Consider the following 72089-nt stretch of genomic DNA (forward strand, 5'->3'; position numbering starts at 1 on the left):
TCAGTAGGTTGGATACACTCTGAGTCAAACAGTTATTTCATCCAATACAATATGCTCACACGACAAACAGTTCACCTTATGTCAATCATACAAGTTCTGAGGATTACCTCGCCTAAAAAATTCGGCTCATTACAACACATGGACAACATAGGGGGTCTTGCAACATAATCCATTAAGAGACATGACACAACATGCAAGTACAATAATCTAATGAAAATTTGAACTGGTATCTAAAGAAGAACCGGGATTATCTTGGGCTTCAGATAGCAGAAACAGCAGGACCTCCTCCATCTTCAAATGCAACATTCTTACTTCCTCCAATTCTTGGGCTGCTTGCATAATGCGTGCCGCTAATTCCGTAATTTCCAACCTCAAGATAAATATTACCTCATTCATGGCAGCCACACCATCTCTTTCTTCCTCTAGTAGAGCCTCAAGCACTATAATATCTGTGCTCAGACTGCTCTCCGGCGGTGTTGCCTCTGAACTGCTACCATCTGGTAACATGGATGGCGCACTGCTTCCACAAATAGATTCTGGGGTTGTACATTGTGTCCTAGTGTGAACGGCATCCTGAAAGGTTTCCGCTGGACATCAGTAAGAGATAGTTATCGTATGATCCAGGCAGTAAGCTTACATGGTAAACGATGGACGAATTATTGCCGAGCATGGCAAACTATATTTAAATGGTTCGAAGTAGCATCAGCCAAAAAGAAATTAAAATGGTAAGATGAAACTAGGGATGTAAGTGGCAAATAAACGAAATCCGCCAGTCCCATCTAGTTAGTTTTTGCTACCTCCCTAGTTCATTTTCCTCAAAAAAAAAACTCTTTTGAACTATCATGCCACTAGTGGACTTTAATCGGGATTAAACCGGACCCAGTTGACATCCCTAGTTTAAAGGGAGTGTACAACCTCTATATTTAAGTTGCCAAGGCATCTAAGCAGTTGAAATAATCTGAGAAAGCACTTAATAGTGTGGCCTCATATAAACTACGAAGACAGTCTTGTGATGAAGTTGAGAGGAAAAGTTAAGGAATCAAATGAAATATGCATGCATTTCTTTACGATAGTACAGCAGGCACTGCTGACATATTGGCCAACTCAGGTATAGCGTAACAACAAATAAGCATTCAAATCAAGCAATACAGCAAAGCAGACAACTGAACTATTTGTAATTCAGTAGGATTACACGTTGAGGGCACAAGCCAAGAAAGCAGCCCACTCGCATTAAATTTCACATGTACTAAAACACACTGGCTTATCATATGTTGCTGTGAAGCCTAGCTGCTGTTGCAATGTTCTTTGAAGATATCATCAGCATCCCGTGGTTGCAAATCTAGTTGTTGTAGTTTATTCTGCACCATCTATTTAGGTAAAATTAATTTTAATCGCATGCACTGGTCCAAATTGATCATCAATGGTTCATCTAAACTAATGAAAGAAGGGTGTGTGCATACACGACAATACTCCCTCCGATTCTTTTTACTTTGCGTATAACTTTTTCTCAGTTTTCTTGTATTAGTCTGCGCGTTGCCGATTCCTAGCGTTGGTTTCCTTTTGTGCCCCGCCCAATCCGCCTCTGCCCTAATTAATTGGCAAATTAGTCCAGAAAAATTAAACCAGTGCCCTCCTTGGTATGCGGGTCAAGAGTTATGGGCAGAGTAAATAGAATCGGAGGGAGTATATCTGCTTCCCTCTATTTTTATGCTTGTTTGAGGTGCCAGCCCCAAAAGAACAAATATTTTGCTTGATGGGGTTGGCAGCTCCATAATTAATAGAAGCATCAAATTAGTCATGCAACTTGGGAAGATCAAGAACACACAAACAAGTAATGAATAGAGGCTTGGAGCAGTGATGTAATAGCTAGCATCAGAAAATGTAGGGTAAAACGGACAAAAAGCAGCGGAACCACATGCTAGTTTTCTGATGTGTAATTAATCATAGAGAACATTAAGCAGTCTGATGGAATCAACAGGTGGCATCAGAACAAAACTAAAGCATATTAACTATATGTGCACTGGTATGTAATTTAGCACATGTAACATGTTCACAGCCAGAAGTATGGCCCTACAGGTGCAAGCGGAATAATGCGTCTCATGAAAAACTGAATGATGCCCTGAAGAAATTCAAAGGTGCGGTGCTTATGCTAGGAAAGTGAACGTAGGCGCAGGCCGTTGGATAATAGTACCTGATTCTCGGCGGCGTATGGGTATCGTTGTCATACTTGATAGCTAAGTATCGTCGATGGTGCTCGTGTTGCGGTTGAGTTTGGGCCGGCTGTCGCCGTCGCTGAAGCGGCTCCGGTGCTACGGTTGCGGCGCCTGCCGACATACAGGAAAGCTCATCTGTGGTAAGTGAACAGTTGCACGATAAAGAGAAAAACCGAAGGAGTACAAATCGAAATAACCTGATGAGGCTGCGGCGTCCGTAAAGCAGGGCCGGTGGAGTTGAATATGGCGTCCGTGGAGAGGGTCCGGTGCAGTGGACGAAGGCTTCGGCGGGCACATTGTATAGTGCTTTCCGTGAGGCAGATCTGTTGCGGCGGACGAGGGCTTGTATGAAGGGCCAGCGAAGGGGCGGACGAGGGAGTCAGCAAAGGGCCTACGTTGTGGTGGACGAGGGCGCCGGTTAAGCAGATCCGGTGCGGTGGACCATGATGGCAGTCAAGGAGATCTGGAGCAGTGGACAAGCCAGTCGCTGAAGCGGCTCCGGTGAAGTGGTGAGTTGGCAGTTGGGGGTTCCAAGTGTTGGGGAACGTAGCAGAAATTCAAAATTTTCTACGCATCACCAAGATCAATCTATGGAGTAATCTAGCAACGAGGGGAAGGAGAGTGCATCTACATACCCTTGTAGATCACTAAGCGGAAGCGTTCAAGTGAACGGGGTTGATGGAGTCGTACTCGTCGTGATCCAAATCACCGATGATCCTAGTGCCGAACGGACGGCACCTCCGTGTTCAACACACGTACAGCCCGGTGACGTCTCCTACGCCTTGATCCAGCAAGGGGAGAAGGAGAGGTTGGGGAAGACTCCATCCAGCAGCAGCACGACGGCGTGGTGGTGGTGGAGGAGCGCGGGACTCCAGCAGGGCTTCGCCAAGCACTACGAGAGACGAGGAGGGAGAGGGGTAGGGCTGCGCCAACAGGGAGAGCAAATCACATGTGTTGGGCAGCCCCAAACCTCAAGTATATATAGGGGGAGGGGAGAGGCTGCGCCCCCACCTAGGGTTCCCTCCCTAGGGGTGGAGGCCAGCCCTAGATCCCATCTAGGGGGCGGCCAAGGGGGGAGAGAGGGGGGCGCACCACTAGGTGGGCCTTAGGCCCATCTGAGCCTAGGGTTTGCCCCTTCCCCTCTTGGAGGCGCCTTCGGCCTTGGTGGGAGGCGCCCCAGCCCACCTAGGGGCTGGTCCCTTCCCACTATTGGCCCATGTAGGCCTCCGGGGCTGGTGGCCCCACCTGGTGGACCCCGGACCCCTCCGGTGGTCCCGGTACACTACCGGTGATGCCCGGAACACTTCCGGTGGCCAAAACCATACTTCCTATATATCAATCTTTACCTCCGGACCATTCCGGAACTCCTCGTGACGTCCGGGATCTCATCCGGGACTCCGAACAACATTCGGTAACCGCGTACATACTTTCCCTATAACCCTAGCGTCATCGAACCTTAAGTGTGTAGACCCTACGGGTTCGGGAAACATGCAGACATGACCGAGACACCTCTCCGGTCAATAACCAACAGCGGGATCTGGATACCCATGTTGGCTCCCACATGCTCCACGATGATCTCATCGGATGAACCACGATGTCAAGGACTTGATCAATCCCGTATACAATTCCCTTTGTCTATCGGTACGATACTTGCCCGAGATTTGATCGTCGGTATCCCGATACCTTGTTCAATCTCGTTACCGGCAAGTCTCTTTACTCGTTCCGTAACACATCATCCCGTGATCAACTCCTTGATCACATTGTGCACATTATGATGATGTCCTACCGAGTGGGCCCAGAGATACCTCTCCGTTTACACGGAGTGACAAATCCCAGTCTCGATTCGTGCCAACCCAACAGACACTTTCGGAGATACCTGTAGTGTACCTTTATAGCCACCCAGTTACGTTGTGACGTTTGGAGGCACACCCAAAGCACTCCTACGGTATCCGGGAGTTGCACAATCTCATGGTCTAAGGAAATGATACTTGACATTAGAAAAGCTTTAGCATACGAACTACATGATCTTGTGCTAGGCTTAGGATTGGGTCTTGTCCATCACATCATTCTCCTAATGATGTGATCCCGTTATCAACGACATCCAATGTCCATGGTCAGGAAACCGTAACCATCTATTGATCAACGAGCTAGTCAACTAGAGGCTTACTAGGGACATGGTGTTTTCTATGTATCCACACATGTATCCGAGTTTCCTATCAATACAATTCTAGCATGGATAATAAATGATTATCATGAACAAGGAAATATAATAATAACCAATTTATTATTGCCTCTAGGGCATATTTCCAACAGTCTCCCACTTGCACTAGAGTCAATAATCCAGTTCACATCGATATGTGATTAACACTCAAGGTCACATCCCCATGTGACTAACACCCAAAGAGTTCTGGGTTTGATCATGTTATCCTTGTGAGGGAGGTTTCAGTCAACGGGTCTGCAACATTCAGATCCGTATGTACTTCGCAAATTTCTATGTCGTCTTGTAGATGCAACTACTACGCTACATTTGGAGCCATTTCAAATAACTGTTCTACTTGGAGCTATTCTAAATTGTTGCTCCATTATACGTATCCGGTATCTCTACTCAGAGCTATCCGGATAGGTGTTAAGCTTGCATCGACATAACTCTTTACGTCGAACTCTTTATCACCTCCATAACCGAGAAACATATCCTTTTTCCTCTAAGGATAATTTAGACCGCTATCTGGTGATCTACTCCTAGATCACCTTTGTACCCTCTTGCCAAATATGTGGCAAGGCACACATCAGGTGTGGTACTCAGCATGGCATACCGTATGGAGCTTATGACAAAAGCATAGGGGACGACCTTCGTCCTTCCTCTTTCTTCTGCCGTGGTCGAGCTTTAAGTCTTAACTTCATACCTTACAACTCAGGCAAGAACTCCTTCTTTGACTGATCCATCTTGAACACATTCAATATCATGTCAAGGTATGTGCTCATTTGAAAGTACCATTAAGCATTTGATCTATCCTTATAGATCTTGATGCTCAATGTTCAAGTAGCTTAATCCAGGCTTTCCATTGAAAAACACTTTCCAAATAACCCTATATGCTTTCCAGAAATTCTACGTCATTTCCGATCAACAATATGTCAACAACATATACTCATCAGAAATTCTATAGTGCCCCCACTCACTTCTTTGGAAATACAAGTTTCTCATAAACTTTGTATACACCCAAAATCTTTGATCATCTCATCAAAGCATACATTCCAACTCCGAGATGCTTACTCCAGTCCTTAGAAGGATTGCTGGAGCTTTGCATACTTATTAGCATCTTTCAGGATTGACAAAACCTTCCGGTTGTATCACATACAACCTTTCCTCAAGAAAATCGTCGAGGAAACAATGTTTTGACATCCGATTTGCAAGATTTCATAAATAATGCAGTAATCGCTAATATAATTCCAACAGACTCTTAGCATCGCTACGAGTGAGAAAGTCTCATCGTAGTCAACTCCTTGAACTTGTCGGAAAACATCTTAACAACAAGTTGAGCTTTCTTAATGGTGATACTTACCATCATTGTCCGTCTTCCTTTTAAAATCCATATGTACCTAACAGCCTTACGACCATCAAGTAGTTCTTCCAAAGTCTACACTTTGTTTTCATATATGGATCCTCTCTCGGATTATATGGCCTCGAGCCATTTTGGAATCCAGGCCCACCGTCGCTTCTCCATAGCTCGTAGGTTCATTGTTGTCTAGCAACATGACTTCCAAGACAGGATTACGTACCACTCTGAAGTAGTACGCATCCTTGTCATCCCACGAGGTTTGGTAGTGACTTGATCTGAAGTTTCATGATCACTATCATAAGCTTCCACTTCAATTGGTGTAGGTGCCACAGGAACAACTCCCTATTCCCTCCCACACAGTAGTTGAAGAGACGGTTCAATAACCTCATCAAGTCTCCACCATCCACCCACTCAATTCTTTTGAGAGAAACTTTTCCTCGAGAAAGGACCTGATTCTAGAAACAATCCCTTATTGCTTTCGGATCTGAGACAGGAGGTATACCCAACTGTTTTGGGTGTCCTATGAAGATGCATTTATCCGCTTTGGGTTCGAGCTTATCAGCCTGAAATTTTTTCACATAAGCATCGCAGCCCCAAACTTTTAAGAAATGACAGCTTAGGTTTCCCTAAACCATAGTTCATATGGTGTCATCTCATCAGAATTACGTGGTGCCCTATTTAAAGTGAATGTGGTTGTCTCTAATGCCTAACCCATAAACTATCGTGGTAATTCGATAAGAGACATCATGGTATGCATCATATCCCATAGGGTGCAGTTATGATGTTCGGACACACCATCACACTATGGTGTTCCAGGCTATATTAGTTGTGAAACAATTTCCACAATGTCTTAATTCTGTGCCAAACTCGTAATTCAGATATTCATCTCTATGATCATATCATAGATATTTTATCCTCTTGTCACGACGATCTTTCAACTTCACCCTGAAATTACTTGAACCTTTCAATAATTCAGACTCGTGATTCATCAAGTAAATATACTCAACATCTACTCAAATCATGTGTGAAGTAAGAACATAACGATATCCACTACACGCCTCAGCACTCATTGGACTGCACACATCAAAATGTATTACTTCCAACAAGTTGCTTTCTAGTTCCATTTTACTGAAAACGAGGCTTTCAATCATCTTGCCCATATGGTATGATTTGCATGTCTCAAGTGATTCAAAATCAAGTGAGTCCAAACGGTCCATTTGCATGGAGTTTCTTCATGCATATACACCAATAGACATGGTTCACATGTCTCAAACTTTTCAAAAACGAGTGAGCCCAAAGATCCATCAACATGGAGCTTCTTCATGCGTTTTATACCGATATGACTTACGTGGCAGTGCCACAAGTAGGTGGTACTATCATTACTATCTTATATCTTTTGGCATGAACATGTGTATCACTACGATCGAGATTCAATAAACCATTCATTTTAGGTGCAAGACCATTGAAGGTATTATTCAAATAAATAGAGTAACCATTATTCTCCTTAAATGAATAACCGTATTGCGATAGACATAATCCAATCATGTCTATGCTCAATGCAAACACCAATCTCGATGGTAGAGGGAGCGTGCGATGCTTGATCACATTAAGCTTGGAAAAACTTCCAACACATATTGCCAGCTCACCTTTAGCTAGTCTCCGTTTACTCCACAACCTTTTATTTCGAGTTTACTAACATTTAGCAACCGAACCGGTATCTAATACCATGGTGCTACTAGGAGTACTAGTAAAGTACACATTAACACAATGTATATCCAATATACTTCTATCGACCTTGCCAGCCTTCTCATCTACCGAGTATCTAGGGTAATTCTGCTCCAGTGGCTGTTCCCCTTATTACAGAAGCACTTAGTCTCGGGTTTGGGTTCAACCTTGGGTTTCTTCACTAGAGCAGCAGCTGATTTGCCGTTTCATGAAGTATCCCTTTTTGCCCTTGCCCTTCTTGAAACTAGTGGTTTCACCAACCATCAGCAATTGATGCTCCTTCTTGATTTCTACTTTTGTGGTGTCAAACATTGCGAATATCTCAAGGATCATCATATATGTCCCTGATATATTATAGCTCATCACGAAGCTCTAGCAGCTTGGTGGTAATGACTTCGGAGAAACATCACTATCTCATCTGGAAGATCAACTCCCACTCGATTCAAATGATTGTTGTACTCAGACAATCTGAGCACAAGCTCAACAATTGAGCTTTTCTCCCTTAGTTTGCAGGCTAAGAAAATCGTCGGAGGTCTTATACCTCTTGACGTGGGCACGAGCCTGAAATCCCAATTTCAGCCCTCGAAACATCTCATATGTTTCGCGACGTTTCAAAACGTCTTCGGTACCTCAACTCTAAACCGTTTAACTGAACTATCACGTAGTTATCAAAATGTGTATGTCAGATGTTCGCAACATCCACAGACGACATTCGAGGCTCAGCACACTGAGCGGTGCATTAAGGACATAAGCCTTCTATGAAGCAATGAGGACAATCCTCAGTTTATGGACCTAGTCCGCATAATTTCTACTATCATCTTTCAACTAAATTTTCTCTAGGAACATATCTAAACAGTAGAACTGAAGAGCGAGCTACGACATAATTTGCGAAGACCTTTTGACTATGTTCAGGATAATTAAGTTCATCTTATGAACTCCCACTCATATAGACATCCCTCTAGTCATCTAAGTGATTGCATGATCCGAGTCAACTAGGCCGTGTCCGATCATCACGTGAGACGGACTAGTCATCATTGGTGAACATCTTCATGTTGATCGTATCTACCATACGACTCATGCTCGACCTTTCGGTCTCTTGTGTTCCGAGGCCATGTCTGTACATGCTAGGCTCGTCAAGTCAACCTAAGTGTTTCGCGTGTGTAAATCTGTCTTACACCCGTTGTATGTGAACGTTAGAATCTATCACACCCGATCATCACGTGGTGCTTCGAAACGACGAACTTTCGCAACGGTGCACAGTTAGGGGGAACAATTTCTTGAAACTTTAATGAGGGATCATCTTATTTACTACCGTCGTTCTAAGCAAATAAGATGCAAAAACATGATAAACATCACATGCAATCAAATAATAGTGACATGATATGGCCAATATCATATAGCTCCTTTGATCTCCATCTTGGGGCTCCATGATCATCTTGTCACCAGCATGACACCATGATCTCCATCATCGTGTCTCCATGAAGTTGCTCGCCAACTATTACTTCTACTACTATGGCTAACACGTTTAGCAATAAAGTAAAGTAATTTACATGGCGTTTCTCAATGACACGCAGGTCATACAAAAAATAAAGACAACTCCTATGGCTCCTGCCGGTTGTCATACTCATCGACATGCAAGTCGTGATTCCTATTACAAGAACATGATCTCATACATCACATATATATCATTCATCACATCCTTTGGCCATATCACATCACAAAACACTTGCTGCAAAAACAAGCTAGACGTCCTCTAATTGTTGTTGCAAGTTTTTACGTGGCTGCTATAGGTTTCTAGCAAGAACGTTTCTTACCTACGCCAAAACCACAACGTGAATTGCCAATTTCTATTTACCCTTCATAAGGACCCTGTTCATCGAATCCGATCCGACTAAAGTGGGAGAGACAGACACCCGCCAGCCACCTTATGCAACTAGTGCATGTCATTTGGTGGAACCGGTCTCACGTAAGCGTACATGTAAGGTTGGTCCGGGCCGCTTCATCCCACGATGCCGCCGAATCAAGATAAGACTAGTAACGGCAAGATAATTGACAATATCGACGCCCACAACTACTTTGTGTTCTACTCGTGCATAGTAACAACGCATAGACCTAGCTCATGATGCCACTTTTGGGGAACGTAGAAAAAATTCAAAATTTTCTAAGCATCACCAAGATCAATCTATGGAGTAATCTAGCAACGAGGGGAAGGAGAGTGCATCTACATACCCTTGTAGATCGCTAAGCGGAAGCGTTCAAGTGAACGGGGTTGATGGAGTCGTACTCGTCGTGATCCAAATCACCGATGATCCTAGTGCCGAACGGACGGCACCTCCATGTTCAACACACATACAGCCCCGTGACGTCTCCTACGCCTTGATCCAGCAAGGGGAGAAGGAGAGGTTGGGGAAGACTCCATCCAGCAGTAGCACGATGGCGTGGTGGTGGTGGAGGAGCGCGAGACTCCAGCAGGGCTTCGCCAAGCACTATGAGAGACGAGGAGGGAGAGGGGTAGGGCTGCGGTAACAGGGAGAGCAAATCACATGTGTTGGGCAGCCCCAAACCTCAAGTATATATAGGGGGAGGGGAGAGGCTGCGCCCCCACCTAGGGTTCCCTTCCTAGGGGTGGCGGCCAGCCCTAGATCCCATCTAGGGGGCGGCCAAGGGGGGAGAGAGGGGGCGTACCACTAGGTGGGCCTTAGGCCCATCTGAGCCTAGGGTTTGCCCCTTCCCCTCTTGGAGGCGCCTTGGGACTTGGTGGGAGGCGCCCCAGCCCACCTAGGGGCTGGTCCCTTCCCACTATTGGCCCATGTAGGCCTCCGGGGCTGGTGGCCCCACCTGGTGGACCCCGGACCCCTCCGGTGGTCCCGGTACACTACCGGTGATGCCCGGAACACTTCCGGTGGCCAAAACCATACTTCCTATATATCAATTTTTACCTCCGGACCATTCCGGAACTCCTCGTGACGTCCGGGATCTCATCCGGGACTCCAAACAACATTCGGTAACCGCGTACATACTTTCCCTATAACCCTAGCGTCATCGAACCTTAAGTGTGTAGACCCTACGGGTTCGGGAAACATGCAGACATGACCGAGACACCTCTCCGGTCAATAACCAACAGCGGGATCTGGATACCCATGTTGGCTCCCACATGCTCCACGATGATCTCATCGGATGAACCACGATGTCAAGGACTTGATCAATCCCGTATACAATTCCCTTTGTCTATCGGTACGATACTTGCCCGAGATTTGATCGTCGGTATCCCGATACCTTGTTCAATCTCGTTACCGGCAAGTCTCTTTACTCGTTCCGTAACACATCATCCCATGATCAACTCCTTGATCACATTGTGCACATTATGATGATGTCCTACCGAGTGGGCCCAGAGATACCTCTCCGTTTACACGGAGTGACAAATCCCAGTCTCGATTCGTGCCAACCCAACAGACACTTTCGGAGATACCTGTAGTGTACCTTTATAGCCACCCAGTTACGTTGTGACATTTGGCACACCCAAAGCACTCCTACGGTATCCGGGAGTTGCACAATCTCATGGTCTAAGGAAATGATACTTGACATTAGAAAAGCTTTAGCATACGAACTACATGATCTTGTGCTAGGCTTAGGATTGGGTCTTGTCCATCACACATTCTCCTAATGATGTGATCCCGTTATCAACGACATCCAATGTCCATGGTCAGGAAACCGTAACCATCTATTGATCAACGAGCTAGTCAACTAGAGGCTTACTAGGGACATGGTGTTTTCTATGTATCCACACATGTATCCGAGTTTCCTATCAATACAATTCTAGCATGGATAATAAACGATTATCATGAACAAGGAAATATAATAATAACCAATTTATTATTGCCTCTAGGGCATATTTCCAACACCAAGGTGCGGAAGGTAGATCCGGCGGGGTGTGAGGTCCACCGCTGCGGCGGAGGACTAGATTCGGCGGCTTGGCGTGGTTGGGGGGGGGGCGGGGAGGGGAAGGGGAGGGGCTCTGGGGAAGAATGTTGGGGGCAAAGAGGGGAAACAATGGAGTTACCAAAGCAGCCCTTTTCCGTTCATGTGGCAGGGGTAAAACAGGAATATCGCAGGGCTAAACTTTCGGGCGCGTGATATTTCGATGTGAGCGGGAAGTTTGAAAGATTTTGGCGCCTAAAATTATAAGTATTCTGCTCTTGTACTGCCGACTATGATATCATGGCCGACAATTTGTTTGTTTTGCACGCAAAAAAATGTGCAAGTTCTGAAAATCAATGTCTCCAACTCGAAACTTAGATTGTCCATTCAATTCAAATATGGATCATTGAGCTACTACAAGCAAATACCATCATACGGTCCAATTCAAATGAAATTCCAAATGTGTTTATCCTAAATATGATGACAAAATCAAAAATGTGTATGTGTATGAATAAAGTGGATGATTATAAAGTTTGAACATGCCCGTATGTGTATATCTCTAGGTTTGAATATGAATTTGAAATCACGAAATCCCGGCTTAGAAAATGTACCTCCGTTTAAATGAATTACAAAAGCTAATGATGGAGTCGAATTCCAAAATTCCAATCTTAGGTTTGTAATTCTGGTACATCAAGGTATATCACGCATGTTCAAAAGTATCGTTATCTCATAGTAAAAACTGTGAAAGAAATTGATCAACCATGAGTGCACAATATCTCAATTACGCTAAAGTCCCTCAAATATAGACACCTCACTCTTTATCTGAAGTCAACCCCCCACCACACACACACACATAGAAGTCGTTCTCTCCCCCAAACACCAACACATGAGCACATTAACACGCCTCTCTCTTGTAAAGTTTGGACCCCAACATAGGTCTCTATCACTTTGTCTCTCGGGCATGCACACATCTCTTCCCTCACTCTCTAGGTCTCCCGCTATCTCTCTTACCCAAGCACACGCACTATGTAGAGTGTATATTTCCCATACACACAAAACGTCGCCCCCAAACATCTATCTCCCTAGTTATGTGGTTCTCGCGCACTCACCTCACACACCACCTGTCGTGGTTTTGTCACGGCAGATGTCCTAGAGAAAGGACTTAGTCGTGGAGCCATCGCGACGGGTTAGCTTGAAGGGGTTAAAGCGGACACAAGGACGCAAGAGAGTTTATACTAGTTCGGCCCCTTCGATGAAGGAAAAAGCCTACGTCTAGTTATTATGGAATTGATGGGGGTTTCGATGACAAGGGAGCAAACAAGCTTCGCCTATGTCTCGAGTTCTTTTTCTGTTGTCCTTGAACCGCCGCCGGGTCGTCCCCTTATATACACGGGTGACTCCCGTCGGCTTACGGAGTCCCAATACCGGCTCATAGATGTGTCCGGTTTGGTCTCTGCTTATTCCTAACTTACAATACAGATTAACTACTAACGCCGGTTTACGGCTACAGGCCTTGAACCGACCATGGGCCTTGAGCCCTCCTCTGTCTTCTTGGGCTTTAACGCCGGTTAACTACTAACGCCGGTTTATGCCCAGTAGTAATATCCCCAACATTAGGCCCCAGATTGATTTGAACGGGTTCATGTCAATCCTTTAATAAAAGCTTCAACTTCAACATCTTTTTATAAATTGGTAAACCGCCATGATGTCATCTTCTCTGATTGCTGTAAACCGGAGTGACGTCACCTGTCATAACGAAGCTATCCATTATGCTTCTTTGTTTAATAGATCGGCGGAAATCGAGGCGACAGCTCCGTTTTGTGGCCCCTTGATTGTCGCGCCTGACTCATGTTCTTTCGCCATATAAATAGGACCGAAGGGTCATTTCTTTTCTCCTTTCGTGCCTTCTTCATCTTCCTCGCGTCACCAGCCTCGGAGCTCCGCCGCCGCCGTCGACCTCTGCCTCATCCTTGGCCGCTGCATCAACCTGAGCGCACCAGAACATCGCGGCAGCCTTCCGCATCTTTCTCTGCTCCGGTAAATCTTCTATCCTTTCCCCCATAGATCTGGCCTAGGGTTTCGTAGTTCTTCAGTGTTCATCGTCTGCATCTTGCTCATATGATAGATCTTTAGATGAATCCGCAAATCTTTACTCCGTGCAACGATAGTTGTTTGACCTTCGCCATCACTTATGCATCTCAAACCATAGATCTATATGAACGTTTTGCTCATTGGTTCGGTACTGCTCCTTTGAACCTCTAAGCGTTTATCTCTTTTCTGAACTTGCTTTAGATCCAATGCTGTAAAGAAATCTTCTGAAACCTGTTTCTGCGTACTTGTCCATCTGCAATCTCAGCTTTTCAATGCTTAGATCAGGCGGTTTAACCTTATAGAAAATTTTCCAAACCGGTATATGCCATTAGTCCCCTTGTTAAACCGCCAGATGTTGGTTGCTTCATGAAACTCCGGTTCAGATAGTTCTGTCTCCGGTTTAATAGTGCACATACCAACGTACCTTGATCAAATGCATTTTTGAACCGGGATCTTCTACCTTGCAGATTCCATCATGGCCAAGCAAGTATATGAGTGCAATTGGGTTCCTTCTCGTGTCACAGAGGATCAACTGGACGATGTAGTCCTGATTGGCGCTTTAGGCAGCAAAGATACCATCCATTGGAGGGCTCCTGGCAAAGAATGCCCTCCCACACCTCGAGAAGGAGAGGTTGTTGTTTTCGTAGATCACTTAGCCCGGGGCTTTAAGCCGCCCGGTTCTAAATTTTACCGGGATGTTTTAGCCGATTTCCAACTCCATCCGCAAGACACTGGCCCCAACTCTGTTACAAATATGTGTCACTTCCAAGTGCTCTGTGAGGCGTTCTTGCAAGAGGAGCCCACAGTGGAATTGTTCAGAGACCTTTTCCATATAAACCGCCGTACTGAGTTTACTAATGGCTCTAATACAAAGTTGGGCGGCGTGGCGATTCAGAAAAGGAAAGAGGTCACATACCCTCACGCCAAGCTGCACAGTCACCCCAAGGAGTGGAATCAGACATGGTTCTACTGCAAAGACACCTCCCCTGCTGGTGAGAATCCCTTGCCTGGCTTTCATCCGGAGCGGCTCAGCAATACACACCCTTTTCCTCAAAGATTGACTGCCCAGGAGAGAAGCAAATATGCTCCCCAACTATCAAAGCTCAGAGCCTTTATGGCCAACGGTTTAACAGGGGTTGATCTCGCTCGCTGTTGGATATCATGGAGCATACTGCCCCTTAGTCAGCGCTCCAGTTTGATGTGCGAGTATACTGACAGTGTTGATGACCCACTGCGACATTCAAAAATCCAGCTCTCCGATGAAGAAATCACAGAAGCTGTGAATAAGATGCTGAATGAACCGGAACACGTCTGCGCTAGAACCGGCCTGCTTCCCTTCTATGCCACCAATAAACCGCCAGCTGTAAGACTTTGATTTTTCTCTGCTGAATCTGTTATTGATATGTCTGGTCATTGTTTAATATCAGTGTCTGCATAATCAGGGCAATGATATGTTTTGGAGAAAAAAACTGCCGCAGGAGAAACCAGAAAAACCAGACAAACCGGAAAGACCAACCCGGCAAAAGACTAAAGCTGTGAAGAACACTGCCCACAGGAAAAGAACCACTGCATCTTCTAATCCGGCCCCTGATGATGATGTGGATAATCGGAGTTTGAGGTAGAGCTTGACTTACTTGGTTTATTTTTCATGCGTCTTATTGATGATGATATTTGTCAGGATGATGCCGAAGCCAGCCACGCGGATGTTGCAGAGGTAATTATTCTCTCTTCTGATTCAGAAACTTTGCCTTCACAAAAAATCCGCCAGGCAAACCAGAAAGTTAAATTTTCTCATCCTCTTGCTTATTTGGATCCTAAATTTCTTATGAAGACCCAACAACACGAAGCTCGTCGCACAACCCGGCACAGCGGCCAGGTAGTTACCTCCGCCGGTTTACCGAATAGTCCGGTTCGGAAACGCCATTCAGAGGTCTCTAATTTGCTTGTCAGTGCTTGTCCTAAAGCGGGCTGCTTTCATCAACCTCTTAATCTGTCTGACTCCGATTACCAGGTTACTTCCCACTCATCTTCTAGCGAGTCATCGGCTACTCAGCTCCCACCGCTTAAAACGGTGCTTGGGTAAGCTATACTTATTGTGATGTTTGCAGTACATCGCCTTAGAACATATGTTGTATTTGATTTTATTATTCTTCTCAGAGCCAAACCTAGGCCAAGCAAGAAGGCCCGCCTGGACAAAATGGCCGAAGAAGATGTAGTTCTTGAAGCAGGCAAGACACCCAATGCTGAAGCGGCTATTCCTGAGGATATTCCCAACGATCCACCGCAGCAAGATGATGATCTTATTGCTGAAGAGAGACCTACTGATACCTCAGGTCCTATCCATCAGCCCACAGGTTCCATCCGGATTGAAAGCTCCACCGGTCCAGCAAAACCTACTGACAAGCCAACAGCTCCAGTGCAAACCGGCGGTACCAAGGATGATGAGGTTGTCATTACTGGCACTGGCCATACTGAGCCAAGCAATCCTGTCGCTTTATCCAAACATTCTGCCAAGGAAGAATTTGCTGCCTTTGGCAAAGCCAAGTGGAACACCGATCTGACGACTTATGCTGCTCTGAACGCCCAAGATATCCATTCCGGCTATCTGAACCGGCTGTATACCGGTCGTGACTATGAAGCCGGTCTAGTTAATATGATGAAAGATAAATATGAGGTAACTTCCATATGCTCCTTCCTGCTTGTACGCTTCCATTCTTGCTGACTCTCCTAGCCCCCAAGGGCCGGTTTGAAATATTCTTTCAAACCGGGACTTAATAATATAAATCCTGATGCTTTGAAATTCGCTGATGTAGCCCCCAAGGGCCGGTTCAACTTAGCGTAGTTAAACCGGTACTTTAAGTAATTGAAACTGCCGCATTAGAATATATATGATCAAATAGCCATTAGCCCCCAAGTGCCAAGCTGAATACTTGTATTGATCTTGGGACTTTGTAAACAATTGAAAGATGAAGATCGAATATGCATTAGCCCCCAAGTGCTAAGCGCATAACTTGTTATGTGGTTGGTACTTGAATCCTTATACCGATTTGTTGAAGCATATATCTGTATGTATGCAGGCGGAGCTGAAGACGAAAGAAAACCAAGTCATCGATCTTCAAGAAAACCTGAAAACCCAATAGGCTGAAACTTCCAAAGCAAAAGAGGAATTGCCCAGTGCTTTAAGAGCCATGGAACAACTTAAGGAGAACTTCAAGAAGAAACGGGCCGATTGGGCCACTGAAAAGTCCGCTTTGATCAAAAGAGCAGAGGTTGCCGAGGCTGCACTAAAACCAGTGACGGATGAACTGACCAGCATAAAGCGGCACGTGCATGCCATGACCACTGCTATCTTTGGTAAGCCAGCTTGCCTTCTGAATTGGCTCTTCCTTCTTACAGAGTCACCGGTTTATTAACCCTTTATGGTATTTCAGGGACACGCATTGGTCACTTGGGGTCAGATGTGCGGAAGAAATTGAAAGCCGCCTATACATTGGTTGAACAATTGTATACTAGTGCCCAGCGGATCATCTGTACCGCGTCTCATAACAAACCGGCGCCCACTTTGATTCAAGATACTCTGATGAAACTGTCAGTGCTTCCTACCCGGGTTGAAGAGCTGAAGAAATCTGCTGCTCGAATCGGTGCAATCAATGCCTTAATCCGGGCAAAAGCCTGGGTGCCGGATTTTGGCCCTATTGAAGCGGCTCAGGGCTATCCTAGCTTGAAGTAAGACGGGTCAGAATTTGGTGAAGCGGATCTGCGAGCAATAAACCGAGAGGTACGTCCGCTAGCTTGTCAGTTGGCTGAAGAAGCAGACTTGTCTCATTATCAAGCGCAATATGACAAGCAGAACAAGCGAATAGCTGCACCAATCCATGAATCAGAAAATCTGATCCCTCCAATCCGTAAGCATACTTACGCTCTTGATATTGACCCGTCATTGCTGATCCATGATGAAGCTGTTTTTCCAGCATTAATGGGAATCGACTGGACAACTATGGATTTCCAGCCACTGGGTAGAGAAACGGAGGCTGAAGCGGCGCGGGATGACCCACAACCATCAGGCCAGGCTGGTGACCAAGCTTGAACCGGAAGCCGGTTTTAAAACTGCCTATCCTTTGTGAAAAACAATTATATTATTATGGGCACCATGTTGCCTTGTAATAGGCTAGCTGATACCTTTGATGTTGATATGCCTTCGTGCATAATTTGCTCTTCCTGTGGTAATGAACTTTCCAAAACACTTTCTGAAATGAGAAATTCATCAAGTGCCACCGCGGTTATACCGTCAGGCGGAATATGATGTCTGTATATATGAAATTAAAACATCCAAAACAAAATTTTAAGTATATGATCAAATTTTTGAGATACATAATACCTGCCATCGTTGAGTGTGAAGTTGGCTTGGCCAATCTTGAAGCGGAGTTTTGCAAACCCACACTGTTGGAGGAGATAACAGCTCCTGTATATATATATATATATATATATATATATATATATATATATATATATATATATATATATTGATGCTGGTTTACCATGTAAACCGTGCCGGGTTATAATAAACACCGTGTTACTCCATAAGAGGATGTTAACAACAAGGATCAAACCAGGCAGATAGTCTCCGGATTGACGTGAACTGTGTTCCGTCAATTGATTGGTTAAAAAACTTTGTCGGTTTAAAAAAACGCAATAAAAAGAAAAAAAAACCCCTTCAAAGAAAAGTGTGAAGCAAAAGCAATGACAAAACCGTTTGCCAAAAAAGTTTTATTTAAGATGATCAAATGGCGTTACCATGGCCAAACACGACCAAGCTCCCGTTAGGTGTAACTATGGTTCTAGTCAGCCAGGTCCCCAAATGAAACCGTGGCATTTATGCCGACCAAATGGCATGGTCATGGTTCGGGTTCGACCAAGCCCCCAAGTGATTCTGTGGCCTTAGGCCGATCAAGAGGCATGACTGGTTCAGACATGACCAAGTCCCCAAGTGATCTGGTGGCTTTCGCCTATCAAGAGGCATGGTATTGGTTCGGACACGACCAATCCTCCAAGTGATATAACACGATGCTTTTATCAAAGCAAACTCAAGGGGTAAACCGGAAGCCGCTTTAAAACAACTCCATGTAACCACACATGATGTAAAAGAACAGATACCCCGCTTTAGCTGAGGTTCCGGTTTATTATAGTTAATATATACATCGCTGTAATATGTACATAAGTAGAACCAATGGCTCAGGTATAATAAGGCCGAAGATGAGCTATGTTCCACGACCTGTTGGTCTCCTCCTCTGATGTGCGTGAGTCCTTATGTTCTCGAATATCGATCAGATAGTATGACCCGTTGTGCAGATTCCTGCTGACCACGAAAGGCCCCTCCCAAGGTGGGGATAACTTATGCATACCAGTCCGATCTTGGATGAGCCGAAGCACCAAATCTCCCTCCTGAAAGGTTCTGGTTCTGACCCGGCGACTGTGATAACGACGAAGATCCTGCTGGTAAATCGCCGATCGGGCGGCTGCGATGTCATGCTCTTCATCCAACCGGTCCAAAGCATCTTGCCGTGCTGTCTCGTTGTCCGCTTCAATATAAGCCGTTACACAAGGTGAATCATGACGGATATCACTGGGGAGAACCGCCTCCGCTCCATAAACCATGAAGAACGGTGTGTATCCTGTTGATTTGTTGGGTGTTGTACTGATGCTCCATAGCACAGATGGTAATTCTTCTACCCAACAACCCGGCGTTCTCTGCAAAGGAACCATGAGCCGGGGCTTGATGCCTCTTAGGATCTCTTGATTAGCTCTTTCTGCTTGACCATTGGACTGTGGATGTGCCACTGATGAAACGTCGAGCCGGATGTGCTCGCGTTTGCAGAACTCCTTCATAGCACCTTTGGACAAATTGGTACCATTATCTGTGATAATACTGTGCGGAAAACAAAACCGGAAAATCACCTTTTTGATGAACTGAACCGTCGTGGCCGCATCACACTTGCTAACAGGTTCTGCCTCCACCCACTTTTGTAAACTTGTCAACCGCCACCAGGAGGTGGGTCTTCTTATCTTTGGACCTTTTGAAAGGCCCAACCATATCCAGCCCCCAAGTCGCAAACGGCCAAGTAATTGGAATCATTCTCAATTCTTGAGCCGGTACATGAGCACGTCTTGAAAACCTTTGGCAACCATCACATCGTCTGACCAGGTCCTCCGCATCAGCATGAGCAGTTAACCAATAGAAACCATGGTGAAACGCTTTAGCCACCAGAGACTTTGAACCGGCGTGGTGACCACAATCTCCTTCGTGGATCTCACGCAAAATTTCACGGCCTTCTTCAGGGGACATGCAACGTTGAAAAGCTCCTGATACACTGCAATGATGCAACTCGCCATTGATGATAGCCATGGACTTGGATCGCCGGATTATCTGCCGGGCCAGAATCTCATCCTCTGGCAACTCACCCCGGTTCTTGTACGCTAGGTAAGGAAGCGTCCAATCTGGAATAACATGAAGAGCTGCCACCAATTGAGCCTCCGGATCAGGAATAGCCAAATCCTCTTCACCAGGAATCTTCACCGACGGGTTGTGCAGCACATCCAGAAAAACATTGGGCGGGGCCGGTTTGCGCTGAGAGCCCAACCGGCTTAAAGCGTCCGCCGCTTCATTTTTCCGCCGGTCCACGTGGTCCACCTGATAGCCTCTGAAATAACCTGCAACAATGTCCACCTCACGACGATATGCTGCCATGAGTGGGTCCTTAGAGTCCCAAGTGCCAGACACCTGCTGAGCCACAAGGTCCGAGTCACCGAAGCACTTAACTCGACTTAGATTCATCTCCTTAGCAATCCGAAGACCATGGAGCAAGGCTTCATACTCAGCTGCATTGTTAGTACAAGGGAACATTAAGCGGAGAACATAACAAAACTTATCACCTCGTGGGGATGTTAATATGACTCCAGCCCCCGAGCCTTCCAATTGCCTGGATCCATCGAAATGGATGGTCCAATACGTATGATCCAGCTTTTCTTCAGGTGCTTGCATTTCCGTCCAATCATTGATGAAATCAACAAGTGCTTGAGACTTAACCGCTGTCCGAGGCACATACTTCAAACCGTACGGCCCCAGCTCTATAGCCCACTTTGCAATCCGGCCAGTTGCTTCCCGGTTCTGGATGATATCCCCCAAAGGAGCAGAACTGACCACCGTAATTGGATGCCCTTGGAAGTATTGTTTAAGCTTCCGGCTTGCCATAAAAACTCCATACACTAGCTTCTGCCAATGCGGATACCTTTGCTTGGACTCAATGAGCACCTCACTGATATAATAGACCGGACGTTGAACCGGATGCTCCTTACCTGCCTCCTTTCGCTCCACCATAATAGCCACGCTGACCGCCCGAGCATTAGCAGCAACATATAGCAGTAACGGCTCCTTGTCAATGGGAGCGGCGAGCACAGGTAGATTGGCCAATTGCCGCTTTAAGTCCTCAAATGCTTCATCAGTAGCAGAACTCCAGACAAACTGATCCGTCTTCTTCAACATCTGATACAAAGGGATTGCCTTCTCACCAAGACGACTGATAAACCGGCTTAACGCGGCAATCCGGCCTGCCAGGCATTGAACATCATTGATACACTTCGGTTTAGCCAGCGAGGTGATGGCTGTGATCTTCTCCGGATTAGCCTCAATTCCCCTATTAGACACCAGGAAGCCTAATAACTTGCCCGCCGGTACACCAAAGACGCATTTGTCCGGATTAAGCATCATCTTGTATGTCCTCAGGTTATCAAAAGTTTCCTTTAAATCACCAATCAGAGTCTCCTTCTCCCTGGATTTAACCACGATATCATCCACGTAGGCGTGTACATTACGGCCAATCTGTTTGTGTAGACAATTTTGCACACAACGTTGATAAGTCGCTTGGGCACTCTTGAGCCCAAATGGCATAGACACATAGCAGAAGGCTCCAAAGGGAGTTATAAATGCCGTCTTCTCCTGGTCCTTAACTGCCATTTTGATCTGATGATAGCCAGAATACGCATCCAAAAAACTTAAACGCTCACAGCCCGCCGTAGCATCAATAATTTGATCAATACAGGGGAGAGCAAAAGGATCTGCTGGACAAGCCTTATTAAGATCTGTGTAATCCACACACATGCGCCAGGTGCCGTTTTTCTTGAGGACCAGCACCGGATTGGCAAGCCACTCAGGGTGAAAAACTTCAACAATAAAGCCAGCGGCTAAGAGCCTGGCTACCTCTTCTCCAATTGCCTTGCGTCTTTCTTCGTTAAACCGGCGGAGGAACTGTTTCACCGGTTTATATTTAGGATCCACATTAAGTGTGTGCTCAGCGAGTTGCCTCGGTACACCTGGCATGTTAGAGGGCTTCCATGCAAAAATGTCCCGATTCACACGGATGAACTCGATGAGCGCGCTTTCCTATTTCGGATCCAAGTTGGCACTGATGCTGAACTGCTTGGACGAATCACCAGGTACGAAGTCAACAAGCTTAGTTTCTACTGCCGATTTGAACTTCAGGGCCGGATCATGCTCCGTAGTTGGCTTCTTCAACGGAGTCATGTCCGCCGGATCAACATTGTCTTTATAGTACTTCAACTCCTCGGTGGCACAAACTGACTCTGCATAAGCCGCATCTCCTTCCTCGCATTCCAAAGCGATTTTGCGGCTTCCGTGAACCGTTATTGTCCCCTTGTGACCCGGCATCTTGAGCTGCAAATACACATAACAGGGCCGAGCCATAAACTTGGCATAGGCCGGTCGCCCAAACAGGGCATGATATGGACTTTGGATTTTCACCACTTCAAACGTCAATATCTCCGACCTAGAATCATGATCATCCCCAAAAGCCACTTCCAGAGCTATCTTACCAACGGGATATGCTGATCTGCCAGGCACTACACCGTGGAATACTGTATTAGACGGTTTGAGATTCTAATCTGTTAGTCCCATACGACGGAAGGTCTCATAGTACAGGATGTTAATGCTGCTCCCTCCATCCATGAGCACCTTGGTGAACTTGTAACCTCCCACCTGAGGCACCACCACCAAAGCCAACTGACCCGGATTATCGACCTGGGGAGGGTGATCTTCTCTGCTCCATATGATTGGCTGTTCAGACCAACGTAGATAACGGGGTATGGCCGGTTCAACAGAGTTGACCGCCCGCCTCTGAACTTTCCGGTCTCACTTGTCCAAGCTAGTGGTGAAGACATGGTACTGCCCATTACTCAACTGCTTTGGGTTGCTCTGCTAACTTGACTGTTGCTGCTATTGGTTGTAACCACCCTGGTTGTTCTGACTATTTTGACCATTATGTCCGCCCGGATTACCATTGAATCCTGAACCGGAACTTCCTCCTCCGTAACCCGGCCCGGATCCTGAGCCACCGCCATATTCGTGATCATACCGGAAATTATTAGAATTCTTGAACTCCTGCATAATAAAGCAATCATTCCAAAGGTGGTTTGCCGGCGCCTCCTTCGTCCCATGTCTTGGACAGGGCTGGCTTAGCAGATAGTTCAGGCGGTTTGGGTTAGGGTTGGGCGCTCCATTATGATTTTTCGGCCTACCCTTGCGTCACTGGCCATTGTCCTGTGCGTTGGTATTAGCCACAAAGTTCATGTTACCATCCGCTTTACGCTTGCCTCCTCCACCATTGCCTGCCCAGTGATGCTGCTGACCTTTGGAGCTGCTGTTTTTCTTCCCCTTCCCTGTCTTGTCATCATCAGATTCGGGATCCTTGGTGCTATCAGAATCAGCATACTTCACCAAAGCGGCCATGAGGGTCCCCATGTCGGTGCAATGACGCTTCATCCGTCCCAACTTCAGCTTCAGGGGTCCAAACCGGCAGTTGCCTTCTAGGGTTAATACTGCGGTGTCAGCGTTGATGCGGTCTGAGGAGTGCAACACTTGTGAAACCCGATGCACCCAATGAGTCGTTGACTCTCCTTCCTCCTGGACGCATGCAGCTAAGTCCACTATCGACATAGGCTGTTTACAGGTATCTTTGAAATTGCTGATAAACCGGGCTCGTAATTGGGCCCATGAACTGATAGAATTAGCCGGCAAGCTTTTTAACCAAGTACGGGCCGTTCCTTCGAGCATCATGGTGAAGTATTTCGCACACGCCGCGTCATCCACATCAAGCATCTCCATGGCCATCTCATAGCTCTCCACCCATGTCTCTGGAGGTTGATCCGCCGTGTAATTTGGTACCTTATGCGGGCCTTTGAAATCCTTGGGCAGGCGCATGTTGCATAAAGCGGGGATAAGGCAAGGCACCCCCAAAGAACTAGAAGTAACACCAGGTTCAGTCAAGGTGGTTGGACGAACCGACGTGAGCTGCCGAGCCTGATGCTGTGTGGCTAACTCGGCCTCCCTGCGCGCGCGGGCCCAATCCACCACTCCCTGAGCGTCATCAGCACCCCCTGCCGGGTTGTTGTCACGGGGTGCCCCACGTCGTTCATTACTCGACACTGCCGGTTCATCCATGTGTCTGCTATAGCTCCGGCTTGGACGGGGGGTCGAGTGGATCCGGTCGCGGCTGTACGAGTACGCTTCCTGTTGGGCCAAAGCTGTCCTTAGAAGTTCCTTGACCCGTTGTGTCTCCACTGCCTGTGGCGAGTCACCTTCAATTGGAATGGCCTCCAGCCATGCAGCAGCAGCAACAAGATTGTCCATTGGGTTGGAGTAGTGACCCAGAGATGTTAAAGCAGCCTGAGGTATGATGGTGTTTTGACGAGGCGGGTCCATCTGACGAGGCTGAACCGGTGCACCGATCCCAGGGGCTTCTGCCCGGTTTCCCTCCAGCCGATTGCCGGCTCTTGGTCCTGGAGTGTTGAAAAGGTCTGTGGCCTCGAAAACCGGAGGTAAGCGGGATCGGTGCTTTCTCCTCATGACTTCATGCGACGCACTATGGTCCAACATAAGCTTGTAGGCCTGCGCATCTAAAGCGGCCCGCTCTGAGGCCATCCTGGTGTCCTCAGCCGCCAGATCCGCCTTGGCCTGGGTGATCTGTTCCTTTACCTTCGCAATCTCCGCGTTGTGAACGTCCTGATCCAGCGGATTAACTTCCGCCATAAGCACAGCCAACACATCAAATAGTTCTGATAGAACCTGAGCCGGCGGGCGCACAGGGCCTCCTGCCCCGGCAGCCGTCGCCGCTGTTGAACCGGAGATCGTTGCCGCAGCTGTCGAAGAATGAAGCGCTGCTTGTGTTCCGGCCATCAATATTCCAACCCGGTTGGGCAGATCACAGGGGTCGGGAATACTATCGCCATCGGAACAACTCCCAATCCGGCCATCTTGTAGTTGATAAAGAGATTCGGTTTCTCCGCTCAAAGATTCGTCACCGGAACAAACGACGGTCGCGCCGCGAAATTCCGATCCGTCCTCATAACTTCCTCCATGGATGACTCCCACGAAGGCACGCTTCATGGCCGGTTTAACCCGGGCGGATCGCGCACGATGAGCCATCTCGACGAGGTCGGTGCAGATGTTCGGCTCAGGGCCCGGTTCACCGATCTTGCCAATGAAAACGTGAATGCTACCAAAGGGGACCCGGTACCCGTACTCAATTGAGACGGCCTCGGGGCCCCAGCCTGCGTCGTTGATGTAGACCTTACCGCGACGACTCTTAGTCATCCGGCCTACAGCGTAGCCCTCGAGTCCTTCAAAGCGGCCCTCCAAGAACCGGAAACCATCGTGCGATGGCCCCACGGTGGGCACCAACTGTCGTGGTTTTGTCACGGCAGATGTCCTAGAGAAAGGACTTAGTCATGGAGCCATCGCGACGGGTTAGCTTGAAGGGGTTAAAGCGGACACAAGGACGCAAGAGAGTTTATACTAGTTCGGCCCCTTCGATGAAGGAAAAAGCCTACGTCTAGTTATTATGGAATTGATGGGGTTTCGATGATTAGGGAGCAAACAAGCTTCGCCTATGTCTCGAGTTCTTTTTCTGTTGTCCTTGAACCGCCGCTGGGTCGTCCCCTTATATACACGGGTGACTCCGTCGGCTTACGGAGTCCCAATACCGGCTCATAGATGTGTCCGGTTTTGTCTCTGCTTATTTCTAACTTACAATACAAGTTAACTACTAATGCCGGTTTACGGCTACAGGCCTTGAACTGACCATGGGCCTTGAGCCCTCCTCTGTCTTCTTGGGCTTTAACATACTTAACAACTGACGAAGTTAATCCGGCCCAGATAGGACGGTTTATGCTCAGTAGTAATATCCCCAACACCAGCCCCACTTCAAACAAGCACACTTTGTCTCCTTGTGCACCACTCTCCTCTTTCTATCTCTCCCACATGCGGACCCGCCCCAGCTCCTTCCCTGTATACATATATGTCGTGACTCTTTGCATAGCTCCCTAATGTATAATCGTTCTCGATTTCGCACATTGTTCTCTACACCATCTATTCTAGCTCTCTCATGAAGTCCCTATCACACACACACGATGACTCGCTTCCCTTGCGTCTCCGTTCATAGGCCAATTTCGGACAACATCAACATTGTCTCCCTATCTATACGCCATTTATGGACACAAACGACCCCTCTCGCCCCCCCTCTCTCTCTCTCCCTCTCTCTCCGGCGCTAGCTCTCTCATTCTCTCGCTCTCACAGCCCTCTCCCCCACACAATCGATTTCTCTTCCAAATAGTCTGCTCCCCCCGCGCGCACCCGTGCTATCTCGCTACTACACATGTCAGACCATTCCCCCTTCCCTTATACTAGGTTTACATCATAAGTGGTCTCTCTACTCCACATACACTCTCTCCCTCTCACACACAAACGCGTGCACAAACACACACAGACACGCACAAACACCCATTTACCTAGATCCTCATCTCTCCTCATGTCTGCATGTGTATCTCACACACTCACTCTCTAATTATGTATATGTGTCTCCACGTTACACAACACAAACCCCCATGTACATGTCTCTCTCTATCCTCCACACACATAGACACAAAGAATCAGTTATCATTGCCCCAGTCTCTAACATATCACACACGCACTCTCTCTCTCTCTCTCTCTCTCTCTCTCTCTCTCGCAAACACGCTCAACAAGGGTTTCCCCGTGAATAACTTACCGTCTATTCATGAACAGTCGTGGCAGTACGGCGAACATGAGACGTGAAAAAGAATAAATCTACACATGCTTAGACCACCTAGTATGACTACTAGGACTAGAGTAAGCCAAAAAGCACGCCGCCATCACCCCCTCCTTGTCGGCGACGGGAAAATCTTCGTTTTACACAGTCAAGAAGTCATTGTGCTAAGGGCCCACATGCCGAGGCGTTGAATAGAATGTAGATGCTAGTTTACGGAAGAAAGTATCGATAATACGTTTGTATCTCCATACTTATATTTCTTCTCTTATAAAAAACCGAGTTGGTGATGATGGTACGTGTGCCATCTTGCAATATAGACCGTCCGATCAATATCTAACGGATGGAAATTAAACTAAAAGATACCCGCACCCCTCTCCACATTTGCAGAAAGGGCCTTCCCTCGTTCATCCTTATCTCCAACAAACCTCATTGTTGAGCAATTAAGAAAGGAAGCCTCTCGAACAAACTGGCCTGGTGGCCGCTGCCGGCGTCGTCAATCCCCATGCCTCCGCTCGGTTCGACCACCAACTACCACCACACCCCACTCCTCTTCACCTTATCTCATATTTCTCGAGATATCATTACTTTTTACACATGGGATTACTCCCGCAAGGGTCAATCACAACAAGTGTTCTATAAAAATGCATCTTGATGTTCCGTGCAATGCACGGATCTTGCTAGTACTCCTACACAAGACTAAGTTGGTGATGCTGGTGTGTCTGCCATCCGTCGTTTCTGACCATTAGATCTACATCTAATGATTGTGAGGTAAGTTGTTGCCTTTCTCACCAACATCCCACTTGTCTACCAATTTGCAGAAAAACCCATAATTAGTATCTTAAAACCAACCACATCCCTCCCTGACCTCACCAAAATAGCCCAAGGAATATATTCTAATTGAAACATAATATATCTCTAGTGACATATGTATATCAAAATTGTGGGTAAGTATTATTCTAATTATGATTCGTTGCAACGGACATGAACATTGCTAGTATTTCCAACCATGCATTTCTTTTCCTAGTATTCCATAGTTTCAAGTTTTCCATCAAGATATTAGTCACTCATGGTTGATATTTACTTTCAATCATGTACACATATGCACTATGTAACTAGCCTTGCTTATTGGCTTCCAAAGCTTAACTTTCACTCCTACTTACAATATGTAGAGTATTTAACAAAAAACTACCACTTTCAACCAGCCCTAGGAGGAATCTATTGTACAAAAAATAGCAAAAACATACCCAAAATTTCTTAATCCACGCCAAAAACTACCTAGTACTCCTACCGATTAGGTTCGTTTAAACCCATTTATGACAGGGTTAGCCCACATGTCCGTGCTGACGAGGCAGCTTAAACCAACACATTTTGTTTGACCGTTGACACGAGGGACCCACATCTGACCTTCTATCCTGTTATTCCCCCTCAAATCATTATTTTTTCCTGAACATTACTTCAAACAGTACTGATGCGTGTTCGTCGGTGGTGCCGGTGATGAGCGAGTTGGCCGCCACTCCGCCGGACGGGCCGGACACCGCGCTGGCCTCCGCACAGGTTGGCAGGCGGGCCCGAGCGTGACTCACGAGCGAGCAAGCCGCCGCGCTGGCCTTCGCTCAAGCCAGATGGCTGGCCTTAGCGCGGCGTGCGCGAGCAAGCCGCCGTGCTGCCTTGCCAATCTAGCTAGCAAACCTTGCAGACAAGCAGCTGGACGGAGCTATCTTGGCTAGCTAGCGGCCGCGAGCGCCAGACGGCGCTGGCATCCGGGCTGCCGCAACATGGGATCCGCACCGCCGGCGGTTTTGACCTCGCCTTCTGCCGGCGGCGGTAGCTGCGTCCCATGGCTGAGGATGACTAGGTGGACAGGCCGGAGATAGGAGGTCACTCGAGGATTTTTGTTGGTAAGAGCATGTACAATGGTTGATAAGGTAGTCTTATCTTAAGTCTGCCACATATGCAAGTGGTAGTAGTTTCTTGGCATTTTAGTGGTTTCTTGCATTATTAGAGCAAGTACAATAGAGCTGAGTCAGCGGGCTATAAGAAATAAACTACTACTACATGTTGGCTATAAGATGGGCTGTAGATGACATAGCACTGGCTTTTAGCCAGCAGCTGGCTATACTATTAACCATGCTCTTAGGGGTTTCTTGTAAGGAACAATGTACGTACTATTAGCGACAAAAGGCGATTCTAGGTTGCGTTGTACTCCAACGAGTACTACTAGTGGTCGCGGGAGTGTATACCTCGTTTTGTGGGTTCGATCCCGGCGGAACGCACGGCGTCCTTTTAAAAAAATAGTACTACTACACTTCGCTGCGAGCCAATATTTTACATGGGTAGTTTGAGTTTTGAAGTCAAACGGACGTGCGGCCCCACAATCTGGGTGCACTGGACAGCCTAGCCACGTGAACGGGTTTTCCTTCCCAGCATCCCGTGGCTCGCGTGCTCGCCCTAGCCGCACCTCGCTTGCAGATTCCAGCTAGTAGCATATTTAAACTAGCGCCTCCCAATTAAGCCTGAGGAGCTGGAAAAGCCTGGCGTGGCATTGGGAACTGTGCAATATGGCTCTGTACGTAAAGTGCTCTACTACTACTCTGTAGCTTGTGGCCTTGCATGCATGGACTTCACTCCATTATCGGCTCTACTATAAAAGAAATTCCTCTTGCCGTGTTTTTTTTGAAACGGAGGCAAAAGCTTTGCTTCATCTCATTCATAAAGAAGGAACTACTAACAAAGTTCGACGAGATCCATTACACCTCCACAAATGGAAGCGAAAAGCCTAGTCTCGTTGTATCAAATAACTCAAATGTTCTGCCCCCGTAGTAACCGTCGCTGATAAACAGGCTGCTAGTGTGTGCATGAGAGGAGCGGTTGAGTAGGCCAGCTACGTGAGAGGAGCAGCTGTATAGAGCACCGAGAGTACCCACTAGGCCACTACGCAGGTGTACTTCCCCTGCATTGATAGTACAGCGATGGTTCTAGAGAACAGTAGTACCCTCCACTTCCAACTGTAGCTCCTTGGCCCTGAGATTCAAGAGTTAAAAACTAGTGCACTATACTAGACTAGACTAGAAGTACAGTACCTCACACTACTAGTTGAGAAAAGTTGTACTAGTACTGCTACAGTACAAGTACGTACTCCTCCGTCACATAATGTAAGACGTTTTTTCACACTAGTTGGCGTGTACAAAAATGGCAAAAACATACCGAAAATTTCTTAATCCACGCCAAAACTACTACCTAGTGCCAAAAATTTCTTACTAGTGCTATTATTTACAGTATAATGCAATCCCATAACGTTCCATAATCCCTTTCTTTCAAAAACATCACTTCTGGAGAGAAGATTGCTATCTCCACGCGAGCTTCTCATAGGCCAGCGCCACCGCATGCAGTCATGTGAGAGAGAGGGAGACATCCATGCAGCATGCAGAGAGAGAACACGGGCGGATAGCCAATGGGCTGCATGGGGCATTTATAGCTGCTAACTCCCCCCATCCATGCGCCAGGGGTATTTCCGTCCAGAAAGCATGCGCAGAGTAAAAAGAATCGGAGGGAGTACTAGTAGTAAATAATAGCCTCACCCCTTCGCTGAGGAACGATCTACAGTTGGAAGGGACGAGGCCCTGCAGTTACTATGCTCTTATCTCCTCCTCGCCAGTTCCCCTCCCCCCGAAGAGAAGGCAGTTCGTCGCCACTCCCATGGATTAACCAGGCGGTTCTCCTCCTCGTCGGGGCTGGGAGACCTTGGACGACGATCCTGTGGGAGAAATCGCACGCTGCTCCAACATCCTCACCGCCGTAAGACTCGGTGCTTCCTGCACCAACTTTTTCAAGACGCTGCTTAAACATGCCATGCTTGTTGGTCTTCCATGCATCCTCGAGGAGAAGGTTCTTCTATGGGACAATCCTTCGAATAGTCCACCGCTCCCTGGACATGGTTGCACGTTGACTCCGCTAGAGTTGCCGATGTTGAGAGGTAGTCAGATTTTGTCCGATGAGCAGGTCAGTAATGGAGTTTGATCATGTAGTACATAGTTATTCCATTTCCATCCCGTAATTTCTCCGCTGCCCACCGTCTTATATATAGGTCTGGGTCGGTGCCAACGAAGATTGGCTTGCATACCTCCGGCCGGATACCACCATCAGTTTGCACAACATCCACAGCAGTGCGGCCGTTCCGATAGACGCCTTCTCCACCATTGGGATCGGCCTTCCGGACTGGCTGGGCAAGAATACGTATGATGATGCCTACATGAGATTGAAGAAGATAGCAATTGCGGACCCGCCGACAAAGCGGCGCGGCTACGACGATTACTATCTCGTCGTGGTGTTTGACATAAGGATTGCCATCAATGCAGGAGGCGGTAACGGCAGAGGCTGACGCATGTTGGCGGCGGCAGATTTGTACCCCTACATGTTCGAAGATGTCGTGCACCATCTAGGCCCCATCTTCGCGGTGACAAGCCAGGGGACTTGTTTCATCTGGTTGACATCCTACGGTACGAGAGATTACAAACGGAATGCACAAACCATCATTTGCATCCCTAACGGTACTCCATTATTTTGCAGGGACCAGTCATCCCCCGATCAAAATAAGATCGCCGATCCTGGATGTGCATTTGCATCCGCGATTCGGTCTAACCTGGAACCTTGTAGCTGACTTTGGCATATTGGGATCAACTATCTTAGCAGTCGTTACCCATGGTACCACTGATGTGCAACATGGTCACATAATCTACCATGAACGGACCGTCACCATCTACCCAGGTATTCCATTTTTTAACCCTCTCACCTTCTCTTTCATTGTTGTACTAGTAGAATACTTTGTAGTACTAGTAGGAGTACTTTTTAGCTTGGAGGACGCGTATAGCTAGCTAGGCCCTTGAAGACTTGAACCCACTAGCTGCCACCATTTTTGTTTTTCCATGTCTTACTATCTCATCCATGTAGCCAAGACTGGCTATATATAATAAGCCGGTTATTTTACTTCCTCTATACCGAAGTAGTACTATTTGCTGCACAGTATTACTGACCGCCACATTTGAGCACAACATTATTATGCATGGACCTTGACTATGTACGTCACCATGTGTCCAGATCTGGGATGCCACGTGTACCAGATGAACGGCGCCGAGTTCGACCCCCGTGATGCTACGGGGGTGCCGAGGAACACTCTTGGAGAGCACTCGCTTTTCATCGGGGACAGCTACCCCATTGTGAAGCGGATGCCACCTTCCGTGCACGACACGGAAGGCCTGCCGTTCATGAAGCATGGTTGTGTCTTTAGTGCGCACCGCCGAATGAACGACATGCTGGGACACGCTATCCCTGATTTATGCCGCTTCAGCTTGGATGAGTCTCCATCATGTGGAACCGGACTAGAAAGCTGCGATAATGATTCCCATTGCCCACCGCTATGGATCGTGCCATCCATGAAGAACACATGGGACTGGAACCTGGAGGAGGACATGTAAACCATCTATAACGTGTAAGTGGAGTACGGTAATTGTGAACGGTAGCGCTATGAATATATGTAGACTAGTCGTGCACAAATTTATCACATGAGTTGGAGATGAACTTGTGTGGCATACTGGCATTTGTCCTTTAGAATTTATTACTAGTAAATGTATTATGTGTACGTGCAACTTGTGTGGTTGTTGCATGGGCTCCAACACGCTCTTTGAGAAAAAAAGGTGGCACAGCTTTGGATATACGTGACGTGGCGGCATCATACAGTAGCGACGTTCGCTATAGTTGTACTAGTACACTCCTACTAGGACGACAACTCCTATAAAACCTTGTGCTTGGCTATTTGCCTCTTCGGGAGGTTCAACAGTTCGTACTCGTGTGAACCTTGCACTTGGCTCTTCGCCTCTTCGGAAGGTCCAACAATGATGATACTACAGTACAATATGCGTCTGGCAATCTGACACCGATTGAACTGTTGCACGTCCACCGCGAGGGTGAGAGCGAGGGAGAGGGAGAGGGCGCTGTAGTCAAAACCCTCTCCTCGTCCTGTGAACCACCGCACGCGTGGGCGAGGGAGAGGCATAGTAAGCAAGATTCTCCTCGTTTGGCGAGTTGATGGGACACATCAAAGCAGTACTAGTACTAGTAGTAGTAGTAGTCCATACTACGTCCTTTCTGATTAATATGGCTTAATTTGAAACGAGAAAAATACACTGGCGGTCAACGTATGTAACAGTACGCTCTTTACGGTCACTATATATAGTTTTGCGGCGATTATGCAATCACTAGCTCATCGTAGAGCACCGTATTGCACTTTACTGACCGGCCACATAGTCGACGTGGCACCTTGTTGACTGGTTAAATTGTCACCTGGTTTCTGGGTCCCACCTGTCAGTTGGTAGAGCAAAGAAATCAGTTAAACAAAACTTTATGAAGTCGTGACACGAGTCCAACCCTTGCGCGAACCACCCTGGCTGTGTATGTGAGTGCATGCACGTGTCCTCCCTCGGTCTTCCAACAAAGAGTGTACTACATGATGTACATCTACACTTCCAATGTGTTTAGCCTTTAATCTAAATCGATATTGATTGACTAGTGCACCAACTTGTGCTGTAGGTATAGGCTACATGTCTATCCTTAATTACAGCATGCAACGACCTTCATTTAATCTTCTTATCTCAATGGTCGCATGCACACATAAGTCTGCTACTTTTGGGCGTTAATTATGCCCTGGTCAATGTGTAAATCTCTAAATGTACAGTATTTCATGGACGTAGGGAGTAGGTTGAGCACTTGAGCGTGAGCGTGTGTGTTGCGTCGTGTGCTGTGTGCCGCATGGGTGCGTGAGTGTTGCGTGCATCCATGTGTACGTGTGAGTGTTGCATGTTGCATGCATGCATACATGGGGCTTACTCCCTCCCATTGACATGTCCATTTGGCTATAGATTTCAACAAGTGACTAGGTACGGAGCAAAATGAGTGAAGTGAGCGTAGAGGCATAGGGATACTGTAGAAAGGAAGTCCTCGCGATCCATTTATTCCCCATCTCGGTCAGAGAGAACTATTCAACTAGTCTTCGCAGTGAAGTGACAATACACACTACAGCATATGGGACACGTAATTAATAAGCTGAACCAGCGTGTTGGTGTTACTAAATCAGTCGGTTATGTTTGGTAGTCTCAAGTCATTGAAAGCATGCACAGCCCACATATCTTATTGGTTGATATGCCACAAAACAAAAAATGGGAAGGGAGTTAATGTACGGTGCCTAAGTGTTTTGGGATTATTTGGTTTTCGTAAGGCGACTTACACACCTAGACGGAGGGAGTAGTAGAATTGAGATTGAATGCACTTTCTTCCCCGTCTTCCACTCTTCTTCCTCCTCTCTTCCCCATCGTCGGCCGCACACCATTTACCCCCGCTCACTGCTCTCCCGCCCGCGCCATCTTCCTTGGTAGCTCGCGCGTACCATATCCCCCCGCTCACTGCTCGGCCACACGAGGAGAAGCTTCTTCGCTCTCCCGCCCGAATCCACTTCCCCGCTGGCTCGCAGGCACCGAAAACCCCAATGGCAGAACCGAATGACATGCAGAGCCGCGATTGGAATTCCCTCCCCGATGTTCTCTTGGAGCAGATCTGTAGTCATATGGACCTACTCATCACCATCCGTCTGGCCGCATGCTCGGTGTCTTTGTACCGTCTACTCGTCTGCAACCGGCCGGCTCTTTTCAAGACACCCTGCTTGCTGATGCCTGATCCTCACATGTGGCCCAGACACCGACTTGACGATCCTACGGAGGTTGCCGTGGTGCCCCTCGACATGCTACCACTACCCGTCCACCTGTCCTTCATGCATGGCCACTACTGGGCGGGCATGAAGGCCAACTGTATCGTCCTCATCCACCACACCGGCAGTCCGTGGCGTCTCGTGGATATCTACACCCAGTGAGAGATCACCCTTCCATCGTTGGATACCGCCGCCATCGAGCCTCACGGCCCGCCGGACACTCCTGCCTACTACGCACGAGACGCGTCAAGCTTTTGGCTCGACCTCTGTTTGCAGAAAGTTGTAATCTATGAAGTGCCCACACCATCAGAAGACTACATGGATTACAAGCTCATTGCCTTGCTCAACAAGGGATTAGTCTATCTGGAATCCGGTTTGCCATACATGGTTATGGCTCATCATCAATCCTGTTGAGTAAACATTTCTGTCTGATGCTATAGTGCATGATGGCATCGTTTACGCGGTCGACGCACATATTGGCTACCTATATTGGTGGAATCTATCGTCGTGTAATTGTTCTATCTCATCTCATCTTTACCTTATGAATACGACTGCCTGTTCATTTGTTACAAATTTAGAATGCATAGCATGTCTATAACCACATCATTGCTATATGTTCCTCTCATTTCCTAGATTTTTATGACCACACATGTTATTGTTAGAGTTGACATGAGAACAATTGGCATCTAATGATTGTTAGAATACATATTATGAGCATAACATCATGATTGCTATATGTTACTCTCGTTTACAAGATTTTTATAACAACGCATGTTATTGCTTAGACTTGATATGAGAACAGTAGTAGTAAGTGCTATGGTAGAATATGAGTAGGCGCTGTCATAGCCGTTTTCCTCTCATTGTTACATGATGTTTGAACCATGACATATTGCTAGAATATGAAAGCCATTGGCTTATTTTTTTAACTTGGGATATGATTATGACCACGGCATTGCAATTCTCTGTCTATGATATGTGTCACTATTATAATAATCTTAATTCCACACACACTCTGAACATGATTGTTTATTTTTGTCCTTTTGGTCTCCAATTTGAATTGTCACAGCAGACGCAAATGCGCTGGCCTTCATGATTCCAGGACCTGGAATCATACCAGCCGATGGGTGGTGGTTTATCGCTCGTTCAGCTGACGGCGGTCATTTGATGCTCATTCGCACGTACCAAATTGACCAAACCATTACATCAAACCACATGCAGTACAATGCGTGGGGCGTTCGTGACATTGATGGCTATGGCTGCTTCGTGTTCGAGAAAGACCCAGCTCTGTTGGGCCAGGCGTATTCAACTGGTGGCGGGTTTACAGCCTCGGCAACCATTCCTTGTTCCTCGGGCTCAATTATTCGATCATCCAACCAATCATCGATCATATCACCGGTGATGATTACTGTACTATGCAACTTCATTCGCGAGGGGGGGGCTGTGTTTACACATCATACCATGGGTTTCATGAATCACCATATCCAGAGATTCGTCGACACAACTTGTTGCCAGATAATCTTCAGTGTGTGAAATGCATCAAGCTTCCATTCGATGGATGGCTTTTGCAAATCCGACATGCGGCGATGTGGTTCATGCCAACAGCAAATATGCACAACTTGATTCGTGCTGATATCTAGACTGAGCCATGTATTCTGCTGCTGTAGCACGACCCTCTTTTGTATGATATTATGTACTGTTGTTAGTTTGAAGCACTCCTCTGGTTTGAGGGATAGATACCTTCCTGGGATCAAGTGCATCCTAACTCACCTGCGTAGGATGTACTGATAATGATGATGGAGATGATGTGTAGAAGCCATATATATATCAGTTAGGCTTTAAGTGCGTACTTGTTAGTTAAACCTATGTATACATCGTGACACTAAATACGACTAATAAGTAGTACAGTAGCAGTACTAGTATACGTCAGTCAAATGATTCATCATGTCCACACATTGACTTGACGTGACAACACACTGCGTGTGAGGTGACACAAGAATCCCGGTGGCGTGTTCGGGTATTCTGGACTTCAGATTTGGAGTACCACTTATCTATCGAAATCTTTCATCATTCACTTAAAACAGTCGATTGATCATACATTGAGTACCATATAACTGGAGTTACCGATGCAAGTCGAAGAAGGATTGGCCCATGCTGCCGGCTGGCGTCAAGTTCGATCCCATGGACCAGGAGCTGATCGAGCACCTTGAGGCCAAAGTGAGTGATGACAGCGCGAGATTTCAGTCTCTCATCGATTTGTTCATACCAACCATCGACAGCGAGCACGGCATATGTTACACCCAACCTGAGAAACTTCCAGGTAAGACACCGATCGGCCGTCTACTTGCACAAACATATTCCTTTGTTTATAGCTCTATTTTTCTTTTTAGACGCAGACCTGGTGAAGCAATTACAATTTGACAGTTAATAAAAAGTGAAACAAGTGACTGCAACATGCCAAAAATGTTATGGAAATGCCAACTAGGTACACTAAAACCTGTATTCCACAATACTGCAGGTATCACATTGAGTGGCCTAAGGAAGCATTTCTTCCAGCGCAATTCTAGGGCATTCAAAAGGGGCGCGTGGACGCGTCGCAAGATACAGTCGGAGTGAGGCATGCACGAGATGTGGCACAAGACCGGCAATACCTTGTCGGTGATGGTCAACGGCTGGCAGACGGACAGCAAAAAGGTTCTGGTGCTGCACACCAACAAGAATTTCGACCAGCAGAGGACCAACTTGGTGATGCACCAGTACCACCTCAGGGACCTGGAGCAAGAGAAGGAGCGGGAGCTGGTCCTCTGCAAGATTTTCTACCAGACGAACACTAGGGCCAGGAGTAAAAAGATTATAAGTTAGTTTGGTATTGGTAGTTGTACTACCTTGTCGTCCGCAAGTTGGTATTGTTGTTAACTATCTTTTGGTATGAACTTGCATTTGCTTCCAACCATCATGCCGAGGGTCGGCGTGGATATAAAGCTAAATCATTTGTTTCGAAACGAATTTTCAGGCACCTAATTTTTATTTGATGGGTAGCATAAGCACCCGCCGTTTGAATTCCCAGTTCTCCAATTTTTTCGAAACAAGTGCATGCACTTATTATCACGATAAAAAAACAATATCCGTGCTGCATCCCAGTTATCAGTCTGTACTTGCAGAATTCTCTCGTTTATTGAGCACGCATATTGTTTTTTCAGGTCGAGCAAGTTTCAACTGGGTTGTAGATTGCCCAGGGTTGTTTTGTTTTTAATAGGCCCAGCCCATGACGACAATGGGGCACAAAGATCTAGCAGGTATCTACTGGCCTCTGGCCCGCCAGCGTTAGTTATATTTTGTCTTACAACATCCGCATGTAGTTTTTTTACTGAATCAAACACACAGCCCAGTTCTATTTTCCTCTTGAAACGCATGCCCTACATCCATTTTCTAATCTCTACCTATAGTTTCACCAGTTCATATACACGTATCATTATATTGAAAACACATAAAATTCCCTTTTAATACTTACATCCTTATTTTTGTTGTTTTTCCCACCCAGCGCTGATTTTTTTATCACTGGTTTTCCCTTAAACCAACTAAATTGTCCCACGTCTTATTTGCTTACAAAAACAAAATGATTTTTTTGGCAAATCAATAAGTTCTTAAAAAATGTTTATCATTTCGGGATTACAACAGTTCGGACTCCACTGAAATATGCAAAATAAGGTTGGACTTTTTGACCGTGGTCCTGGGCAGAAAATAGGCTGTAATAAATTATTTAAGAATTAGCAAATGGGTTGCAAATTATAAAAATAGCAAATGGGCTTTATGTTGTCTGCCACAGATTTGGAGGCTGACTTGTGGGCCTACTAAGTTCATGCGTACACAAGGTTTCTCAAAAAATAAACTTAGTCAACAATCGACTCTACCAGCGTCAGACCATTAGATGTCAATCTAACGGCAATCGTGCTTCTTCAGTCTCTGATCTTCCTGCCCTAGCCGCCCAAACCAGCGCCGTCAGAACCGCCTGCTCCCGCCTCCCGTGGCCGGCAGTGCTGCCGGGAAGGCCTCACGGCCCCATCATACTCGCTTCCCTGGCCTGTCTATCCCTCTACTCACCCACACCTCCTGTTATTTTCCGGCGACGGTAGCCGAACCAGTCAACCTTCGTACTCTCCACCGCGTGGGCAGCCACTGCCGTGTCTTCCCCGGCTCCGTGTCATTCCCTTCGTAGGCCTCGCCGTCGTCCACCGCCCTGGTGCTCTCGGCGTGGCGTGGTCAACGATGTCCATCCAACGGCCGTAGTGCTTCTTCAACCTCTGGTCTTCTTGCCCCAGCCGCCCAAAGCAGCGCCGGTCGTGCCGCATGCTCCTGACTCCCATGGCTGGCTGTGCTACCACGGAGGCCTCACCGTCCCCATACTACTCCCACCGCTGGCCAGGCCATCCCTCTACTCACCCACTCCCCCTATTATTCTGCGGCAACGGCAGCCTCACACCGCAGCCGAACCAGTGAACCCTCGTACTCCTCTCCGCGTGGGCATCCACTGCCGCGTCTTCCCCGGCTCTGTGTCGTCCCCTTCCTAGGCCTCACCATCGTCCATCGTTGTGGTGCTCTCGGCGCGGTGTGGTCAATGTGGTCAACGACCGACTTTCATTGTAAGAGTACTGTACGTGGAGAGGCTGACATCTGGGTCCACGACAGCTGCAAGGAAGTGCCTCCTTATTACGCGCACAATAATTATTCCTCCACCTGACAGCAGGGACCCACCGGACGGGCCACCAGTATTTCACGGAAAAAACGTTTCCCCCCTGCTGCTGGGACCCACCGGACAGGCCACCGTATTTCACAAAAAAAATGTTTGCCCCTGACTACTGGGACCAACTGGACGGACCACGGTATTTCGTGAAAAAATGTTCCCCCCCGCTGTCAGCTCGGACCCACCGAAAGTGCCTCCTTATTACGCACAGAAAAATGAATACTCCCCTGCTAGCTAGGACCCAACCTGGTGGGAGGCTGACTTGTGGGCCTACTAAGTTGACCAGGATGGAGGGCTTTGTCAACTTAGTCAATATGAACGATTCTAGCTCCAGTGACCGTACGATGTCCATCCAACGGCCGTAGTGCTTCTTCAACCTCTGGTTTTCTTGCTCCAGCCGCCCAAAGCTGCGCCGGTCGTGCCGCGTGCTCCTGCCTCTCGTGGCCGGCTGTGATGCCGCGGAGGCCTCACCGCCCCCTACTACTCCCACCGCTGGCGCATGCTATCCCTCTACTCACCCACACCCCCTGTTATTCTGCGGCGACGGCAGCCTCATGCCGCAGCCGAACCAGTGAACCCTCGTACTCCTCTCCGCGTGGGCATCCACTGCCGCGTCTTCCCGGGCTCCGCATCGTCCCCTTCCTAGGCCTCGCCGTCGTCCACCGCCTTGGTGCTCTCGGTGCGGTGTGGTCAATGTGGTCAACGACCGACTTCCATCGGAAGAGTACTGTACGTGGATAGGCCGACAACTGGGTCCACGGCCATAGCCCAGTTTTTTTTGTGATTTGCCAAGTAAGTCGCTTTGTCAGGCCTGTTGGGCTGAAAATCTTTCAAGACGAGGAGAGCTTCATTCGGCTGGCCGAGAAAATGGCCCATCGGTAATGACAAATGGGATGTTCATTTTTAAAACACATCAAACCGGCAATTAGTTTAAAATACCTTTTTTCATTTCGAGATTTTAAATTACATTAATTTTTATGTGTGGAGAATTTGTTGGATTTTATATTGATATACATTTATTTTTAAAATCAGTTTGAATGTGAGTCAAAATTTCGGGATTAAAAACAGTTCGGACCGCACCGAAATATGCAAAATTTCGTTAATTTTTTAACCGTGGCCACAATATGGGCTGTAATGCTAACAAAAAGAATATGGGCTAAAAAAACCTTAAGAATTAGCAAATGCGCTGTAAATTATTAGAAATAATGGCAGATGGGCTGTATGCTGTTTTCCACAAATTTGAGGCTTTCCTAAAAAAGGCTGACGCACAAGCAGTGACTGTTGGATGTCCATCGAACGGCCGTCGTGCTTCTTCAATCTCTGCTCTTCCTGGTCCAGCCGCTCAAACAAGCGCCGGTGGGACTGCCTGCTCCCTCCTCCCCGCGGCCGGCTATGCTGCCGCACAGGCCTCACCGCCCCACCGTACTCCCATCGTTGGCCTAGCCATCCCTGTACTCACCCACACCTGCTATTATTCTCCGGCGACGGCAAACGAACCAGTAAACCCTCGTACAGTCGTACTCCCCTCCGCGTGGGAAACAACTGCCGAGTCTTCAATGCCTCCGTGTTGTTCCCTTCCTAGGCCACGCCGTCGTCCACCGCCCTGGTGCTCTCGGCGTGGCCTGGTCAACGTGGTCAACGACCGACATGCATCTGAAGTGGACTGTACATGGAGAGGCCGACAGCTGGGTCCACAGCCGCACACAAGGAAATGCCTCCTTATTACGCGCAAAATATTGATTCCTTCACCTGACATCAGGGACCCATCGAAAGGGCCTCTGTATTTCGCGAAAAAACGTTACCGCCGCTGACAGCTCGGACCCACTAGCTAATCTTCGCACGCAAGGAAGTGCCTCCTTATTACGCTGAAAAAAATGAATACCCCCTGCTAGCTGGGACCCACCTTGGTGGGAGGCTGACTTGTGGGCCTACTAAGTTGACGGGGACGGAGGGCTTTGTCAACTTAGTCAATATGCACGATTCTAGCTCCAGTGACCATACGATGTCCATCCAACAGCCGTAGTGCTTCTTCAACCTCTGGTCTTCTTGCTCCAGCCGCCCAAACCAGCGCCGGTCGTGCCTCGTGCTCCTGCCTCCCGTGGCCGGCTGCGATGCGGCGGAGGCCTCACCGCCCCCTACTACTCCCACCACTGGCCAGGCCATCCCTCTACTCACCCACACCCCTGTTATTTTGCGGCGACGACAGCCTCACACCGCAGCAAACTAGTGAACCCTCGTACTCCTCTACGCGTGGGCATCCACTATCGCGTCTTCCCTGGCTCCACGTCGTCCCCTTCCTAGGCCTCACCGTCGTCCACCGCCATGGTGCTCTCGGCGCGGCGTGGTCAACGTGGTCAAGGAACGGCTTTCATCGGACGTGGACGATACGTGGAGAGGCTGACAGCTGGGTCCACGGCCGCAACAAGGAAGTGCCTCCTTATTACGCGCAAAATAATTATTCCTCCACCTGACAGCGGGACCCACCGGACGGGCCACCGTATTTCGCAAAAAAAAACGTTTCCCCCTGACTGCTGGGACCCACCAGCTACATCTTCGCATGCAAGGAAGTGCGTCCGGGCAAAAAAAATGATTCACCCCCTGACTGCTAGGACCCACCAGCTACATCTTCGCAGGCAAGGAAGTGCCTGACAGTCGGGACCCACCTGGTCGAAGCATACGTAGCGTTGTCATTCTGGTCGCGAACGTGTACGTACATACTGGTCGATGTAGAGGCGCGCACGTGTCATAGTAGAGGCACGCACATGTCGTAGTAGAGGCGTGCACGTAGAATGTACATGTACGTACAACGGCCAGGGTGCAAGAAAGAAAATGCGGCCACGTATGTGTACATACGGGCAGGGTCTCGAATGCCTACTCGCGCATACGTACGGCCAGGGCTCGTGTACATGGCTGGGTCGGAATGGAGAAACAGCGTCGTCGTCGTGTTCATGGGGAGGCAACGGAATGCGCGTGTTCATGGCGAGGCAACGGAATGCATCGTGTTCATGGGGAGGCAACGGAATGCGTCGTGTTCATCGGGAGGGCTTGGACAGAACAGGCGATGGAAACGAGGCCTGGCGTACCGCAGAACGGAGGAAACGGCCTTGTGTTCGACCAGCCACGTTCGAAACGGGATCATGTTCATCTGGAGGGGTCTGGCATACCGCAAAATGGAGGAAACGGACCTCCTACGGTCGAAACGGGGGTCCTGTTGATCAGGAGGGGTGTGGCGTACCGCAAAACGGAGGAAACGGACTTGTGTTGGAGCGCTACGGTCGAAACAGGGGTCCTGTTCATTGGGAGGGGTGTGGCGTACCGCAAAACGGGACTCCACGGGATACTGTTCATCTCCACCGTCGACCTCCTCCATCCTCCACGGGCTCCTGTTCATCCAGCCTCCACGGGCTCCTGTTCATCCAGCCTCCACCGCGCGCTACTCTACCGGCTACTGTTCAAACACCCCTGCACCGTCTACTGTTCATCCAGCCCTCCACGCCACGGGGTCCTGTTCAACCACCCCTCCACGGGCACCCCTCCACCGTCTACTGTTCATCCAGCCCTCCACACCACGGGGTCCTGTTCAACCACCCCTCCACCATCTACTGTTCATCCAGCCCTCCACACCATGGGGTCCTGTTCATCCACCCTTGCACCGTCTACTATTCATCCAGCCCTCCACCACACCATGGGGTCCTGTTCATCCAGAGGCAACACCACCTCTCACTGTTCATCCAACCCCCCTCGCAACACTCACTGTTCATCCCATCGATCGGCTTCAGTTAGCAGCAGTAGCGAAGGAATTGCTCGATCGGGTTCAGTTAACAGCCATCGATCGATCACTCGGGTTCAGTAACGTGTAGCCTGCAGTGCAATCGATCGGGTTCAGTTAGAGTCGAACGCCTCGCTCGGGTTCAGTTAGATCCAACGCCTCGCACACACCCGCGTACGTGTATGAGAGAAACGCGCATCGCTCGGCCCCCGACCTCCCACCGTAACCGGGAACTCCCCGAAATTTTCCTCCCCCTCGCTTCTACCATGGTTTTTTCCGTCATGGACGGCCCAAAGAATGTCATGCAGTTGCGTCTCCGGCCCGCCCAGGACGAAAAGCCCATTTTCTGTCATGATTTTTTGTCATAGAAGTAGGAGCCCACCACAGCTATGATGATACCGGGTTTTGCCACAATTATCGTCATAGAAGTGTCATATGTATGACAGAAAAAAATTTCGTTCAGCCCAAAATGTCATGAATGTGTCTTTTTTTTGTAGTGAGGTGATTCTACTAAGCTCAAGTGGGAGTTCGATGAGGACTTAGGACGATACTACGTTTCGTTTCCAGACGATCAGTAGTGGTGCCTAGTTGGGGCGATCGGGGATATTGTTGCATTTGGGGTTTATCTTCATTTTGGTTCCGTAGTCGGACCTTGAGTGTAACTGGATGAATGTAATGAGATTTATGCTATTTGTGTGACGTGGCGAGTGTAAGCCAACTATATATCTTTTCCCTTATTTATTATATGAGTTGTTGTGAAGATTACCTCACTTGCGACATTGCTTTCAATGCGGTTATGTCTCTAAGTCGTGCTTCGACACGTGGGAGATATAGCCGCATCGAGGGCGTTATAAGTTGGTAATCAGAGCCTTCCCCGACCTTAGGAGCCCCCTGCTTGATCGAACTATTGGCGTTGTTGAGTCTAGAAAAAAATGTTTTGAGTCATTTAGGATTATATATATCAGAGAGTAGGATTCTTTTTACTCCTCGGTCCCTTCGTCGCTCTGGTGAGGCATCCTGACGTAGAGTTTTGACTCTTCTCTTCTCAAATTTCACTAAAAAGAATTAGGATCACGCGGGTATCTTGGAATCGTTCCGATGGCTTTGTGACGAGAAAATTGTAATGGTGCCTCCTGACATTTAGGGGATGTGTCAGTGTCCCGGGGAGTTGAGCTCCGAGGTGTTGTCGTCACAATTTTATCGTTGCAATTCTGGAATACCTGAGTTTCGCCGACATCGAAAATTTCTTTTATGCAGTTGTTGGTGAGATAACCTCGACGCAACCTAGTACTTGGGCGGGAGTTTGGGAGTATTGCCATAACTCGTATAACGGATGCTTTTCGAATGTTGAGGTAAATGATTTCCGAAGGTTTCTTGGTTATGTGTTGAAGGATGGATACAACTGGATGTAGGATTTGCTAGCTTTGGGTGAGATATTATGCTTCCCCTGTATCCCCAACACCTGATTGCATAACCGGAAAGGTTCGGGAGTTTTATAGGTGGGAATTCTTGTAGCTCTAGTGTTTCTTCCGCAAATATTTGGTTTGTGATTGGGTAATCCTCACCAAGTATTTGTTCTTGTCCGTACCTTGTTGTTTTATTATCCTACCTATATCTAAGTGGCTTCTCAATTTATGGAAATGTGACCATTTCAATTGGAATGCATTCGTTCATTTTGTTCGGATGTTAAGACTATATGTTGCAATTTCGATCCATTTGATTCAGCTTGAATATTTGTGTGTCAAGATGCTAACAGATGTCACCCTCTCCAAGATGGCTCCTCCAACGCGTACGACTCTGAATCCTGATCCGCCGCCACCACCTCCACCTCCGGAGGCATGGCAAGCTGTGATGGCCACTACCAATGCAAACACGCAACTGATCATGCAAATTTTGCAAGAGCGCAACCAAGGGAATCAAGGCCATGGCAACAATCAGATTCAGTTTGCTACACTCAACCAGTTCCTCGCTAACCAGCCAAAGACTTTCAGCAACCGTGTCGAAGCAATAGATGCTCATGATTGGCTCATGGATATCTGCAAGCATTTCGAGTGCAGCAAGGTCAGGCCTGAGGATTTTGTCAAGTTTGCCTCGTTCCAACTGAAAGACCAAGCTGCTGAGTGGTTTCAGCAATACAAAGATTCCAGAGGAGGCCGTGTGATTACCTGGGATGAATTCCGTCAAGACTTGAAAGCTCACCGCATCCCTCAGAGAAAGCGTGTGGAATTCCGCAACCTGAAGCAAGACAGCTTGTCTGTTTACCAGTATAACATCATGTTCCAGAAGCTCGCTCGTTTCGCCAAGCAGGACGTCCCTGACGAGAAGAGCATGATTTATCACTTCAGAGGTGGCCTCAGAGAAGATCTCCCATTAGCTCTCGTGCTTTTCGAGCCTCAGAAGTACAATGAGTTTTACAACATGGCACTGAAACAAGAGTCTGCTCAACTCAAGTGCGATGGTTGCAAGATCGAGTCAGAGATGCAACTCCTTCTTGCTCAACTCAAGTGGCAACTAAGTGGCAAAAGTATTGGCTGCCTCCTCTTCCGTTCCGTCAGCCATATTAGCAGAAGAGCAAAGGTGGCAATGGATCTTCCCCCCCCCCCCACCCCAACCTTTCAGAACAAGACTTCGTCTCATGCTCCAAGATCAAGTACTCCTTATCACCGTCCGCTCTCGGAGGTCACGTGCAACAAGTGTCAGCAGAAGGGTCATTATGCCAACAAATGCTTCAATCAGAGACGTCTTCCTCCTCCTGTGAGGTCTGCTAGCACTGCAGTGGTCAAGCATAATCCCAAGCACGCCAAGGTCAACTTGTTGAACGCAGCTCAGGCAGATGACTCATCAGATGTGATTATGGGTAACTTTCCAGTTAACTCTACTCCTGTAAAAGTCCTTTTTGATACTGGTGCATCGCATTGTTTCATGTCAAGATCATTTGTTTCAAAGCAGGACTTCATTTCCGAAATGTTGGGTAAACCTATGGGAGTGGTTTCTCCGGCCAAGTCTATGAGGGCTACCTCAATAGTCCCAGATGTTTCTATCATGATGGGCGACTTCAAGTTTCTGGCTTCTCCAATGGTTCTTGGTAACTCGGATATTGATATTATTCTCGGAATGGATTCGCTTTCTAAGCACAAGGCTCAGCTTGATTGTGCTGCCAGGCAGATTCTATTGACACATTCGTCTGAGGATGTAATCATCTTTACCGCTCGTGATGATACCATTCGACTGTTTTCACTCAATGAGAAGGGCGAGTTGGATGCCATCTCTCAGATTCCAGTCGTTTGCGAATATCAAGACGTCTTTCCAGAAGAGCTTCCAGGAATGCCTCCACACCGGCCAGTTGAATTCGTCATCGATCTTGAGCCTAGGACAGAACCTGTTTGCAAACGTCCTTACAAGCTTGGACCTGAAGAGTTGAAGGAGCTGAAGAAGCAACTCGATATTCAAGAGCGTATGGGTCTCATCCGACCAAGTTCTTCTCCATGGGGTTGTGGTGTTCTTTTCGTCAAGAAGAAGGATGGAAAGGACCGACTTTGTGTCGACTACCGTCCATTGAACAAGAAGACCATAAAGAACAATTACCCACTTCCCAATATCAATGAGCTTTTTGAACAACTCAAAGGTGCTCAAGTATTCTCCAAGCTTGATCTCTGTATGGGCTATCATCAGATTCGCATTCGTGAAGAAGATATCCCCAAGACAGCATTCAGAACAAGCTATGGTTCATATGAATAAACTGTCATGTCTTTCGGCCTCGTCAATGCTCCTCCAACATTCTCTCTCATGATGAACTTCATCTTTAACGCCTACACAAATGACTTCATCTTGGACTACCTCGATGACATTTTGGTCTTTTCCAAGAACAAGGAGGATCGTACCAAGCATTTGAGATTGGTGTTGGATAAACTCAGAGAACATCAGTTCTATGCGAAGTTTTCAAAGTGCGAGTTTTGGCTCGATGAGGTTCTCTACCTTGGACATATCATCTCCGCCAAGGGCATAGCTGTTAATCCTGAGAAGGTGTCTGCAATTGTGAATTGGGAACCACCTCAGAATGTGAAGCAACTCCGCAGCTTCCTTGGGCTCGCAAGCTATTGTCGAAGGTTCGTCGAGAACTTCTCTAAGATCACGAAGCCTCTTTCCAACCTTCTCCAGAAGAATGTGAAGTACGTCTGGTCGCCTGAATGTGACATCGCTTTCAACACCCTGAAAGAGAAGTTAGTCACTGCTCCAGTTCTGACTCCTCCTGATGAATTCAAACCGTTTGAGGTTTTCTGTGATGCTTCCCTTCAAGGTCTTGGTGCAGTGTTGATGCAAGAGAAGAAAGTTGTGGCCTATACCACTCGCCAGTTGAAGCCCAACGAAAAGAACTACCCCACTCATGACCTCGAGTTGGCGGCAGTTGTCCATGCTCTTTTAACTTGGAGACATCTCTTGTTGGGAAGGAAAGCGGACATCTTCACTGATCATAAGAGTCTCAAGTACATCTTCACTCAGCCTAACCTCAACCTCAGGCAGACTCATTGGGTCGAGATGATTCAAGAGTATAATCTGAGTATCAAATATACTCCAGGCAAGGCCAATGTAATTGCTGACGCATTGAGCAGGAAGGCTTACTGCAACAGTTTGATTCTCAAGCCTTACCAACCGGAGCTTTGTGAAGCTTTCTGCAAAATCAATCTGCAAGTTGTTCCTCAAGGATTTCTGGCCAACCTCCAAGTCTCTCCTACTTTGGAAGATCAGATTCGCGAGGCTCAACTTCTTGATGCTATGGTGAAGAAGGTGAAGATTGGGATTGCCAAGAGTCAACCCAGGTACAAGTGCTATCGCCTTGATGACAAGGATACTCTATTCTTCGAGGATCGCATTGTTGTGCCTAAAGGTGACCTTCATAAAGTCATTATGAACGAGGCTCATAGTTCACTCCTCTCTATCCACCCTGGAAGTACAAAGATGTACCATGACCTCAAGCAGTCGTATTGGTGGACTCGAATGAAGCGCGAGATTGCTCAGTTCGTGAACGAATCTGATGTCTGCAGAAGAGTGAAAGCAGAACACCAACGACCAGCTGGTCTCCTCCAACCTCTTGCCATTCCAAAATGGAAGTTTGACCATATTGAGATGGACTTCGTGACTGGATTTCCAAAGTCCAAGCGTGGCAATGATGCTATCTTCGTTGTCATCGACAAGCTCACCAAAGTGGCTCATTTTCTTCCTATCAAAGAATCTATCACAGCAGGTCAGTTGGCAGAGCTATATACCTCCAGGATTGTCTCTCTGCACGACATTCCGCAGTTGATATCTTCAGATCATGGCAGCATCTTCACCTCCAAGTTTTGGGATTCTTTTCAGAAGGCCATGGGCACCAACATTCTCTTTAGCACAACCTTTCATCCTCAAACCAGTGGCCAAGTCGAGCGAGTAAATCAAATTCTTGAAGATATGCTCAGGGCTTGCGTCATCTCTTTCGGTATGAAGTGGGAAGATTGTCTTCCATATGCCGAGTTCTCCTACAACAACAGCTTCCAAGCGAGTTCGGGCAAGGCCCCGTTCGAGATTCTCTATGGCAGGAAGTGCCTTACTCCTCTTAACTGGTCAGAGACTGGTGAACGTCAACTTCTTGGAAATGACTTGATCACAGAGGCAGAAGAAATGTGCAAAGTCATTCGTGAAAATCTCAAAGTCGCGCAATTGCGTCAGAAGAGTTACTATGATAGCAAGCATCCTGACTTGGCTTTCGAGATAGGAGACCATGTCTACCTCCGCGTCTCTCCAATGAAGGGTACCCGTCGCTTCGGTATCAAAGGGAAGCTTGCCCCTAGATACGTGGGCCCTTTCAAGATCATCAGCAAAAGAGGTGATCTAGCCTATCAACTTGAGCTTCCGTCCAACTTTGCGAACGTGCACGACGTGTTTCACGTGTCTCAACTCCGCAAGTGTTTCAAGACTCCTGACCGCACCATCAACTTCGAAGAGATTGATCTCCAAGAAGACTTGTCTTATCATGAGCACCCAATTGCTATTCTCGAAGATACTGAGCGCAAGACTCGCAACAAGTCTATCAAATTCCTGAAAGTCAAGTGGTCACATCATTCCGACCGTGAAGCCACCTGGGGACGCGAGGATCACCTCTGTTCTGAGTACCCGGAGTTTTTCCAGTCCTAGATCTCGGGACGAGATCCTTTCGTAGTGGTGGAGTGTTGTAACACCCCAGATGTAAAACTTCCCATTTTGGCAATATATCCATCTTGTTCTTCATCAATTTCAAGTGGTTTTCCTCTTTGTGGGTTTCATGTTGGGTTTGTTTTGTTTTCCCTTGCATTATCTTGTCATCACTTGTCATATTTATTTTGCCATCCATTGTTGCATTATGGCCTCATCATGTGTTTGCTTTGTGCTTGGTGTCACTGTGCATATCCCCATCATCATGTGCATCTTCATGTTGTGAGCATATTGCACTGAGGCATGTTCCTTGGGATCCAAGCATCATCCTTCCCCTCCACTCATCACCACCTCTTCCCCTCTTTTTATGCCAAACCATAGGTGTTGGAGATGGACGTGAGCGTTGGAGTGAGGACCGTTCTAACTCCGCGGGAGGGGGGAGAGGGCAACAGTGGGTCACACATCATGAGTATGTGGAAAGTGAAGAAGGGTAGTGCAGCAAGGCCCCGTCTTGGCGCAATGAGGGCACGCAATATGAGATTCCACAGCAAAAAAATAGCCAAGAGTTTAATTTGCTTTCAGTTGATAAGCAGTTATAAGTTCTATATATGCATGTTTGCCAGCAATTAGGAAAAAAGCAGCAGAAAGGGTCGCGTATCTAACTGTCAATGCAGATGCCAGTCTGAGGCGGCGCCACGTGGGATGCCCCAACCACTAGTAGCATATCCACAACGACAACACATGTGCCTGTCAGAAAAAAAACATAATGCAGCTGCACGAGACAGCGTAGAAAAATACCACTTTGCATGCTCGAGACTACAGTTTGTACGGATCTTACTACAATTGACCTAGTGATGAAAAACTTAGATGTGCCATTGCTAATTCGACACTAAAATCTAATTTTTTAATCGAACGAATAACTAGTAAATATAAATTGACACTAAAATAGCATCCATCTGAAGGAACACTAATCACCCCCCTCCTCCCTATTCCATCCACGAACATTTGAATTACAATAATTCTACACTTACAAAAGATGCTACGTAAGTATACTAAACCTTCCCTAAATCCTCTCCCCCGCCCCCTGATTTTAACTGGGGTGAGGCCCAGCCGCTAATCTTGATCCAATTAATAACCTCCACATCACTTTTTTACGTAAAACCCTCATGGTAGCTTTGGTACGTGTAGCATTGCTCTTTGAGTTATTATCAAAGAGCAAGGGCACGCGAACCAACCTGTGATTGGATGGTTAAAGAGACAGCGGTATCCCCATCCCACCAGGGTTCAAGTCCTGATGCTCGCATTTATTCCTGGATTTATTTTAGAGGTGCCTACTGTGACTCATAAATTTCAAGATGATATCCCGGCTCCGTCTTTCGGAGGTGCTCATAGGGGTAGGGTGTGCGTGTGCGCGTTCATAGGGGGTGAGTGTATACGCGTGTATATGAGCGCTTGCGCGTTTCCGTGAAGTAGTGGGTGGAAGATGGGACCACACCAACTTCCCCGCTCTCTTCGCCGAACTTCAGGCATTACCACCCGCGTCTCGCCACATTAGGTGGTTGACCATCGGGGTGCTAGCCTGGACGCTATGGACTGTTAGAAATAAGCTTGTGATTCAGCATGTCCCTCTTTGTCGTGCTACTGACGCTTTGTTCAAATGGTCTGATTACTTGCAGTTTTGGCGGCCGCTTAGCCGCCCCAGGGAGAGAGACACCATCACCTCCATCATCAGCCAGCTTCGCGCGATGGCTCTCAGGATGGCTCCCCACTTCCCCCACAACCACCAAAGTCGGATTAGATCTTCTCTACCTCGCCGCCACAGCTGTTTATGTGTTGTGCGTGCTTCATTTCTGTGTTGGGCTTGTTGTGCTGTGCCCACAGCTGGACCTTGGGTAGTGTGTGTGCCTGTGTGTTGGACCTTGCCTGCGGTGGCACTATGTGTGTTGTTCGGATTGGTATCTTGTTCGCTTTGTGCTCGGTGGTTTGTTTTATTTATAAATCGGGGTGAAAGTGTTTCTCGATAACATGTATGGACAAAATTGTAAAATCGATTAATTCTTAGTCGACTAAGCACTAATTGCCTGTTTTTACCATGCGAATACTTAAGTTTAACAGTCTTGCTAAAGCTTTTAATCCTTTTTTACCAAAAATTGTAAAATCGATTAATCTTAGTCAACTAAGCACTAATTGCCTTTTAAACCACGCGAATACTTAAATTTAATCCAATTTTACCATGATTTATCCATCTAGAGGATGGAGATCCATGGATATTTTATAGGTAATTTTTATATATAAGCAGCGTGGAGATGCTTGGAAGAAGAAGACAGCTCAACGGCTAGCAAATCAAAGATGCTTGAGCAAAAACTACAACTTTTTATTTCAAAGGATTGTTACTGTGAGAACTCTATTTTATTGTAGATGCATGTACGCTTTTTGACAGAGTTGCATATGCTTCGTTCATCTCGTCTCTCAATTTGAATCCATTGCATCTTTTGAAGAGAAAGTCCGAACTAAGTTTCGTTTGCATATTTGTATTTGTTGTGACGAGAACTATTGAACAAGACCACACTTGAATACATTTTGATAATTTTAACATTTTAGTATGTTTCAGATATTAAAACTTGGTAGTTGAAAAATAATATTATGTTTTTACCAGGTTCATTTGCTTTTAGGGTTTAGAGCTTAGGGGTTGGGGGTTGGGGTTTCAGTTTTATTTTTTTAATTTGGTGAATTTATCATTCATGAAACTTGGTGAAGCTCTAAAAAATTGTGAAAATGTATTCAAGACTGTATTGTTTCAAAGCCCTCATCATAAGAAACATGAATACGCAACAAAGTATAAATTGGACTTTCGGTTAAAAACTCCAGAAGTCAAAGGAAAAAAAGCATGGGCGGTAGGATGGGTGGGGCATGCCGTCTCTACCAAAAGATCTGCGGCATGCCCGACCACAACGCTTCCTCGCCGACACTCAATGACCTCTTTGAATCGCCTGTGACATTGTTGTTATGTTGTAGCGGCAGTTGCACGTGGTTATTCGGGTCATGAAAGGGTCTTCTGATGTAATGTACCTCTGTTGGATTTTATCCCTCCCCCACGTGTTGTGGTTGTGCCTTTTCTTTCTTGTATTTATTATGTGCTCTGGTTTTATAGACAAAATGAATAAAAATATTCAGGTGGAATTCATTACGCCTGTTGACCATTATATAAAAAAATAGCTTTGCAACATCCTTCGAAAATAGATACACTAGTTTTTCTTTTCTTTTTTGCAGGGAAAAAATAGATACACTAGTTAGCAGGCTAGGTGTGACGTAAAATGAGCATATGCTTCCTCTGCAAGGAAAGAAGAACACTATTGAGATATCGTAGTGGTTGCTACCTATTCTGACCCTAACTCTTGTGTAAACAAATACCAATTGAATTTTGGAGAACTGTTGCCTACTGTCTATTGAATTGGTCGTTCCATGCTTTGAAGAGAATTGGTCCTTGCATATGTCAACCGGGAATAAACCATTGACTGTACATTCTCCAGAGAAACGAAGTAAACCACCCTATGCACACACTCATACACTCATTCTGTTACAACCTCCGATTCGACTAAGATTGATCCTGGCCAGCAAAAGATATGACATAGTATATATCTTTGATATTGTTTGCTTTGAGATTGCTCATCACATACACCATGTGGTATATATGACACATATAATATATAGTTTGCTAGTCAAATCGATAGGGCCCCCGAGCACAAGAAGCTGCCACCCCCTATCCCCTACCAATGAGCTTCCATGGTTGAGCCCGTAGAGCTAACGACCACTACAACCGTCATAGAGCTGACGACCACCACAATCGCCACGTGCGAAACGGCCGTTTGCCGCTGCAAGTAGCAAAAGACAGGCTTGCCGTCATTGTAAGGGCATTGGCCCACGGCCTCCTAGAGGCGAGGAGGGAGAGAAGGGTGACAACGGCTAAAGTTTAACCGCCAAGCTTTAACACCGGTGTACTTTCCTTTATAGCACCATGTTTTGGTGTCCATTTAACGGATTTGCTAATTGTCAAGAAGACAATAGGAACACCGATTTGTTTTGAGGGGGAGCTAACACATATGCAGATGTTTCTTTTTGGGTATGATATTTTTCAGTTGACCGAATAATAATTAGTTAAATATCAGTAGACACTAAGTACCATCCATCTGATGTTAAGATAAGATAGGTGCAAGATTTATTTTTTCCGAGCTTTGAAACAAACACAGCAATTATTTCAGTAGATGAACAAATCTTTATAGCACAATGACCTTTTCCTAACGTATGGACATAATTGTAAAATGGATGAATTCTTAGCCGACTAAGCCCTAATTGTTCCTTATTTTTACCCGTACTTAAATATACTCTTTTTTACCAGCGAGAGGATAGAGATCATTGGAAATTTAATAGGAGTAGTTGATAATTTAAAGACAAAATGTTTTCTTTTGCGAAATTAAAGACAAAATATAACTAGATAAGATAAGAGCATTTCCAGCCGTTCGGCCCCCCAGGGCGCCGAAAAAGAGTGCCCTCGGGGCGAACCGGCGCTAGATCGGCCCCTCGGAGCGACCTAGCTCCCAACCACACCCCCAGGCGCCCCCAACCCGCGGCAAATTCAAACATAGTATTCCCGCTCACAAAATAGACGTCACAAATCCGGCGATCACGCGGCCATAGTTCGGCGATCGAATAAAAAGTTCGGCATTCAAAAAGAAAGGACGCGCGTGCAGCGCATCAGACGACGAGGTCGGCCTCCGGCGTCGGCATCGGCGGTGTGCGCGGGCTTGGCGGGGTCGGAGCTTCTTCTGTGCTGGGCGGCGTCGGCGTGGCTTCTGTGCTGCGGGGAGTCGTGGAGGCATCATCGCTCGGGCTTGGAGGCGTCGGCATGGCCGTGGGCGTGGGCGCGGGAGTTGGCGGCGCCGTCGACGGCAGCTGGTTCAAGATGAGACCACGCTCCGCCAAGTACCACGCCTTGACCGCCTCGTCGTTACTCTGGAGCATGTCCGCCCCGCCCAGCAGGAAAGCCAGGTCGGTGTTCCTCTTCTTCGCGGCGACGTTGGTCCCGAGTAGGTAGAGCTTGACGGCGCTGCTCGTCATCAACGCCGACCACCGCGCCTCGGTCTTCTCTTCACGCAGGACGGCCCGGGCCTGTGCGTCGGCGAGGCAATGCTCGGTGGACTCCTGCACCCGCGCGGTAGCCGCGTCGACGTGTTCGCCTTCTTGGCCCCTTTGTTGCCGTCCGGCCGCCCCTCTGACGCGTCCGGCGTCGGCGCGTCCGTCTTGTAGGTCTCCTTGGCCTTGTCGAGGGTACGCCGGACTTCCGCCCACTTCTCGTACTTGTCAATGCGCTTTGTAAACATGGAGGTACTTGAACTCTTGGTCGCGGTTGCCTAGGCGATACAAGACGAACATGTGCACTAGCTGCGCGGAGGAACAAACAGTTGGCGGGCGCGCTCGGCGAATAGAAGCGGGAGACCGGCGTGCCGTACCTGATCCTCGACGTTGGCGCCGCTCTCCGGGCGAGCCGTGATCTCCTCGACGATCCCATGCCATTTGTTGCACGTCGCCTGGATGAGCCCCCAATGGTTCGCCATTACCTTCGCCCCGCGCTGCATGTAGACTCCTTTAAAGTAGGCGTCGACGAGCTTGCGCTCATCGAACTCGGCCTTGATGCGCTTCCAGTACGTCTTGATGCTCTGGTTCGTGCAGGTGGTTGGGTCGAGGCAGATGACTTTCCACGCTTCGGCGAGGAATTCCTGTTCCTTGGACGTCCACTTAATGTGCGGCTCACCGGTCCTGGCCGCCCCCTTCTTCTTCTTGCGCCTCCTCACCGGGACAGTCGCCGGCTCCTCCTCCTCCTCGTCGTCGTGCTCCTCCGGCTCCTCCTCGCCGTACTCGAGCTCGCCGTCCATGCCGCCGCTGAGGTCCACCGTGTCGTCCTGGGTAGCGAACCAGGGGGACGCGGCGCCCGCGGCCGAGCCTGCCGCGATGATGTCGTCCATGTTGGCGTCGGTCTCGTCGGTGTCGTCGAGGTGAGACATGGAAGCTTGTGAGAAGGGCAGCGCGCCACAACGGAGAGGGGGCGTCGGGGAGCACGCGTGAGCCGGCAAGGGGTAGTTGTATGGAAGGTACTGCACACCGGCAAAGGCGGGCGAGGGCGTGCGCTGGGTCGGGTGTCCATGGAGGAAGGTGACGTTGGGGTTGAACCCGCCGTGCGCGTCCCCGTCGGCGTAGCTCGGCGACGGCATGCATCCCCATGGTTGCGGCGACAACGAGAAGCCGGACGGAGAGCTGACGCTTTGCTGGCTCTAGGGTACGTATTGGGCGTGGCCGCCTGGTGGATTCATCATCCCCAAGCGAGTTGCCTTGGCCTCAGCTTGGTCCGCCGCAGCCGTAGCGGCACGCGTCGCGTTGTCACGGGCCTTCTTGGCGATTGCCCTATTTCGCCAGTCGGCGGTGACGGCCTACCGTCGCTGAATTTCCGCCCTCCACTCGGCGTTTGTCATGCCCGGTGGCTTGGACGGCGGCGCCCTCGGCTTCCTCTGCTTCGGCTGGGCCATGTAGGCGGTCACGGTGGTCGCAGCGCGGGGGATCACGTACTTCTTCGACGACATGGCGGCGGCTGGGAGGCGAGCGGGAGAGAGATTGGCGGGAGGAAAGGAGAGAATGAGAGGGAAGTGGGGGCAAGGGCGGGAAGAAACGGCGGGAAGAGGCTCTCGACTCGCCAACAGAGCGGCCCCACACCCCTTTTCGGTTGTGCCGGCGCCCCCAGGCGCGCCCCAGCGCGTCGGGTTCGGCCTGGATCCGCCGGCACTAGTTTCGGTCCGAGCCGGCGAAAAACGGGCTCCTGGGATGCGACTGAGCCGAATTTTAAGCGCCGGCGCGGCAAAAACGTCTGAAAGGATCTGTTGGGACCGCGGCTGGGGATGCTCTAACAGCCGATGAAGCAGTCTTTTTTTCATGATAATACGCGTCTCATAAAGATCATAGTACAAATCGAGTAGTCCCAAGACAATTGTTTTTCTTAAAACGAAAGATTGTATAGCACCTACACTGAACTACACGAACATGTTATAAAAGCAAGCCGATTAAAAATCGAAAGCCTACAAAATATGCTAAGGGAAAGCTATCGTCTAGCACTACTTCAGCGAAGGGAACTCGGTGGTGTCATCTAGGCTCGGTGGCGGCGGCGGAGGAGCCTGCTGGGGAGCCGCCGGCGCCTCCACGCCTTCTTCAGGGGCCGCCTCGTTCATGGACCTCTTTGGCGCTCCGAATCTGCCCGGCGTGCTGAATTGCTGATTCCTCGATGCTCCCTTGTAGTTGTTATTGTAATATCTACCTTGCTTTGCTGCGTTCTGTACCTTGCTGCTATCCGCCGAAGCCCCTGCGCTCTTATCATCGCCGGAAACTCCATTGTTCCCCTTCGCCTTCGCCCTTGCCTCCGCTTCCGCCCTTGCCTTGGCCCTGGCCTGTCTCTCCAGCTGGTTTTTCCTGATCACGTAATCCCGTGCAGAAGGGTAGGCCTGGCCGAGTAGATCCTTGGTATGATCGGCGGCCGGCGTCGGCTTCTTCTTGTGCTTGGCCGCCGTCACCTCCTGTTTGGCATCGGCGTCGTCGAAGTTGGGGACGAGCTTGTCGCCGGGATCGTTGCGGTCGAGGAGCGCGAAGAGGTTGACGCTGGGCTTCAGTCCCGCCATGTCGGCCGCGTAAGCAAATACTGCTGCTGCGGAAAACGCTCGACGGCCCGGCGACGAGATCGAGGATGACTTGCTCGTTGCTTCTGATGCTGTGCGATTTGTGGGCTTCGAAGCTGTGCGACAGGCATGTATATATAGATAGCTTTGACGCGTTGGTACGATCCGAGTCCTATTAGATTAGTACTATGTACGAGACGAACTAGTGCTGGGTCTGCACGTTGTACGATGTGGAGAAGGACTCCAACAGTCTGGTATGGGGGCGTCTGGCTCTGGTATGACTTGGTTGCAATAGTTCGACTGGGCCTCAAGCTCTCGTGTCTGCAACGTGATGATGGCATGGCAGCTAAACATAATGTCACGACCCAACCACAGATGGAAGATGAACCAGAGAATCGCCACTAGTATTTAGATACAACAATTGAGAGAAAGGAGGATCTGGGGTGAGAAATCAGCAAAGAGAGGAGGAGGGGAGTGAGGAACCGGAGAAGGAAATGATAAATCTCGACGATTCAGATCATTTTCGCTGCCCTCGAACAGGGGCGTCTGGTATGACTTGGTTGCAACAGTTCGATTGGGATTCAAGTTCCGGTGTCTACAACATGATTATAGCTTGGCCTCTAAAGTTTGGAATCATGAAAACTTCCTTGTCAAATGTTGTATTCTATTTGCGGTCACAGGAGGCACATGCACAGACCTGTCTCCTAACAAATCACATGCTAGCTAGAAAGATGGAGACCAGCAATAATTTTAAATTTCTATTTTGTTGCAGGATTTAAATTCCTATTAAACATACTATCGTGTGTGTAAATAGCATCAAGATTTGAACCTAGTGGGTACTCTCTTTGTCCAAAAAAATTTATCCCAAACTTGTCCCTCATATGAATGTATCTAGCACTAACTTAATGCTAGATACATCCATTTGAGGGACAATCTTTTCCGGACGGAGGGAGTACATCGATATCCCATGGCTCTTGCAATTAACAAGAGCCGACTCATTTAACATGCTGAGAAACATATTACTCCTGCTGGTTGGGTTTAAAAGTCAGGCATGGGTGTCTAGATATCCAGTTTGACTATGAAAATATGTAATACATTTTTAAAAATATATATCTTTAAGATTTACTGTCAAATGAAGTTTCAAATAATATATTTTTATGTCATATTATACATGTTTTATTAGCCAAAGCGAAGACCTAAAAATCCAGCTCTGATGAGGGGCTTCACTCTGGAGGAGAATGATGGAAATGGAGGAAATCATCAGCAGAGGGTAGGAAATGGGGATGATGAAGAAGAGAAGGTGACATGCTCAAGCAGGGGATCTCATGTGGCTGTAGATGATGCATGCAAGGAGCCTCCTCGTGTGTTGTTGGGCTTGGTGACAGTAGGGGGCGATGGAGGCAGTGCAGCGGCCACCCCATGACCTAGGCCCTATCTTGTTCGCACTAGGCAGATGTGGTACCCTGGCTGCATGACATGTTGTTGGCCAATGTTGGCTCACTAAGCCATGCTGGACCTGGTCACTGTGTGTGCTGGAGCGGGCGATCTTGAGGTTGCGCTCGTTGGCTCCGGATATGCGATGTATACGAGCTTAGAGCATCTTCAGTAGACCCATATAATGCCTCGATTCATAAAATAACCGTCAATATATGGGTCCATGTAAAAAAATATTGTTCGATTAGACACTGTAAACGCGTCGGATCCGTAAATTTTTTTGAGGAGCGTGGTGAAATCCCATCTTCAACCTGCGAAAACGCAGGCTCCCCCTCGACCTGACGGTGCCCTGTATCCCAGAAAAGAGGTTGGCGGGAGGGACATTTTGTTGGAAATAATGCCCTAGAGGCAATAATAAAATGGTTATTATTATATTTCCTTGTTCATGATAATTATCTACTATTCATGCTATAATTGTGTTATCCGGAAATCGTAATACATGTGTGAATACATAGACCACAACATGTCCCTAGCAAGCCTCTAGTTGGCTAGCTCATTGATCAATAGATGGTTACGGTTTCCTGACCATGGGCATTGGATGTCATTGATAACGGGATCACATCATTAGGAGAATGATGTGATGGACAAGACCCAATCCTAAGCATAGCGCAAGATGGTGTAGTTCGTCCGCTAAACCTTTTCTAATGTCAAGTATCTTTTCCTTGGACCATGAGATTGTGCAATTCCCGGATACCATAGGAATGCTTTAGGTGTGTCAAACGTCACAACGTAACTGGGTGATTATAAAGGTGCACTACGGGTATCTCCGAAAGTATCTATTGGGTTGGCACGAATCGAGACTGTGATTTGTCACTCTGTATGACAGAGAGGTATCTCTGGGCCCACTTGGTAAGACATCATCGTAATGAGCTCAATGTGACTAAGGGGTTGGTCACGGGATGATGTGTTACGGAACGAGTAAAGTGACTTGCCGGTAACGAGATTGAACGAGGTATTGGGATACCGACGATCGAATCTCGGGCGAGTAACATACCGATTGATAAAGGGAATTGTATACGGAATTGATTGAGTCCTCGACATCATGGTTCATCCGATGAGATCATCGTGGAATATGTGGGAACCAACATGGGTATCCAGATCCCGTTGTTGGTTATTGGCTGGAGAGATGTCTCGGTCATGTCTGCATGATTCCTGAACCCGTAGGGTCTACACACTTAAGGTTCGATGACGCTAGGGTTATAGGGAATGTTTGTACGTGGTTACCGAATGTTGTTCAGAGTCCCGGATGAGATCCCGGACGTAACGAGGAGTTTCGGAATGGTCCGGAGACAAAGATTTATATATGGGAAGTCCTTATTCGGTCACCGGAAGTGTTCGAGGGTTTATCGGTATTGTACCGGGACCACCGAAAGGGTTCCGGGGGTCCACCGGGAGGGTCCACCTGCCCCGGAGGGCCCTATGGGCTGAATATGGAGGGGGAACCAGCCCCTAGATGGGCTGGGCGCCAAACCCCCTAGGGTCCATGCGCCTAGGGTTTGGGGGGACCCTAAAAGGGGGCGCCCCCCTTGGCTTGGGGGGCAAGCCTCCCCCCTTGGCCGCCACCCCCCTCTAGATCCATCTGGAGGGGGCCGGCCCCCCTCTCCCTTGCCCCTATAAATAGAGGGAAGGTGGGAGGGCAGCCGCAACACATCCAAGGCGCAGCCCTCCCCCTCCCCAACACCTCATCCTCCTCCCGCGACACTTGGCGAAGCCCTGCCGGAGTACCACGCTGCTCCAACACCACCACGCCGTCGTGCTGCTGCTGGATGGAGTCTTCCCCAACCTCTCCCTCTCTCCTTGCTGGATCAAGGCGTGGGAGACGTCACCGGGCTGCATGGGTGTTGAACGCGGAGGCGCCGTTGTTCGGCACTTGGATCGGAATCTACCGCGATCTGAATCACCACGAGTACGACTCCCTCATCCGCGTTCTTGTAACGCTTCCGTGTTGCGATCTTCAAGGGTATGAAGATGCACTCCTCTCTCTCTCTCGTTACTAGTTTCTCCATAGATTGATCTTGGTGATGCGTAGAAAATTTTAAATTTATGCAACTATCCCCAACAGTGGCATCATGAGCTAGGTCTATGCGTAGTTTCTATGCACGAGTAGAACACAAGTTGTTGTGGGCATCGAGTTTGTCAATTTACTTGCCGTTACTAGTCTTATCTTGATTCGGCAGCATCGTGGGATGAAGTGGCCCGGACCGACCTTACACGTACTCTTACGTGAGACTGGTTCCACCGACTGACATGCACTAGTTGCATAAGGTGGCTAGCGGGTGTCTGTCTCTCCCACTTTAGTCGGATCGGATTCGATGAAAAGGGTCCTTATGAAGGGTAAATAGAAATTGGCATATCACGTTGTGGTTTTGGCGTAGGTAAGAAACGTTCTTGCTAGAAACCTATAGCAGCCACGTAAAAACTTGCAACAACAATTAGAGGACGTCTAACTTGTTCTTGCAGCATATGTCGTGTGATGTGATATGGCCAAAATGATGTGATGAGTGATATATGTGATGTATGAGATTGATCATGTTCTTGTAATAGGAATCACGACTTGCATGTCGATGAGTATGACAACCGGCAGGAGCCATAGGAGTTGTCTTAATTTATTTATGACCTGCATGTCAACATCACTACAAAAAAAGACACATCCGTGACACTTTGGGCCGAACGAAATTTTTTTCTGTCATACATATGACACTTCTATGACGATAATTGTGACAAAACCCGGTATCATCATAGATGTGGTGGGCTCCTACTTCTATGACAAAAAATCATGACAGAAAATGGGTTTTTCGTCCTGGGCGGGCCGGAGACGCAGCTGCATGACATTCTTTGGGCCGTCCATGACAGAAAAAACCATGGTAGAAGCGAGGGGGAGGAAAATTTTGGGGAGTTCCCGGTTACGGTGGGAGGTCGGGGACCGAGCGATGCGCGTTTCTCTCGTACACGTACGCGTGTGTGCGAGGCGTTGGCTCTAACTGAACCCGAGCGAGGCGTTGGGCTCTAACTGAACCTGAGCGATTGCACTGCAGGCTACGCATTACTGAACCCGAGCGATCGACCGATGGCTGTTAACTGAACCCGATCGAGCAATTCCTTGGCTACTGCTGCTAACTGAAACCGGGGGGGGGGGGGGGGGGGGGGGGGGGGGGGGGGGGGGGGGGGGTGGATGAACAATGAGCGGTGGCGTTGCCTCTGGATGAATAGGACCCCATGGTGTGGTGGAGGGCTGGATGAAGAGTAGACTGTGGAGGGGTGCCCGTGGAGGGGTGGATGAACAGGACCCCGTGGTGTGGAGGGCAGGATGAACAGTAGATGGTGGAGGGGTGCCCGTGGAGGGGTGGTTGAACAGGACCTCGTGGTGTGGAGGGCTGGATGAACAGTAGACGGTGGAGGGGTGGTTAAACAGTAGCCGGTGGAGTAGCGCGCGGTGGAGGCTGGATGAACAGGATCCCGTGGAGGCTGGAGGAGGTCGACGGTGGATGAACAGTAGCTCGTGGAGGCTGGAGGGGGTCGACGGTGGAGATAAACAGTATCCCGTGGAGTCCCGTTTTGTGGTACGCCACACCCCTTCCGATGAACAGGACCCCCGTTTCGACGGTAGCGCTCCAACACAAGTCTGTTTCCTCCGTTTTGCGGTACGCCACACCCCTCCCGATCAACAGGACCCCCGTTTCGACCGTAGGAGGTCTGTTTCCTCCGTTTTGTGGTACGCCACACCCCTCCCGATCAACAGGACCCCCGTTTCGATCGTAGGAGGTCCGTTTCCTCCGTTTTGTGGTATGCCATACCCCTCCCGATCAACAGGACCCCCGTTTCGACCGTAGGAGGTCCGTTTCCTCCGTTGTGCGGTACGCCAGGCCTCGTTTCCATCGCCTCTTCCGTCCAAGCCCTCCCGATGAACACGACCACGCATTCCGTTCCGACCCATGAACACGACGACGACGCTGTTTCTCCATTTCGACCCAGCCATGTACACGAGCCCTCGCCGTACATATGCGCGAGTAGGCGTTCGAGACCCCGCCCGTATGTACACATACGTGGCCGTATTTTCTTTCTTGCACCCTGGCCGCTGTACGTACGTGTACATGCTACGTGCGCGCCTCTACTACGAGACGTGCGCGCACCTACATCCACCAGTATATATGTACGTACACGTTCGCGACCAGAATGACAACGCTACGTACGCTTCGACCAGGTGGGTAGGTCCCGACTGTCAGGAACTTCCTTGCCTGCGAAGATGTAGCTGGTGGGTCCCAGCAGTCAGGGGGGCGAAATACGGTGGCCCGTCCGGTGGGTCCCCGCTGTTAGGTGGAGGAATAATTATTTTTCATGTAATAAGGAGGCACTTCCTTGCTACGGCCGTGGACCCAGCTATCAGCCTCTCCATGTACAGTCCACGTCCGATGGAAGTCGTTCCTTGACCACGTTGACCACGCCGCCCCGAGAGCACCAGGACGGTGGACGACGGCGAGGCCTAGGAAGGGGACAACGCGGAGCCGGGGAAGACGCGGCAGTGGATGCCCACGCGTAGAGGAGTACGAGCGTTCACTGGTTTGCTGCGGTGTGAGGCTGCCGTCGCCGCAGAATAACAGGGGGTGTGGGTGAGTAGAGGGATGGCCTGGATAGCGGTGGGAGTAGTAGGGGGCGGTGAGGCCTCCGCCACATCGCAGCCGGCCACGGGAGGCAGGAGCACAAGGCACGACCGGCGCTGGTTAGGGCGGCTGGAGCAAGAAGACCAGAGTTTGAAGAAGCACTACGGCCGTTGGATGGACATCGTACGGTCACTGAAGCTAGAATCGTGCATATTGACTAAGTTGACAAAGCCCTCCGTCCCCGTCAACTTAGTAGGCCCACAAGTCAGCCTCCCAGCAAGGTGGGTCCTAGCTAGCCGGGGGAGTATTCATTTTTTTGTGCGTAATAAGGAGGCACTTCCGGTGGGTCCAAGCTGATAGTGGGGGAACGTTTTTTTCACGAAATACGGTGGCCCGTTCGGTGGGTCCCAGCAGCAGGGGGAAACGGTTTTTTTCGCAAAATACTGGTGGCCCGTCCGGTGGGTCCCTGCTGTCAGGTGGAGGAATAATTATTTTCCGCGTAATAAGGAGGCAGTTCCTTGCGGCTGCCGTGGACCCAGCTGTCAGCCCCTCCACGTACAGTATTCTTCCGATGGAATTAGGTCGTTGACCACATTGAGCACGGCGCACCGACAGCACCACGGCGGTGGACGACGGCGAGGCCTAGGAAGGGGACGACGCGGAGCCGGGGAAGACGCGGCAGTGGATGCCCACGCGGAGAGGAGTACGAGGGTTCATTGGTTCGGTTGCGCTGCCGTCGCCGCAGAATAACAGGGGGGTGTGGGTGAGTGGAGTGGAGGGATGGCCTGGCCAGCGGTGGGAGTAGTATGGGGGCGGTGAGGCCTCCGTGGCAGCACAGCCGGCCACGGGAGGCAGGAGTAGGCGGGACGACCGGCGCTGGTTTGGGCGGCTGGAGCAAGAAGACCAGAGGTTGAAGAAGCACTACGGCCATTGGATGGACATCGTACGGTCAGTCGAGCTAGAATCGTGCATATTGACTAATTTGACAAAGCCCTTCGTCCCCATCAACTTAGTAGGCCCACTATACTGGGTCCCAGCTAGCAGGGGGGGTATTCATTTTTTTTGTGTAATAAGGAGGCACTTCCTTGCATGCGAAGATATAGCTGGTGGGTCCGAGCTGTCAACGGCGGTAACGTTTTTTTTCGTGAAATACAGAGGTAGTTTCGGTGGGTCCCAGATGTCAGGTGGAGGAAATCATTATTTTGCGCGTAATAAGGAGGCATTTCCTTGCGTGCGGCCGTGGACCCAGCTGTCAGCCTCTCCACATACAGTCCACTTCATATGCATGTCGGTCGTTGACCACGCTGACCACGGCACGCCGGGAGCACCAGGGCGGTGGATGACGGCGAGGCCTAGGAAGAGAACGACACGGAGGCAGGGAAGACTCAACCGTTGTTTTTGTTTCCCACGCGAAGGAGAGTACGACTGTACGAGGGTTTACTGATTCGTCTGCCGTCGCCGGAGAATTACATCAGGTGTGGGTGAGTAGAGGGATGGCTAGGCCAACGATGGGAGTACAGTGGGGCGGTGAGGCCTGCGCGGCAGCACAGCCAGCCGTGGGGAGGAGGGAGCAGGCAGTCCCGCCGGCGCTTGTTTGAGCGGTTGAAGCAAGAAGAGCAGAGATTGAAGAAGCACGACGGCCGTTGGATGGACATCCAACAGTATATAGGCCATCTGTGGAAAGTCTCAAATATGTGGAAAACAGCATACAACCCATCTGCCATTATTTCAAATAATTTACAGCCCATTTGCTAATTCTTACAGGTTTTTTGGAGCCCATATTCTTTATGTTAGCATTACAGCCCATATTGTGGTCACGGTTAAAAAATTATACGAAATTTTGCATATGTCGGTGTGGTCTGAACTGTTTTTAATCCCAAAATTTCGAGTAACATTCACACTAATTTTAAAAATAAATGTATATCAATATAAAATTCAATAAATTGTCCACGCATAAAAATCAATGCAATTTAAAATCTCGAAATGAAAAAAAGATATTTGAAAATAATTGCCGGTTTGATGTGTTTTAAAAATGTACAGCCCATTTCTCATTACTGATAGGCCATTTTCTCGGCCAGCCGAATGAAGCTCTCCTCGCCTTGAAAGATTTGTAGCCCAACAGGCCTGATAAAGCGACTTACTTGACAAATTACTAAAAAACTGGGCTAGCCATTTTCAGAAAGAAAAAAAAACTACTGGGTTGGTCTGTGGTAAACATAAAAGAAAAGGTTGTCTAGACAGGCCAGAGTGTCCTGCACAGCCCAGTTGACACCCTGCTTCCGTCTCAAAAACAAATTAGATAAATGCCACTCCAATTATGGCAAATCATAAAAATGCCACTGCAATTTCCAAACTTTGAAAATGCCACTGCAATTTTTGCAGACTTTGAAAAACGCAACTGCAGTTTGCAAACTTTGAAAAACGCCACTGGAATGAAATGGCATTTTTCAAAGTTTGGAAATTGTAGTAGCATTTCTCGGATACACCAGATTTGGAGTGGCTTTTATCAAATTAACCCAAAACAAAAATAACTGGGCGAGCTGTTGGGTCCCTGGTGTCAGCCGCTCGTTGTGCAATTCTCTCGTTTATTGACTACGTTGACAATGGCATGGGACCCAGATGTCAGAAATCCACTAGGAGGAGCCATTTTTTCTATTGGCTTGAAATAAGGAGGCACTTGCTTGCATACGAGCTTGTCAGTTTCTTCAGAGGTAGGCATTTTTATTCAAAAAAACTACCACTTCGCATCTTGCGTCGCAAATAAAACTGCCAGGAGCGCATTTGTAGGCTAGCTAGTGATCGATTAGCAACTTGTAAACACTGAGCGAACAGAAATAAGTAACTGTTAATGCATCTCAATGATTCAAAGATCATATACAAATATGTAGCTCCAAAAGCAAAGATCAGCCACTTCGGATCTTGCGTCGCAACTAAAACTAACTAGTATGATTCCCATACATAAGATCAACATGTTAATGCATCTCAATGACTCACAGATCATATACAAATATGTAGCTCCAAAAGCAAAGATCTAGAAAAAATATATGTTCTTCCTACTAACATGGATGCTTCTATTGGCCAACATTCAGTACAGACTGAAAGACAAATTTGTTTGTGAAGTCTACAATTCCTCTTGCAAACATAAGTGGTTTCACCAACAGTTGGAACCATGAGAATGAACCAGACATGATGGAGGAACATGCACTGCAATACGATTTGGTCTTCCCTCGATCACACTGCGAGACTATTTTCGGAATACAAACTTTAACTTTGGCAAAATGATGTCCATTGTATAATCAAACCAAAGCAATGAAGCACCTAGTGTTGGCTAATAAATAGTACAGTACTATTTTTCTGCAGTCCATGAAGTGACTATCCAATCTTTCTGTGTCTATTTTCAAATGGCACTGCATGCAGTGACTATACTATTCTCTTGTGCAGTTCAACCAAAATTGCGGGCACTTTGTTGGTTTGCCAAATAGCAACGGGCAGACATCTCTGTCTGCACAAATATCAAGCAGCTAGTAAACATATACCACACCTTGTATTTTCAGTTTAAACATGTCTCCTCCGCTTAGCATCTGTCATGTTCTGCACTGGACAATCTGATACAGTTATGTTTTGCCCTGGACAATTTCATACTGAATTGATTTGCTGGTTCAAAGCAGAAATATAGCGCCTATTCTTCATCAGACCAAGGATATCCATGTTCGCAGTGATGGAAGAGATGAAATCGATACAACTGAAATTGAGCATCCAATCATTGAATCATGTCCTGCACCTCCAATGTAGGTCCACCCTGCCAATAAATTCACATGCAAACCACTAGTATTACTATCTAATGACAGTACAAAAAGAGTAGCAAGATAGTAGCAAACCATGTACCTTCGTAATGAACAGCTCATAGTGCCACCAATTGGATATAAAGGTTGGGAAAAAACATGCTCCTAATGTTGAACCAGTTGGACTTTTTGTGCAGTTCCACTAAAATCGAGCATCCCTGTTTGCATAGATATTGAAAGTGTGATTACTCTAAAAGTGGCACTAGTTGAAGCATAGACTCACAAATATAAGCATTCCAATTTCTTAATGGGAAAAGGTAGCAAGACTGTTTCTAACTACCTGTTTGAAGGAATAAATAAAGCAACAGCGGCTAGTGTGAGGAAGGCATACATTGTTTTTTCTGGAAAAGTGAGCCATTCCTGACCTTTCCTCTTCTTTTAAGCAAATTTTGTGCAGTTCTACTAAAATAAAATGCCATCACCGCCTTGACAATTCAGTGACATTGTACAAAAGGAAATGACTTAACATTACATCATGATGTCAGGTATGTAGTCGACAGGCATTAGAGACAAAACATACAGACCTCCTCAAGAGAACAGCCGGAGGAGGAAGTGCGCACTCTTGACCTTTCCTCTTGTCTTCATAATTGTCTGTGCAGTTTAACCAAAATAAAATGACATCAGCGCCTTGGCATTTTGGTGATACTGTACAAAAAAATTAACTTATCTCATGAAAGTGAGGTATGTAATCTATAAGCATTAACAGTGCAAAATCTGACGGGAGTAACAAGTTTCATCGTTGGTATACTGGCTGTGCAACAGCATTAGAATGCCTTATAGCTGAAAAATCTTTAATACATCCACAATCAACAGCTAACCCTGAAATAACCCAGTGACATTAAATAGCATTGCTTAAATTTATGGGTGGCATTAGACTGAGAGCGGCATTAGTTAAATGTGGCATCACTTTAGCAGTAGCATTGCTTGACTTGACTGCTGGCGTTATACTAACAACAAAAAAAGTGGCAATAAGAGCATGGGAGGCACCAGTACGATGTACCTCCACGGATGCAGAGTGGTGAGGGAGGTATGGTTGCCCAGAGCAACAAATATCCAGGAAGCATATGTGGATTACGGTCCTATTTTTGTTTTCTTTAGCCACCTTTTTCCTATGCGAGGACAACAAACCGATCGACCTGGTCATTCTCTATTGCGTTGTCATGCCTTTCTACCCTTCTTCAACCAAGAGACACGAAACTCGTTCCTTAGCTACTGATTTTCCCCTTTTCAACCTAGATGCGGGTTTGATGCCTACTCTCTTGGACAGTACAGTCTCCCTTCCTTTCCTTATTCAACCCAGACATGGATTAGTATGCATGAAGTAGGGTTTCCTTTAATAGTGCAAATTATGGTTTTCGTCTGTGTGGCCAGCAGAGTAGAGGATAGCAAATTGGGAAGATGGTGGAGTGGAAAAAGATCCACATGCACCGACGTAGCAGATGGGGCAATAGAATAAGGTTATGGCTCGAAAAGAGGTAGCATACCTGAGGGTCGGCGGGAAGTGGCTTCGCTCGTGGTCGTCGTCCTCCGCACACACTACGGTAGCGAGCTTGGGGACGGAGGCCATCCCGCGCGGGCGCTAGGTCTGAGAGGACGGCCTTGTCGTCAGTGCGTGACCTCGCTCGCCGACGACGAGTGCGTCAATGCTGCACGCCCTTCTCTTCCCCGGCGGATCTGTGACCACCGGTGAGGAGGGAGAGAGGGGCCGTATTTTTTAGATCTGGAGAGAGTGTGAGAAGCAAGTGGGAATCCCTTAGCAAGAAAGCGCTGAAGCTCCAGCCTATATATATCTTTTTTATACTAGTAGTACTGGAGGTGGGGGAGTGGTAGAGTAGTTTATATTTTCTCTGCATACAGTACCAGTTAGTCGTGCTTCAAAACTGATCGACACGCCATTAAAAAAATAAAGGTCGATAACTAATGCGGCACCTCGGGCCAACGCGGCCAGATCGCATTTTGCACGAGAAATTACACACCATGTTTCGTTGACATGTGGTCCCGTTCCAACATATCAGTGAGACGACGGCGAGTAGTAGGAGTATTACCGAACGGATGTGTAGGCCGGGGCGCCTCTTCGTGAACCGTGGCAAACTCGCAACCGTCCACCGACTCTTTGCCTTTCCCTCTCGATTTGGAACTGCTGTCGCACGCTCTTCCTCTCCCTCCTCCATTTTCCTTCAGCCCTTCACCCTTTCTTCTGCCATTGCTCGATCGTCTTCTCCATGGAGGGAACAGGCCGGAAACGACCTCGTTATTCTTGCCCCGATCTGAAAGATGATGTGGTGGAGGAACTCATTGATCGGTGCGACGTCATCACCTCGGCTAGCATGGCAGGTTCATTCCAGCCCATTCTCGACTCAACTAATAACATCATTGCAAGGAACCCAAGGGTCAAGGAGCGGTTTGATCTCCCCTATCTTCTTCGCCGTGACCCTGATGACTGGCGCCGGCACGACGGAGGCCTCGCCCTGTGCAAGTTGATGCCGCTTGATAATGATACGTGTGATGTTAAGATGCCATCGCTTGAGGGCAAGGCTTGGGCGGGCGCAAATGGAGATTGGGTTGTTTACATTGGGTTCAACTGCGAGTGCGAACTTGTGAATGTGTACACTCGTTACCGGGTTCTACTTCCAAAAATCTCAGCACACTGCCCAGAGGTTGAGCACACCGGTAATGTATGCACGTTCAAATATGATCATGGTGACTGTTGTCTACGGAAGATAGCAATTTGTCGAGTTCCCAACCGCTCTTGGAATTACAAAAACTATGATGTTGTTGCTATCTTCAAAAAGCTTGTTGCCGTCCTTGATGGTTTGACTCGATGGATATTGCTCAAAAATCAGTTTCTGTACACGGATGAGTACTGTGATGCAATTGAATACGAGGGCCTTGTGTTTGCTGCCACCACTCGTGGCACTGTTTTTGCATGGCATCCTCGTTGTTTCGGTATGTTTGTCTTCCACCGTAATTATAATTGTTTCATCCACATGCATGCGGGTTAGCAAGTTTCCCTTTACTAATTAACCTTCTTCTTGTGTTTCCAAGGTCCTGTGAACATCCCACCACCTATACTTGAAGATTTTTATAACCAAGGGGGAGATGACGATGGTGATGATCACGAGCATGAGGACGAGCAGCACCAATATACTCTATGGCGCCTGGCAACTAATTCCGATGGATCACCTCTTCTTGTGTGTATACAGCCCACTGATGATGTTACTGCTAAGGAAGCAGGTGTAGTCTCCCATGGTCGCACTCTCCGGACCTATTCCAACACCCGTTGCATGGTATTCGGGATGGATACTAGGGTGCTAGCGCCAACTCCTTCTCCCTGGCACAGAATTGATAGTCTTGGAGAAAACTCGCTCTTCCTTGGACAAAACTATCCGATGATGGTGAAAGGCGATCCAACTTCTGTTGACACATTTATGAGAAGCAACTGTGTCTATACCTCGGACATTTGGGTGGTTCCCTACCCTGGTACTGATATAGTAGGCCGCTTCAGCCTGGATGATCAGTCCTACGTTGGTTTCCAGATCTTCAAAGCAAGCATTTCCAACGCCGCGGAATGGTTGAGTTGAAGTTCATTTCATGGCTTGTTATTTGTTGTGTGGTGAAAGATTTAGTATTTATAATGTATCCTTGTTGTCGATGTGGGTTGATGACCTGTTGTACTATGTAATAAAATGATATGCCTGGGATAAACTTACTAAATTTATGAATGGCTTTCGAGTCGCTTCTCTGAGTGAGTGGTGCGACGAGGCAAAAATATATTTTCCGAATACATAATTGTACGTGCATTGCAACAGGTTATCGGATGAGGCCAATCAACAATAGTAGTACACTATTTGTACTAGCTTCACATGCTTCGCGCGTCGGGCGGGTGTTTTTACTGTAGCCATATGTTAATGTGTTCGTTGTACGTAACCAGCACCTCGAATCCTCGATATACTAGTAGTATAGTATATAGTAGGAGTAGTAGGGTGGCATGGGCCAGAACAAGCATTCACGTCCAGGAGTACGGCACACACCACCACCATGACATCCATCTGACACCATATTATTTCTTGGAGCCCGTGCGAGCGCAATCTCTTCAACCTCGTCGTTTCTCTAACTTCAGCCATCGCGCGGAGGGCGAGGTGGGGGTTTGCCGATAGTCGGTTTCCTTAACTGCGGTCCCACTTGTAAGGCCAACTCCAACGCACGACCCCAAATGGACCTCCGTTTTGCACGAACTCCAACGATAATTTTGACTACTCCTGTAGTAAGTTGGATTAGTGCCTTCTCGATGCATTCATTGTTGATCTGCGAAGGCTCGATCTTGCGTGCTTCTTTCTTGTTCGAGTGTAAAGAAGTAGACGTTGCTTCCTCGCATCTAGTCTCATGTCTAGCCTCTATTCTATACTAGCTAAAAGTGATGGAACATCTACTAAATTGCGTTCTATCAATATGGATGTACTCTTCTTCCCAATACAAAAACTTGCATCCATTCTACTCCCTCCGTTGCACAATACTACATGCCTTCTATTTGTCAAAATATATATGTATCTAGACATGTCTTAGTATATAGGTACATCCATTTTTGGACAAATCGAAGTCAGGTATTTTGGAACGGAGGGAGTACACAATAAAAAATTTAAGTTAGCACAACTAGTCCAATCCGAGAGCAGAACCGAAGATTTGGTCGGGTTCTTCCTCCTTTTGCCGACACGTGGGACATCCAGCATCCAGGTCGTGTCATGAAAGAAAATAGAGTGGTAGTTGAAGCCACGAGATGTGCATCTTGGGTTAAACTGTAAATAGAATCTTACTACTCTTGAGTAACTCCAAAAGCGTCCACCGAAGATCTTTATTGGATTTGTTTTTCATCACCAGCATGTCGAGGTGAAAGATGTGCTGGTTCAGTGGGTCCTCTTGTGTTTTCACTGACATGTGAGGCCACATGTGAGCAAACAGACGATGGGCTCCGCGTGTCCACTGGCTGGCTGAGAAGAGAGATAGAGGAGGGCTGAGCACGGACTGCAGGAAATTTGTTCTACGTACCTCGATATAGGCTCGATATAGTGGGGTGGCATGGGCCATAACTAGCATTCACGTCTAGCAGTACGGCACACGCCACCCACACGAGTCCCAGCCGACACCAATTTTCTTGGAGTCCGTGCTACAGCCATCTCTTCTCCCTCCTGTCCTCTTTTCTCAGCCATCGCGCGGTGGGCGGGGTGGGGGTTTGCCGATAGTCGGTTTGCTCAACTGCGGTCCCACTTGTAAGTGAAAATGCAAGACCACACGCATTCCCGCTTGAGCGGCGTGCTGGACCAACCGTGTGGGGGTGCGACGCGAACATGGCAGGCTTTTCCTTTTGAACTCGTAACTTGTAAAAT

This window comes from Triticum urartu, chromosome 2, assembly GCF_003073215.2.
Source record: "Triticum urartu cultivar G1812 chromosome 2, Tu2.1, whole genome shotgun sequence".
Taxonomy (NCBI): domain Eukaryota; kingdom Viridiplantae; phylum Streptophyta; class Magnoliopsida; order Poales; family Poaceae; genus Triticum; species Triticum urartu.